Here is a 71,463-nt window from a genome sequence, read left to right as displayed (position 1 = left end):
TGTCTGTGAATCACTCCCAGGAGTGCAGGCGAAATAACCCACTAAACAGCTCTGTCATAACCAGAGAATATGTTTCAATCTGATTGTAAACTGCCCTTCGGAGACCCTCAGCCCTCTTTAACACTCGCGCTGTAGCTGGAATCGCTTTGGCTGTTATTACTGCAATTTTCACCATCTCCTCTTCTGAAGATCCCTCCAGTGCTTATCTCTGCTCTCCCAGTGAGCCCAGCTTTTGAAGTCTGCAAAATGCCCACAGATTAAATCCTATCTGACTTTTTAAAAATTATTTTCACGAACTTCGGCCTTCATGAAAGGCCAGCAATTTTATTGCTTATCCCTAATTGCCCCCTTGAGAAGGTGGTTGGTGAGCTGCCTTCTTGAACCGCTGCAGTCCATGGTGACGGTGTAGGTACACCCACAGTGCTGTTAGGGAGGGAGTTCCAGGATTTTGACCCAGCGACAGTGAAGGAACAGCCAATACATTTCCAAGTCAGGATGGTGAGTGGCTTGGAGGGGAGCTTCCAGGTGGTGGTGTTCCCCATCTATCTGCTGCCCTTGTCCTTCTAGATGGTAGTGGTCATGGGTTTGGAGGATGTTGCCTAAGGAGCCTTGGTTAGTTCCTGCAGTGCATCTTGTAGATGGTACACACACTGCTGCTACTGTGAATCAGTGGTGGAGGGAGTGAATGTTTGTGGATGTGGTGCCAATCAAGCGGGGCTGCTTTGTCCTGGATGATGTCGAGCTTCTTGAGTGTTGTGGGAGCTGCACTCATCCAGGCAAGTGGGGAGTATTCCATCACACTCCTGACTTGTGCGTTGTAGATGGTAGACAGGTTTTGGGGAGTCAGGAGGTGAGTTACTCACCACAGGATTCCCAGCCTCTGAACTGCTCTTGTAGCCATCTTTTGACAGCACCTTCCAAACCCGCGACCACTACCATCTAGAAGGACAAGGGCAGCAGACGCATGGGAACACCACCACCTGGAAGTTCCCCTCCAAGTCACTCCAAGTCCTGACTTGGAAATGTATCGGCCATTCCTTCACCGTCGTTGGGTCAAAATCCTGGAACTCCCTCCCTAACAGCACTGTGGGTCCAGTTCAGTTTCTGGTCAATGGTAACCCCCAGGATGTTGATAGTGGAGGATTCAGTGATGGTAATGCCATTGAACGTCAAGGAACGATGGCTGGATTCTCTCTTGTTGGAGATGGTCATTGCCTGACACTTGTGTGGTGCGAATATCACTTGCCACTTATCAACCCAAGCCTGGATATTGTCCCGGTTTTGCTGCAGATGATTCTGCACATTTCTTGTGAGCTCCAACGGCGCCATCTTATAATAGTAAGGACAATAACATGGAGTCATTTGGTTTGACAATGAGTCCAAAGGCAAATCCCCGTGTCCACAGTACTTTTTCCTATCTAGGAATTCACAAACAAATGGAAAAGAGGTGAAATTTCCCTCCTCGTCCTTCTCAGCCTTTGACATGGTCGACCGCACCACCCTCCTCCGATGCCTCTCCACTGCCGTCCAGCTCCCACACTACTACCTCTGGTCTCCCCCAAGGGCCTATCCTTGGCTGCACACCCCCCTCCTATTTCTCATCGACACGCTCACCCTCACCCGAAAGCCCAGAATTGGTTCCCACCCGTATGTGACGACACCCAGCCTGCACTCACCAATGCCTCTCTTGACTCTGCCACTGTCGCTTATTTATCCAGCATCCAAGGCTCAAACAGCAGAAATTTCATCCAATTCAACAGTGGGGACGGCCGAACCCTTCTCAATTGTCCCCTCTCCAAACTCCGTTCCATCTTCCGGGCAACACTGTGAGGCCTAAACTAAGCTGTCCACTGTTTGGTGCCATGTTTGACGAAGAAATGAGCTTCAGACCACAAATATGTGTCCATAACCACCCATTACCACCCTCCATATCTCTGTAACCTCCTCCAGCCCCTTCAACCCTCCGAGGTCTCTGCGCTCCTCCAGTTCTAGCCTCCTGCGTCTCCTCGAAGGCAGTGCCGCTGGTCATTTTTCAGTGCTTCGTAGTGTGGGCTGTTGGCCATCGTTTATAGGGACGCAGGAGTCATTGTTCCATGCTAAAGTATCAGGTTTGAGAGAGTACACTTCCCACTGCAGCACTCAGATGTTGGGCGGTTGATGTTGGGTGGTTGATGTTGGGTGGTTGATGTTGGGTGGTTGATGTTGGGTGGTTGATGTTGGGTGGCTGATGTTGGGTGGTTGATGTTGGGAGGTTGATTTTGGGAGGGTTATGTTGGGTGGTTGATGTTGGGAGGTTGATGTTGGGTGGTTGATGTTGGGAGGTTGATGTTGGGTGGTTGACGTTGGGCGGCTGATGTTGGGCGGTTGATGTTGGGAGGTTGATGTTGGGTGGTTGATGTTGGGTGGTTGATGTTGGGAGGTTGATGTTGGGTGGTTGATGTTGGGTTGTTGATGTTGGGTGGTTGATATTGGGAGGTTGATGTTGGAGGCTGATGTTGGGTGGTTGATGTTGGGTTGATGATGTTGGGAGGTTGATGTTGGGTAGTTGATGTTGGGTGGTTGATGTTGGGTGGTTGATGTTGGGTGGTTGATGTTGGGTGGTTGATGTTGGGTGGTTGATGTTGGGAGGTTGATGTTGGGTGGTTGATGTTGGGTGGTTGATGTTGGGTGGTTGATGTTGGGTGGTTGATGTTGGGTGGTTGATGTTGGGTGGTTGATGTTGGGAGGTTGATGTTGGGTGGTTGATGTTGGGAGGTTGATGTTGGGTGGTTGACGTTGGGAGGCTGATGTTGGGCGGTTGATGTTAGGTTGTTGATGTTGGGAGGTTGATGTTGGGTGGTTGATGTTGGGTGGTTGATGTTGGGTGGTTGATGTTGGGAGGTTGATGTTGGGACGCTGATGTTGGGAGGTTGATGTTGGGTGGTTGATGTTGGGAGGTTGATGTTGGGTGGTTGATGTTGGGTGGTTGATGTTGGGTGGTTGATGTTGGGAGGTTGATGTTGGGTGGTTGATGTTGGGTGGTTGATGTTGGGTGGTTGATGTTGGGAGGTTGATGTTGGGACGCTGATGTTGGGAGGTTGATGTTGGGTGGTTGATGTTGGGTGGTTGATGTTGGGTTGTTGATGTTGGGTGGTTGATATTGGGAGGTTGATGTTGGAGGCTGATGTTGGGTGGTTGATGTTGGGTTGATGATGTTGGGAGGTTGATTTTGGGTGGTTGATGTTGGGTGGTTGATGTTGGGAGGCTGATGTTGGGCGGTTGATGTTAGGTTGTTGATGTTGGGTGGTTGATGTTGGGTGGTTGATGTTGGGTGGTTGATGTTGGGTGGTTGATGTTGGGTGGTTGATGTTGGGTGGTTGATGTTGGGTGGTTGATGTTGGGTGGTTGATGTTGGGAGGTTGATGTTGGGCGGTTGATGTTGGGTGGTTGATGTTGGGAGGTTGATGTTGGGCGGTTGATGTTGGGCGGTTGATGTTGGGCGGTTGATGTTGGGCGGTTGATGTTGGGTGGTTGATGTTGGGCGGTTGATGTTGGGTGGTTGATGTTGGGTGGTTGATGTTGGGAGGTTGATGTTGGGCGGTTGATGTTGGGAGGTTGATGTTGGGACGCTGATGTTGGGAGGTTGATGTTGGGACGCTGATGTTGGGAGGTTGATGTTGGGTGGTTGATGTTGGGTGGTTGATGTTGGGTGGTTGATGCAGGGTGGTTGATGTTGGGTGGTTGATGTTGGGTGGCTGATGTTGGGAGGTTGATGTTGGGATGCTGATGTTGGGAGGTTGATGTTGGGTGGTTGATGTTGGGTGGTTGATGTTGGGTGGTTGATGTTGGGTGGTTGATGTTGGGAGGTTGATGTTGGGCGGTTGATGTTGGGCGGTTGATGTTGGGCGGTTGATGTTGGGCGGTTGATGTTGGGCAGCTGATGTTGGGCGGTTGATGTTGGGTGGCTGATGTTGGGACGCTGATGTTGGGAGTTTGATGTTGGGCGGTTGATATTGGGAGGTTGATGTTGGGTGGTTGATGTTGGGTGGTTGATGTTGGGTGGTTGATGTTGGGTGGTTGATGTTGGGAGGTTGATGTTGGGAGGTTGATGTTGGGTGGTTGATGTTGGGCGGTTGATGTTGGGCGGTTGATGTTGGGTGGTTGATGTTGGGAGGTTGATGTTGGGCGGTTGATGTTGGGAGGTTGATGTTGGGCGGCTGATGTTGGGAGGTTGATGTTGGGACGCTGATGTTGGGAGGTTGATGTTGGGTGGTTGAGGTTGGGTGGTTGATGTTGGGTGGTTGATGTTGCGTGGTTGATGTTGGGCGGTTGATGTTGGGTGGTTGATGTTGGGTGGTTGATGTTGGGAGGTTGATGTTGGGACGCTGATGTTGGGAGGTTGATGTTGGGTGGTTGATGTTGGGAGGTTGATGTTGGGTGGTTGATGTTGGGTGGTTGATGTTGGGTGGTTGATGTTGGGTGGTTGATGTTGGGTGGTTGATGTTGGGTGGTTGATGTTGGGTGGTTGATGTTGGGAGTTTGATGTTGGGTGGTTGATGTTGGGTGGTTGATGTTGGGTGGTTGATGTTGGGTGGTTGATGTTGGGCGGTTGATGTTGGGACGCTGATGTTGGGTGATTGATGTTGGGTGGTTGATGTTGGGAGGTTGATGTTGGGTGGTTGATGTTGGGTGGTTGATGTTGGGTGGTTGATGTTGGGTGGTTGATGTTGGGTGGTTGATGTTGGGAGGTTGATGTTGGGTGGTTGATGTTGGGCGGTTGATGTTGGGAGGTTGATGTTGGGACGCTGATGTTGGGAGGTTGATGTTGGTTGGTTGATGTTGGGTGGTTGATGTTGGGTGGTTGATGTTGGGCGGTTGATGTTGGGAGGTTGATGTTGGGTGGTTGATGTTGGGTGGTTGATGTTGGGTGGTTGATGTTGGGTGGTTGATGTTGGGAGGTTGATGTTGGGTGGTTGATGTTGGGTGGTTGATGTTGGGTGGTTGATGTTGGGAGGTTGATGTTGGGCGGTTGATGTTGGGTGGTTGATGTTGGGACGCTGATGTTGGGTGGTTGATGTTGGGTGGTTGATGTTGGGTGGTTGATGTTGGGTGGTTGATGTTGGGTGGTTGATGTTGGGTGGTTGATGTTGGGTGGTTGATGTTGGGAGGTTGATGTTGGGTGGTTGATGTTGGGTGGTTGATGTTGGGTGGTTGATGTTGGGAGGTTGATGTTGGGCGGTTGATGTTGGGTGGTTGATGTTGGGACGCTGATGTTGGGTGGTTGATGTTGGGTGGTTGATGTTGGGTGGTTGATGTTGGGTGGTTGATGTTGGGTGGTTGATGTTGGGTGGTTGATGTTGGGAGGTTGATGTTGGGTGGTTGATGTTGGGCGGTTGATGTTGGGAGGTTGATGTTGGGACGCTGATGTTGGGAGGTTGATGTTGGTTGGTTGATGTTGGGTGGTTGATGTTGGGTGGTTGATGTTGGGCGGTTGATGTTGGGAGGTTGATGTTGGGTGGTTGATGTTGGGTGGTTGATGTTGGGTGGTTGATGTTGGGTGGTTGATGTTGGGAGGTTGATGTTGGGTGGTTGATGTTGGGTGGTTGATGTTGGGTGGTTGATGTTGGGAGGTTGATGTTGGGCGGTTGATGTTGGGTGGTTGATGTTGGGACGCTGATGTTGGGTGGTTGATGTTGGGTGGTTGATGTTGGGTGGTTGATGTTGGGTGGTTGATGTTGGGTGGTTGATGTTGGGTGGTTGATGTTGGGTGGTTGATGTTGGGAGGTTGATGTTGGGTGGTTGATGTTGGGTGGTTGATGTTGGGTGGTTGATGTTGGGAGGTTGATGTTGGGCGGTTGATGTTGGGTGGTTGATGTTGGGACGCTGATGTTGGGTGGTTGATGTTGGGTGGTTGATGTTGGGTGGTTGATAGTGCAATGGAAGTTCAGACACTGGCCATTCCACACAATGGTAACCGGGTCCACAAGTCTTCTCATGGAGTTGGCCGCCTATTCCAACCGATTAGTCTGAGCCCCAAGCAAAGCCCTGTGCCAGGTTGAAGCCATAGTCCTCAATGCTCTTAGACTTCATGATGCTCCAAGTATTTGGTTATGAATTATCCATTGGCCTTTGGCTGGAGCCTGACCCAACCAATGGCCAATCTGAGTTGCCTGGGGCAGGTCACATGAGTGAATCTGCCCTTCGGCAAGCTGACACCTAGGCTGTCATTCTCATTACCATGGCTGCAGACTACATGCCCCCAGCATCACAATACAGATAGATCCTGCCTGTTTCATTCTACTGACCGACTGCAACCTGTCTTAAGAACATGATTCCCCGGCTGTGTATCCCTGTGACTGTGATTTCCTGCGACTGTGAATCCCTGTGCATGTGATTCCCTATGACTGTGATTCCATGTGACTGAACCCCTGTGACCATGATTCCCTGTGACTATGATTCACTGTGACTGTGGATCCCTGTGACCGTGGATCCCTGTGGCTGGGAATCCCTGCGACTGGGAATCCTTGTGACTGTGAATCCCTATTACAGTGAATCCCTGTGACTGTGATTCCCTGCGGCTGTAAGTCCCCGTGATTGTCAATCCCCACGATTGTGAATCCCTGTGACAGTGAATCCCTGCAACTGTGATTCCCTGCGATTGTGAATTCCTGTGACTGTGGTTTCCTGTGACTGTGATTCCCTGCAGCTGTGAATCCCTGTGACAGTGAATCCCTGCAACTGTGATTCCCTGCAACTGTGATTCCCTGTGACTGTGAATTCCTGTGACTGTGATTCCCTGTGACTGCTAATCGCTATGACTGTGAATCCCTGTGACAGTGATTATCTGTGGCTGTGATTCCCTGTGACTGTGATTCCCTGTGACAGTGAATCCCTGTGACTGTGATTCCTTGTGAATGTGATTTCCAATGACTGCAATTCCTTGTGATTGTGAATCCCTGTGACTGTGAATCCCTATGCCAATGATTCCCTGTGACTGTGATTCCCTGAGACTGTCATTCCCTGTGACTGTGATTCCCTGTGACTGTGATTTCCTGTGACTGTGATTCCCTGTGACTGTGAATCCCTGAGACAGTGATTCCCTATGACTGTGATTTCTCCGTGAGTGCGAATCCCTGTGACAGTGACTCCCTGTGACTGTGATTCCCTGTGACTGTGATTTCTCCGTGAGTGCGGATCCCTGTGACAGTGACTCCCTGTGACTGTGATTCCCTGTGACTGTGATTTCTCCGTGAGTGCGAATCCCTGTGACAGTGACTCCCTGTGACTGTGATTCCCTGTGACTGTGATTTCTCCGTGAGTGCGGATCCCTGTGACAGTGATTCCCTGTGACTGTTACAGAGGAAGAGGTCAGGTTTGGCCGAGATTAGTGTTCACAGCAGTGACTGAGAAATTCAGGTGCAAACCTTTCACTCATGCATTGCCTGTCACCAGAGCCCCTGAGTCAGAAGGTTGTGGGGTCAAAACAAAAACAGAAACAGAAATACCTGGAAAAACTCAGCAGGTCTGACAGCATCGGCGGAGTAGAGCAAAGTTGACGTTTCAAGTCCTCATGACCCTTCAACAGAACTAAGTAAAAATAGGAAAGGGGTGAAATATAAGCTGGTTTGGGGGGGGTGAGGTGGGGTGGTTGTTGGGACAAGCAGCCAGTGATAGGCGGAGATAACCACAAGCTGTCACAGACAAAAGAACAAAGAGGTGTTGAAAGTGGTGATATTATCTAAAGGAATGTGCTAATTAAGGGTAGAAGACAGGACAGATAAGGTACAGATAGCTCTAGTGGGGGTGGGGGAATACTAAAAGGTATGGATAAACAATGGATGGAAATACATTTAAAAATAATAGAAATAGGTGGGAAAAGAAAAATCTATATAAATTATTGGAAAAAACAAAAAGGAGGGGGAAGAAACGGAAAGGGGGTGGGGATGGAGGAGAGAGTTCAAGATCTAAATTTGTTGAACTCAATGTTAAGTCCGGAAGGCTGTAAAGTGCCTAGTCGGAAGATGAGGTGCTGTTCCTCCAGTTTGCGTTGAGCTTCACTGGAACAATGCAGCAGGCCAAGGACGGACATGTGGGCATGAGAGCAGGGTGGTGTACTGAGCCTGGGACTGTCAGCCTGTATTATGTGTTTAAATCTCTGAGGGCGATGGTTTGAGAAAGATTTGGGCTCTTTCTCTTCAGTGTGAATGAAACTCTCTAGCAGCGATTTATTGCCCCAGAACAGAGCGGCAGTTAGGCTAATGCTTCTGCGAAATGTTCAGTAGAAGGTGTTGGCAGATGACAGATGTTTAATGATTGAACCATGAACTAAATGGCAATAAATGACAATGTGGTACAAACGAGATAATTATTAAAGCAATTTGCTTTTTTCTCTCAGGAATGAGATGAGGGAGGCACAGGTCTGTGTAATATAATAAATATGATGGACATTACACATGTTGTTCAGTCTGGTGGTAGCTGACAGATGCTGCTGAATAGAGGACTGAAATGCTTTGTGTACAATTGCTTGAACAGAACACAGTGATACATGAGTACGATCCTCAGCCATTGTACACCCTACTCTTGCATTCATATGGTAAAGAACTTCAACTATCCCCTTCCCATTCACTCCCACTGTCCGCAATCCCAATGGACCCAATCCCCATCCCTTTCACTCCCACTGTCCACAATCCCAATGGACCCAATCCCCATCCCATTCACTCCCACTGTACACAATCCCAATGGGCCCAATCCTCATCCCATTCACTCCCACTGTACACAATCCCAATGGACCCAATCCCATCCCATTCACTCCCACTGTACACAATCCCAATGGACCCAATCCCATCCCATTCACTCCCAATGACCACAATCCCAATGGACCCAATCCCATCCCATTCACTCCCACTGTACACAATCCCAATGGACCCAATCCCATCCCATTCACTCCCAATGACCACAATCCCAATGGACCCAATCCCATCCCATTCACTCCCACTGTACACAATCCCAGTGGACCCAATCCCATCGCATTCTCTCCCACTGTCCACAACCCCAATGGATCAAACCCCATCCCATTCACTCCCACTGTACACAATCCCAATGGATCAAACCCCATCCCATTCACTCCCACTGTACACAATCCCAATGGATCAAACCCCTTCCCATTCAATCCCATTGTCCACAATCACAATGGACCTAAACGCCTTCCCATTCACTCCCATTGTCACAATCCCAATGAATCAAACCCCTTCCCATTTACTCCCATTGTGCACAATCACTGTGGACCCAATCCCCATCCCAGTCCTGGCTACACTTGTGTGATAGTTCCATTACTGGGCACGTCCAAAATACTGGACTAATAATTTTGAGAATGTGATTTCAGCTCCTGCATTGAGAATGGGAATTCCTGTCTGGATGAAAATGGGCCTCAGCTGCTGCCTTCAGTAATAGTGGGTAAGCAGCATGGACCTGAAATGGTTAAACTCAAGATGGCAGGAAAGCGATTGCTGGGCCCCCAGGAGAATAGATAGATCTTACTCAAGCCTCAGGGTCACGTCAACAGTGTTCGCGTTGTATTTTCTCCAGGGTGTTGTTTGAAACTGAGATGCAATTTAGTTCATTGATTTGCAAACAGGAACAAAGGATTCTCAGAGAACGTCAGCCCACAGATTTCCACGCATCTAAAGCAGCCTTCATTCTGAGCTCGGTCCCTCTGCAGCAATGTCATCGCCCGATTTCAGAAACAGGAAAAGCTCCTTCCACACTGTCCCCATCAAACACTCCCAGGGCAGGTACAGCACGGGGTTAGATACAGAGTAAAGCTCCCTCTACACTGTCCCCATCAAAAACTCCCAGGGCAGGTACAGCACGGGCTTAGATAAAGAGTAAAGCTCCCCCTACACTGTCCCCATCAAACACTCTCAGGACAGGTACAGCACGGGGTTAGATACAGAGTAAAGCTCCCTCTACACTGTCCCCATCAAACACTCCCAGGACAGGTACAGCATGGGGTTAAATACAGAGTAAAGCTCCTTCCACACTGTCCCCATCAAACACTCCCAGTACAGGAACAGCACGGGGTTAGATACAGAGTAAAGCTCCCTCTACACTGTCCCCATCAAACACTCCCAGGACAGGTACAACACAGGGTTAGATACAGAGGAAAACTCCCTCTACACCGTCCCCATCAAACACTCCCAGGACAGGTACAGCACGGGGTTAGATACAGAGTAAAGCTCCCTCTACACTGTCCCCATCAAACACTCCCAGTACAGGAACAGCACGGGGTTAGATACAGAGTAAAGCTCCCTCTACACTGTCCCCATCAAACACTCCCAGGACAGGTACAGCACAGGGTTAGATACAGAGGAAAACTCCCTCTACACTGTCCCCATCAAACACTCCCAGGACAGGAACAGCACGGGGTTAGATACAGAGTAAAGCTCCCTCTACATTGTCTCCATCAAACACTCCCAGGACAGGTACAGCACAGGGTTAGATACAGAGTAAAGCTCCTTCCACACTGTCCCCATCAAACACTCCCAGGACAGGTACAGCAAGGGGTTAGATACAGAGTAAAGCTCCCTCTACACTGTCCCCATCAAACACTCCCAGGACAGGTACAGCACGGGGTTAGATACAGAGTAATGCTCCCTCTACACTGTCCCCATCAAACACTCCCAGGACAGGTACAGCACGGGTTTAGATATAGAGTAAAGCTCCTTCTACACTGTCCCCATCAAACACTCCCAGGACAGGTACAGCACGGGGTTAGATACAGAGTAAAGCTCCCTCTACACTGTCCCCATCAAACACTCCCAGGACAGGTACAGCACGGGGTTAGATACAGAGTAAAGCTCCCTCTACACTGTCCCCATCAAACACTCCCAGGACAGGTACAGCACGGGGTTAGATACAGAGTAAAGCTCCCTCTACACCGTCCCCATCAAACACTCCCAGGACAGGTACAGCACAGGGTTAGATACAGAGTAATGCTCCCTCTACACTGTCCTAGGGCACATGAGTTATATGTAATTTAATGAGCTATGTGCAATAAGTAGGAGTTTGGGTCCATTGAGATAATTTACAATAGGACTGAATGGAAAGGGCTTTGTATCTACAGGGATTATAGAATTCTGCACTAACAGCTCGTACAATGAGACAACCCTAAATGCAATGTCCCATCGAAAGATAACCCCTGTCTCGCCCCTGAGATAAAGCGTTTGGGCCACCGGCTGTTATGTGCTCAGAAATAATTTAGAAAGTCCTTGGCCACACTTCCAGTGGCGGCCCCTTCCAAAGGACACTCGTGGCCTTTGAGCCCCGGGGAGGGGGTGTTGTCGGCCTGGGGGCCCAAAGTGAGAGGTGAGCTACTTTACCACTTCCAGGCTTTCGTGTGAACTGTGTCTTATTGGCAGCAGGCAGGGCCCGCTGAGCTAGGCCCAAGAGAGTCCTGGTGGATTAAATTACAGGCCCCAAACCCTCGCCTGGGGGAACTGAGGCCAAGAGCAGTATTGACTCGCCCTCCCCGCCTTGGTTCCTTCAGCGTGCCGAGGTGAGGCAGGGAAGAATCCGGAAAATCAGCGACCTCCGACCCCTCCCCCTCCCCGGGACGGTGAGGTGGGCTTGGCCTGTTTTGCGGGATCTGCAGTAGGATCATGGGTAACGTTCCCATCCAGGACCTGCCTGAAATCAAGGTTGGATTTCATCGGAAAATGAGATACCGCAAGCGAATTAGAATTGATTGTGGATAAAAGGCTTAGCTGAAAGCTAACCCAGGCAAACATCGTAAATAGCCGACCTTGAGATTTTCAGCTCAAGGAGAGGCCTAGGAGTGACGTGGCTCATTGTTTCGCATTATCGGAGGAGGTTTCAGGGCCTGTAAAATGAGCCTCAGTAGCCCCAGAAGCCCAGATGCCAGGGGTAAAAAATGGGGAGCCATTATGAAAGGGGCCTACCTCAAACCGGGTGTCCAAAGCCTTTGCCTGTCTCAGGGAGAGATCTCTCAGTCTCATTAGGGGGATTATGACATAAGTGCAGTCCGGTAAGATGCGGTTCAGGGGGAAGGACTGTCTCTCTTGTCTCTGCATCTGAAAGCAATGGATCCCGTCCCCAATCTCAAGAATTGAGCCCCATAATTCGGGCTGAGACACACAGTGCCATTGCTGAGGCCTCACTGTTCGAGGTTCACTGTGGGAGAGCTACACTGTCAAAGGGTCAGTACTGATGGTAAGCTTCAGTGTCGGAGGCTCAGTACTGAAACACTGCTGCACTGTCAGAGGGTCAGTACTGAGGGAGTGCTGCACTGTCGGAGGGTCAGTACTGAGGGAGTGCTGCACTGTCAGAGGGTCAGTATTGAGGGAGTGCTGCACTGTCAGAGGGTCAGTACTGAGGGAGTGCTACACTGTCAGAGGGTCAGTACTGAGGGAGTGCTGCACTGTCAGAGGGTCAGTATTGAGGGAGTGCTGCACTGTCAGAGGGTCAGTACTGAGGGAGTGCTGCACTGTCAGAGGGTCAGTACTGAGGGAGTGCTGCACTGTCAGAGGGCCAGTACTGAGGCAGTGCTGCACTGTCAGAGGGTCAGTACTGAGGGAGTGCTGCACTGTCAGAGGGCCAGTACTGAGGGAGTGCTGCACTGTCAGAGGGTCAGTATTGAGGGAGTGCTGCACTGTCAGAGGGTCAGTACTGAGGGAGTGCTGCACTGTCAGAGGGCCAGTACTGAGGCAGTGCTGCACTGTCAGAGGGTCAGTACTGAGGCAGTGCTGCACTGTCAGAGGGTCAGTACTGAGGGAGTGCTGCACTGTCAGAGGGTCAGTACTGAGGGAGTGCTGCACTGTCAGAGGGTCAGTACTGAGGGAGTGCTGCACTGTCAGAGGGTCAGTATTGAGGGAGTGCTGCACTGTCAGAGGGCCAGTACTGAGGGAGTGCTGCACTGTCGGAGGGTCAGTACTGAGGGAGTGCTGCCCTGTCAGAGTGTCAGTACTGAGGGAGTTCTGCACTGTCAGAGGGTCAGTACTGAGGGAGTGCTGCACTGTCGGAGGGTCAGTACTGAGGGAGTGCTGCACTGTCAGAGGGTCAGTACTGAGGGAGTGCTGCACTGTCGGAGGGTCAGTACTGAGGGAGTGCCGCACTGTCAGAGGGTCAGCACTGAGGGAGTGCTGCACTGTCGGAGGGTCAGTACTGAGGGAGTGCTGCACTGTCGGAGGGTCAGTACTGAGGGAGTGCTGCACTGTCGGAGGGTCAGTACTGAGGGAGTGCTGCACTCTGTTTTCTTTGAGATGAAACCCACGCGCTGCCTGAAGTTTGTGCTATTTCGATGTACCGAAGGAGTTTCTTCCCCCGTGTTCTGGGGCCATTATTATTCCCTCAATCAACACGACGAGATTATGCCAGCGCAACCATTGATCCTCTTGCTGTTGGTGGGATCCTGCTGTGTGGAAAATTGCTGCTGCTGTGATGACCCAGCCCTGCTGAAGATGTCAAGCATGCCAAAAAATTGCTTCTTCATTGTTTCCAAGCCTGCTACACATTGGTATCTCGGCCTCTGGTGAGGGAAGGTCCTTCCTTATCCTTCCTCAATGTGTCCCCTAGCTGGAGGGAGTGGGGCGTCCCTCACACTGCGGTACCTCATCCGAGCCCTAACCCTGCCGCTAGCCAGAATACCCCAGCAGGAATCCCCCCGTGCTGAGCCCCAAAATGTTATACCCGGCCCACGGCCTCCCTCACCTCCCACCCGCCTTCAATCCCGGAATAGTTTAGTACCGAAGGGTGCCTTTTGGCTCACTGTGCCTGTCTCAGGTCTCTGCAGGAGTATCTCACCCAGCCTTTGCCCCCGAGCCCTGCAAATGTTTCCCCTTTAGACAGTCATTCAATTCCCTTCTGAAAGCCCCTGCCTCCCCCACCCCCCACTCTCCGAGGCAGCGCAGTCCAGACCCTAAACCCCTCGATGCGTGAAAAAGTTCCCCCTCGTGTCTCCATTGCTTCACTCGCTAATCAGCTGAAATCTGTGTCCCCCTGGCTCTCGATCCTTCCGCCCATGGGGACAGTTCCTCCCCGTCCCCTCTGTCCAGGCCCCTCGTGAATTTGAACACCTCTGTCAAAATCTCCTCTCCGCCTCCTCTTCTCCAAGGAGAGCAGCCCCTGCTTCTCCCATCCGTCAATGTCACTGAAGCCCCTTGCTCCTGGAACCATTCTTGTGAACCTATTACACACCCTCTATAAATCCTTCACTTCCTCCCTGTAGTGTGGTGTCCAGAAATAGACACAATACTCCAGCTGAGATCAAACCTGTCTTTTATGCAGGTTAATCATCATTCCCTTGCATTGGTACTCTCTGCTCCTATTTATAAGTCCCAGGCTCCTGTGTGTGTTATTAAGCGCTCTCTCTCTCTCAGCCATTCCCTGTCACCTCCAATGATTTGTGCCCATATTATCCCCAGGTCCCCCTGCTCCTGCACTCCCGTCGCCATGAAACCAATTATTTCACACGGCCTCTGCCCGCTCCTCATCCACAAAGGGTGGAAAGCAAGGAAATTGCATTTCTATAGCGACCTCTCCCTCCGCAAAAGGACCCCAGAGCCCTCCGCAGCCGGTGAAATCATTTTTTCACAGTGTGGTCACTATTGTGGCTTAGGAAGTGAGGCAGGCAGTTTGCACACAACAAGCAAGCCTTCTTTTCAAACAAAAACACCTGGAAAAACTCAGCGGGTCCGGCAGCATCTGCAGAGAGGAACACAGTTAACGTTTCGAGTCTGTATGACTCTTCAACAGAACTAAGTAAAAATAGAAGAGAGGTGAAATATAAGCTGGTTTAAGGGCGGGTGGGACAAGTAGAGCTGGATAGAGGGCCAGCGATAGGTGGAGATAACCAAAAGATGTCACAGACAAAAGGACAAAGAGCTGTTGAAGGTGGTGATATTATCTAAAGGAATGTGCTACTTAAGGATAGAAAGCAGGACGAGCAAGGGACAGATAGCCCTAGTGGGGGTGGGGTGGGGGGAAGGGATTGAAATTGAAAGGTGGAGATAAAACAATGGATGGAAATACATTTAAAAATAATGGAAATGGGTGGGAAAAGAAAAATATATTCAAAAAAATATAAATAATTGTTTTTAGCCTCCAATGGGATGCAGAGTTGCCCATCCCTAATTGCCCCCTTGAACTGAGTGTCTTGCTCGGCCATTTCAGAGGGCACTTGAGAGTCAACCCCATCGCTGCTGGTCCAGAACCACATGTAGGCCAGGCCGGGTGACGAGGGCAGATTTCACCTCCCTAAAGGGCATTCGGTGAACCAGATGGGTTCCTACGGCAATCGATGGTAGTTGTCATTGTTAGGATCGTATCTCTTTAAACTGGATTTTACTTTTTTGGACATTTGGAGGCTTGTCCGAGGGGTTTCTTTTTTTTTTACGAGGGTCATAAGTTCACCTTGGAACTGGGAACTAGGAGACCTCTTCCAAGCAATCACCCGGCCTGTATGGCACTTGAGAAGGAGTTGTTTGTTTAGAACGCAAAGATTTTTAATTAATGAAAAGCTGGAATACAAAGAGGCAATCACTTGGCAGGGGTAAACCTTAAGTTTGAAGCTGTCTTTTTGCTTTCAGTCTTGTTGGGGAAAGGCTCAGAACAGAAGGCTACCCTGACTGGCTCTCTCTCTCTCGCTCTCTCTCTCTCTCTCTGCTTTGTCAAACTGTGTGGTTCTCAGCCTGTAGCCAGATACTCCGCATCTGAGAGTAGTTTGTCTGCATAATTTTGGACTTGCCAGCGGAGACAGGAAGACTTGGTCCAGCTATCCTCTCCTCTGCACTGAAACATTGTTGGTGCGCTTCCTGTCATCTAATAGGCCCAGCTTCTGGGCACGTCTTCACCCGAGGGAACCTCGGACCGACAGCATCAAGCCTCCGTGAACGTCAATTTTTCTTTCCTCCTAGGAAAGTTTTTTCCCATCCCGCCCAACCCGACAGAGACTAGCTGTGCGCCTTTTGTTTGTCTGTCTGTGTGTGCCTGTGTGCGTGTGTGTATCTGTGTGTGCCTGTGTGTGTGTGTCAGAGTGTGTGTGTGTTTGTGCGTGTGTGTTTCTGTGTGTGTGTGTGTGTGTGTGTGTGTCTGTCTGTCTGTGCATGTGTCTGTGTGTGTCTTTGTGTGTGTGTCTGGATGTGTGTGTGCTTGTATTTGTGTGTATCTGTGTATGTGTCTGTGTGTGTATGTCTGTGTGTCTGTGTGTGTGAGTGTGTGTCTGTGTGTGCGTGTGTGCCTGTGTGTGTGTGCCTGAATGTGTGTGTGTTTGTGTGTGTGTCTGTATGTGTGTGTCTGTGTGTGTGCTTGTATTTGTGTGTGTCTGTGTGTGTGTTTGTATGTGTGTGTATGTTTGTGTGTGTGTGTGTCTGTGTGTGTGTGAGTGTGTGTGTGTGTGTGTGTGTGTTTGTGTGTGAGTGTGTGTCTGTGTGTGTCAGTGTGTGCGTGTCTGTGTGCATGAGAGAGTGTGTGTATCTGTGTGTGTGTGAGTCTGTTTGTATGTGTGTGTGAGTGAGCATGTGTGTGTGTGAGTGAGCGTGTGTGTGTCTGTGTGTGTGTGTGTGTGAGAGTGTGTGTGTGTGTGTGTGTCTGTGTGTGTGTGTCTGTGTGTGTGAGTGAGTGTGTGTATCTGTGTATGTGTGAGTCTGTTTGTGTGTGTGTGTGTGTGAGTGAGTGTGTGTGTGTGAGTGAGCGTGTGAGCGTGTGTGTGTGTGAGTGTGTGTGTGTGCTGGGGAAATTTAAAGGGGCTAGTTATTTAGTTGCACTTCCAGATCACAGTTCTTGAAACTTGTTTAAAAGGAGTTTTGTTTTATAACAAATGAATCACGCTGAGTTTTGAGAGGGAAGCCTGGTCAGAGGCCCTTTTCCTCTGGGTACTGGAGGGAGAGGTAAACACTTGGCCATTTCGTTGAGAGAATGAAACATTGGAATGAAGGGTCCAGCCCTGCGGAGTGGTGGGGCTCGATCACTCACGCACTCCTCCCATCCCGGCCGGAACATCATGGACACCGTGTCTGAGACAGGTTTTCAATTCCAGATTTATTGATTGAATTTAAATTCTACCGGCTGCCCTGGTGGGATTTGAACCCCTGTCCCCAGAGCATTAGCCTGGGGCCTCGGGATGACTAGTCCAAGCTCCAAAACAACATTGTGACAATGACCCGGTCCATCTCCTTTGTTAGTGTTTCTGGTTGAGGGATAAGTATTGGCCCAAAAACACTAGGGACAACTCCCCAACTCCTGTTCGTCTTTCAAATAGTGGCTGTGTGTTCATTTACTGGGCACAGATTTTTTCTCCTTCCCTAAGGAGGGGTGTATGTGCATTAGAAGCAGTTCAGAGAAGGTTCAGTCGGCTGATTCATGGGAAAAGGAGCTGATCAAATGATGAAAGGGTGTAGGAGTTGGGCCCACACTCGCCAGGAGTTCGGTAGAGCGAGAGGTGATCGGACTGAAGCTGATACGATTCTGAGGGGGATTTGACAGCCCAGATGCTGAGAGGATGTTTCCCCTTGATGGGGAATCGAAAGCTGGGGTGGGAACCGGGTCGAGGAGGGGCGGCACAGTTTCGAAACAGGGGGTCTCCCGGTTAAGACGCAGGTGAGGAGGGATTTTGTCCCTCAGACGGTCATTAATTCCCTTGCCCAGAAAGCAAAGGAGACGGGGGCCATTGAGTACACCCGAGGCTGAGGGGGGCAGATTGTTGGTCGACGAGGGAGTGAAAGGCTATGGGGGCCAGTCAGGAGTGTGGGGTTAAGGTCACAGTTAGAGCAGCCAAGAGCTAAATGAGTGGCACAGGAAGCTCAATGGGTCAAATAGTCGACTTCTGCTCCTATATCAGCGTGTTACAGTGAGGAGTGTGGGATATATCAGAGTGTTACAGTGAGGGGTGTGGGGTATATCAGAGTGTTACAGCGAGGGGTTTAGGATATATCAGAGTGTTACAGTGAGGGGTGTGGGGTATATCAGAGTGTTACAGTGAGGGGTGTGGGGTATATCAGAGTGTTACAGTGAGGGGTGTAGGGTATATCAGAGTGTTACAGTGAGGGGTGTGGGGTATATCAGAGTGTTACAGCGAGGGGTGTGGGGTATATCAGAGTGTTACAGTGAGGTGTGTGGGATATATCAGAGTGTTACAGTGAGGGGTGTGGGGTATATCAGAGTGTTACAGCGAGGGGTTTAGGATATATCAGAGTGTTACAGTGAGGGGTGTGGGGTATATCAGAGTGTTACAGTGAGGGGTGTGGGATATATCAGAGTTTTACAGTGAGGGGTGTGGGGTATATCAGAGTGTTACAGTGAGGTGTGTGGGATATATCAGAGTGTTACAGTGAGGGGTATGGGGTATATCAGAGTGTTACAGTGAGGGGTGTAGGGTATAACAGTGTTACAGTGAGGTGTGTGGGATATATCAGAGTGTTACAGTGAGGGGCGTGGGATATATCACAGTATTACAATGAGGGGTATGCGGTATATCAGAGTGCTACAGTGAGGGGTATGGGGTATATCAGAGTGTTACAATGAGGGGTGTGGGATATATCAGAGTGTTACAGTGAGGGGTATGGGGTATATCAGAGTGTTACAGTGAGGGGTATGCGGTATATCAGAGTGCTACAGCGAGGGGTGTGGGGTATATCAGAGTGTTACAGCGAGGGGTTTAGGATATATCAGAGTGTTACAGTGCGGGGTGTGGGATATATCAGAGTGTTACAGCGAGGGGTGTGGGGTATATCAGAGTGTTACAGCGAGGGGTGTGGGATATATCAGAGTGTTACAGCGAAGGGTGTGGGGTATATCAGAGTGTTACAGCGAGGGGTGTGGGATATATCAGAGTGTTACAGCGAAGGGTGTGGGGTATATCAGAGTGTTACAGCGAAGGGTGTGAGGTATATCAGAGAGTTATAATTAGGGGAGTAGGATATATCAGAGTGTTACAGCGAGAGGGTGTGGGGTATATCAGAGTGTTACAGCGAGGGGTTTAGGATATATCAGAGTGTTACAGCGAGGGGTGAGGGATATATCAGAGTGTTACAGTGAGGGGTGTGGGGTATATCAATGTGTTACAAAGAGGGGTATGGGGTATATCAGAGTGTTACAGTGAGGGGTGTGGGGTATATCAGAGTGTTACAGCGAGGGGTGTGGGATATATCAGAGTGTTACAAAGATGGGTATGGGGTATATCAGAGTGTTACAGTGAGGGGTGAAGGATATATCAGAGTGTTACAGTGAGGGGTGAGGGGTGTGGGGTATATCAGCGTGTTACAGTGAGGGGTGAGGGATATATCAGAGTATTACAGTGAGGGGTGTGGGGTATGTCAGAGTTTTACTGTGAGGGGTATGGGGTATATCAGAGTGTTACAATGAGGTGTGTTGGGTATATCAGAGTGTTACAGTGAGGGGTGTGGGGTATATCAGAGTGTTACAGTGAGGGATGTTGGGTATATCAGAGTGTTACAGTGAGGGGTGTGGGGTATATCAGATTGTTACAGTGAGGGCTGTGGGGTATATCAGAGCGTTACAGTGAGGAGTGTGGGATATATCAAAGTGTTACTGTGAGGTGTGTGTGGTATATCAGTCTTACAGTGGGTGCGAAGGGTATACCAGAGTGTTACAGTGAAGTGTTTGGGATAAATCAGAGTGTTTTAATGCGGTATTTGGGATATATCAGAATATTACAGTGAGGTGTGTGGGATATATCAGAGTGGGTGTGTAGTATATATCAGAGTGTTACAGTGAGGGGTGTGGTGTATATCAGAGTGTTACAGTGAGGGGTGTGGGATATATCAGAGTATCACAGTGAGGGGTGTGGGATATATCAGAGTGTTACAGTGAGGGGTGTGGGGTATATCAGAGTGTTACAGTGAGGGGTGTGGGCTATATCAGTGTTAAAGTGAGGGGTGTGGGATATATCAGGGTTAAAGTGAGGCGTGTGCGGTATATCAGTTTGTTACAGTGAGGGGTGTGGGGTATATCAGAGTGTTACAGTGAGGGGTGTGGGGTATATCAGAGTGTTACAGCGAGGGGTGTGGGATATATCAGAGTGTTACAGCGAAGGGTGTGGGGTATATCAGAGTGTTACAGCGAAGGGTGTGAGGTATATCAGAGAGTTATAATTAGGGGAGTAGGATATATCAGAGTGTTACAGCGAGAGGGTGTGGGGTATATCAGAGTGTTACAGCGAGGGGTTTAGGATATATCAGAGTGTTACAGCGAGGGGTGAGGGATATATCAGAGTGTTACAGTGAGGGGTGTGGGGTATATCAGAGTGTTACAGCGAGGGGTGTGGGATATATCAGAGTGTTACAAAGATGGGTATGGGGTATATCAGAGTGTTACAGTGAGGGGTGAAGGATATATCAGAGTGTTACAGTGAGGGGTGAGGGGTGTGGGGTATATCAGAGTGTTACAGTGAGGGGTGAGGGATATATCAGAGTATTACAGTGAGGGGTGTGGGGTATGTCAGAGTTTTACTGTGAGGGGTATGGGGTATATCAGAGTGTTACAATGAGGTGTGTTGGGTATATCAGAGTGTTACAGTGAGGGGTGTGGGGTATATCAGAGTGTTACAGTGAGGGATGTTGGGTATATCAGAGTGTTACAGTGAGGGGTGTGGGGTATATCAGATTGTTACAGTGAGGGCTGTGGGGTATATCAGAGCGTTACAGTGAGGAGTGTGGGATATATCAAAGTGTTACTGTGAGGTGTGTGTGGTATATCAGTCTTACAGTGGGTGCGAAGGGTATACCAGAGTGTTACAGTGAAGTGTTTGGGATAAATCAGAGTGTTTTAATGCGGTATTTGGGATATATCAGAATATTACAGTGAGGTGTGTGGGATATATCAGAGTGGGTGTGTAGTATATATCAGAGTGTTACAGTGAGGGGTGTGGTGTATATCAGAGTGTTACAGTGAGGGGTGTGGGATATATCAGAGTATCACAGTGAGGGGTGTGGGATATATCAGAGTGTTACAGTGAGGGGTGTGGGGTATATCAGAGTGTTACAGTGAGGGGTGTGGGCTATATCAGTGTTAAAGTGAGGGGTGTGGGATATATCAGGGTTAAAGTGAGGCGTGTGCGGTATATCAGTTTGTTACAGTGAGGGGTGTGGGGTATATCAGAGTGTTACAGTGAGGGGTGTAGGGTATATCAGAGTGTTACAGTGAGGGGTGTGGGGTATATCAGAGTGTTACAGTGAGGGGTGTGGGGTATATCAGAGTGTTACAGTGAGGGGTGTGGGGTATATCAGTGTTACAGTGAGGTGTGTTGGGTATATCAGAGTGTTACAGTGAGGGGTGTGGGGTATATCAGAGTGTTACAGTGAGGGGTGTGGGGTATATCAGAGTGTTACAGTGAGGGGTGTGGGGTATATCAGAGTGTTACAGTGAGGGGTGTGGGATATATCAGAGTGTTACAGTGAGGGGTGTGGGGTATATCAGAGTGTTACAGTGAGGGGTGTGGGATATATCAGAGTGTTACAGTGAGGGGTGTGGGGTATATCAGAGTGTTACAGTGAGGGGTGTGGGGTATATCAGAGTGTTACAGTGAGGGGTGTGGGGTATATCAGAGTGTTACAGTGAGGGGGGTGGGGTATATCAGAGTGTTCCAGTGAGGGGTGTGGGATATATCATAGTGTTACAGTGAGGTGTGAGGGATATATCAGAGTGTTACAGTGAGGTGTGAGGGATATCTCAGAGTGTTACAGTGAGGGGTGTGGGATATATCAGAGTGTTACAGTGAGGGGTGTGGGGTATATCAGAGTGTTACAGTGAGGGGTTGGGATATATCAGAGTGTTACAGTGAGGTGTGTGGGCTATATCAGTGTTACAGTGAGGTGTGTGGGCTATATCAGTGTTACAGTGAGGGATGAGGGTTATATCAGCATGCTACAGTGAGGGTTTGGGATATATCAGAGTGTTACAGTGAGGGTGTGGGATATATCAGTGTTACAGTGAGGGTGTGGGATATATCAGTGTTACAGTGAGGGGTGTGGGATATATCAGTGTTACAGAGAGGGTTTGGGATATATCAGAGTGTTACAGTGAGGGGTTGGGATATATCAGAATGTTACAGTGAGGGGTGTGGGGTATACCAAAGTGTTACAGTGAGGGGTGTGTTATATATCAGGGTGGTTAAGTGAGGGGTGAGGAATACTGATCTAAGCGCTGTGGTGTATAACAGTGTTGCATTGAAGGTTGTGGGATATACCAGAGTTTTACAGTGAGGTGTGTGATGTATATCAGAGTGTTACAATGAGGTGTATGGGGTATCTCTGAGTGTTCCAGTGAGAGGTGTGGGATATATCAGAGTTTTACTGTGAGGGTTATGTGGTGTATCAGAGTTTTATAACGATGGGTATGGGGTTTATCAGAGTGTTACATTGAGGGGTGTGGGATATATCAGAGTGTTACAGTGAGGGGTGTGGGGTATATCAGAGTGTTACAGTGAGGGGTGTGGGGTATATCAGAGTGTTACAGTGAGAGGTATGTGGTATATCTGAGATTTACAGCAAGGGGTGTGGGATCTATCAGAGTGTTGCAGTGAGGGGTGAGGGATATATCAGAGTGTCATAATAAGTGGTGTGCTGTATATCAGTGTTACAGTGAAGAGTGTAGCATATATCAGAGTGTTACAGTGACCTGTGAGGGATATATCCGAGTGTTACAGTGAGGGGTGAGGGATATATCAGAATGTTACAGTGAGGCATGTGGGGTATATCAGAGTGTTACAGTGAGGGGTGTTGGCTATATCAGAGTGTTACAGTGAGGGGTGGGGGATATATCAGAGTGTTACAGTGAGGGGTATGTGGTATATCTGAGTTTTACAGCAAGGGGTGTGGGATCTATCAGAGTGTTACAGTGAGGGGTGTGAGGTATATCAGAGTGTTGCAATGAGGGGTATGGGGTATATCAGAGTGTTAAAGCAAGGGGTGTGGGATCTATCTGAGTGTTACAGTGAGGGGTGTGGGATATATCTGAATGTCATAATGAGGCATGTGGGATATATCAGAGTGTTACAGTGAGGGGTGTGAGGTATATCAGAGTGTTACAGTGAGGAGTGTGGGATATATCAGAGTGTTACAGTGAGGTGTGTGGGATATATCAGAGTGTTACAGTGAGGGGTGTTGGATATATCAGTGTTACAGTGAGGGGTGTGGGATATATCAGAGTGTTACAGTGAGGGGTGTGGGATATATCAGTGTTACAGTGAGGGGTGTGGGGTATATCAGAGAGTGTTACAATGAGGTGTGTTGTATATCAGAGAGTGTTACAGTGAGGGGTGTGGGATATATCAGAGTGTTACAATGAGGTGTGTTGGGTATATCAGAGTGTTACAGTGAGGGGTGTGGGATATATCAGAGTGTTACAGTGAGGGGTGTGGGGTATATCAGAGTGTTACAGTGAGGTGAGTGGGATATATCAGTGTTAAAGTGAGGTTTGCGGCGTATACCAGGATGTTACAGCAAGGGGGGGATATGTCAGAGTGTTGCAGTGCGGGGTGTGGGATATATCAGAGTGTTACAGTGTGGGGTGAGGGATATATCAGAATGTTACAGTGAGGCGTGTGGTGTATATCAGAGTGTTACAATCAGGTGTGTGGGATATATCAGTGTTACAGTGAGGGGTGTGGGATATATCAGTGTTACAGTGATCCATGTGGGATGTATCAGTGTGTTACAGTGAGAGGTGTGTGATATATCAGATTGTCATAATGAGGAGTGTGGGATCTCTCAGAGTTTTACTACGAGGGGTGTGGGATATATCAGAGTGTTACAGTGAGGGGTGTGGGGTATATCAGAGTGTTACAGTGAGGTGTTGGGATATATCGGAATGTTACAGTGAGGGGTGTGGGGTATACCAAAGTGTTACTCCGAGGTGTGTGTTCTATATCAGGGTCGTTAAGTGAGGGGCGAGGACTACTGATATAAGCGCTGTGGTGTGTTACAGTGAGGGGTGTGGGGTATACCAGTGTGTCACAATGAGGTATGTGGGGTATACCAGTGTGTTACAGTGAGGTGTGTGGGGTATATCAGTGTTACAGTGAGGTGTGTGGGGTATACCAGTGTGTTACAGTGAGGGGTGTGGAGTATATCAGTGTTACAGTGAGGTGTGTGGGGTATACCAGGGTGTTACAGTGAAGTGTGTGGGGTATACCAGGGTGTTACAGTGAGGTGTGTGGAGTATACCAGGGTGTTACAGTGAGGGGTGTGGTTTATACCTGAGTGTTACAGTGAGGGGTGTAGTTTATATCTGAGTGTTACAGCGAGCGGTATGGGATATATCAGAATATGCGTCAGCGTGGACATTTTGTGTATTCCTGTTATGTTTCTGGCCTTTCAATTGCTGTATCCTGCATGTCTTTGTCTTTTTGTTCGTCATTGCGCAGGCTGACTGTCCCTGAGTGCCCGGACTTTGGTCATGTTTCTCATAACTTCCGGCCTTGCTGAGTTTACAAATAGCCCAGCTCAGGACACCGAGTCCCAACTGTTTGAGGGATTTCCTTTTTCAGAGATCGTCGCTCTGCCTGAATGATCGTTTGCTCCTTGCCCCACCCTCACTTCACGTGGCCCCTCTCTGTCTGCCCTGCCTCAGGAATGAATTCCTGTCAGAAGTGCTCATTGTCATGCTCTCGTTCGGAGAGCCGCCCTTATATCTGTCCCACTGATGCACACTGTTGTACTTTAAGCAGCCGTGCAGAGTGTCCCTGGTGTTTATTTCCCTTTTCCCGTTCTGCGCTTGTCCCGTTTCGATTTGGCATCCTTGGAGGCCAAGTTATCCCACTTGGGGGCCCAGGCAGGTGGCACGGTCCATGCTTCACGTGCTGAGAGAAGGTATGACCTTTGCCAGTGACCGCAGTGTGAACCTTGACCCTTCCTGCCCTGGTACAGCCCTGAGCCTTGTAGGCCTGAGGCCTGCCTCCTAGGCCTTGGGGGCGAAAGGTCGGCTGTCAAAATGACCGCAAGCCAGCTAGCCCCGCGTTTTTGGATACCGTGGAAACCAGGCCTCGCAGGTTAAAGGTCATCCCAATACATCATGGTCAGGCTAAGGAGCCTCCTGGTCCATTTTAAGGGCGGGGCCTCACCTGCCTACTTGGCTAGTGAGGAATCGACTCAGCACCCTGGCATAATTTTTCCTCGCTTCCGGCATTGCCAATCGCGGTGCTGTTGCCAACACAGGGTCGGTAGCGAGCTCCCAGATCCCCGTGGGTGAAAGGCCGGGCTCTGGCCTACTGCCATTGCCCCTGTCCGCGTGGGGGGGGGAAAAAAACGGGTCAATGCTCCTCGTGGTCTCCCAGCAAAGGGGCCTCCCACCACCCCAGAATCGCCCTGGGGCTGAACTTGATCCCAGACTTTGGGGGAGGGTGGGGGGTGGGCAGGGAATGAATACCAATGCTCCAGGATTGTCTCCATCCGGCATTCGTGAGAAAAGATCAGCAGAATTCAGACCAAATGCTCCTTTAAAGCATTTTGGTTGAACGCTTTTGCTCCTATTCGTGTTGGGGCTGGGGGAAAGTTGCTGGAGCTTCCAATGGGCCGATTGGCAGTAGGAGGCCGCACCTCAGGAATATTCCAACCAGAATGAGCTGAGCTGGTCTAATCTCCCAAATCCCTCAAACATTTTACATTTAATCGTTACTTTCAAAGCACTCGTGTCTCTCAGTCCGAGTCGATGAGCGTGAAGATCACTCCAGGGAGCATCCCCACGCCCAGCCAGAGGGCTGTTCACCCTCCCATGGTTACCAGTCAGGCCCTTAGCGACAGGCTGACTTCGGGTAAGAAGTGTGCGTGCGGGTTTGAAATAATGGTCAAGGAGGCCGAGAGTGACACACACGCACACACACATTTTTAAAAGTCAAAATCTACACAATGAACATTATATACAAATAACTCAGCACATGAAACAAAAGGTAAAAGGATTCTGATATCGGGCCACAGAGGGAGAGATGGGGTAACTTCGTCATTCATGGGCCATATTTCTCAGGCAGGTCGTTGAGCTTTGGTGTGCAGGGTGGGGGCCTAGTCCCTCACTGCTCCTTGCCCTGTCCCATTGTAGCGCATTGGCCAATGGCTTCAATGCTCCGAGCACCAATCGCGATGGCAGAGTGTTGTAGGGGCTGGAGGAGGTTACAGAGATAGGGAGGGTTGTAGGGGCTGGAGGAGGTTACAGGGATAGGGAGGGTTGTGGGGGCTGGAGGAGGTTACAGAGATATGGAGTGTTGTGGGGGCTGGAGGAGGTTATAGAGATATGGAGTGTTTTGGGGGTTGGAGGAGGTTACAGAGATATGGAGTGTTGTGGGGGCTGGAGGAGGCTACAGAGATATGGAGTATTGTGGGGGCTGGAGGAGGTTACAGAGATAGTGAGGTTGTAGGGGCTGGAGGAGGAGGTTACAGGGATAGGGAGGGTTGTAGGGGCTGGAGGAGGTTACAGAGATAGGGAGGGTTGTGGGGGCTGGAGGCGGTTAAAGGGATAGGGAGGGTTGTGGGGGCTGGAGGAGGTTACAGGGATAGGGAGGGTTGTGGGGGCTGGAGGAGGTTACAGAGATAGGGAGGGTTGTGGGGGCTGGAGGAGGTTACAGGGATAGGGAGGGTTGTGGGGGCTGGAGGAGGTTACAGGGATAGGGAGGGTTGTGGGGGCTGGAAGAGGTTACAGGGATAGGGAGGGATGTAGGGGCTGGAGGAGGTTACAGGGATAAGGCTGCGGAGGACATGAAGGGATTTGAAAACAAGGATGAGAATATGAAAATTGGGATGCTGTGGACTGGGATCCAGTGCAGGTCAGTGGGAAACAGGCCGGGGGTGATGGGTGACTCTTTGCGAGTCCCAACACGGGCAGCAGAGGTTTAGATGAGCTGACATATTCGGAGTTGGAAAGTGCAGGGGGCCATTCTGAAGGATTCTCAGGGGCACACGTACCTCGCTTCTGTCCCCATCATCTAACCCTGTTAGTCCCATTATAACTCATCTGGATGTGCGCTGCACCCCTTCTGTGGCCAACGTAGACTAGCGGAGCTGCAAGCGGAGTGATAAATATTATCCACTCGCCGTGAAGCTTCTGAATTAAAGGCTAAGTCCTGAACAAGCGAGGGCACCAAAAAAAAAGGGGCAGGGAATGCCCCCGCCTACACCTCCCTCTGTGCAGCAGAGAAACAGGACAATGTCGGCCTTGGCAGAGGCCCAGGCCTGTGACAGGTGCAGTTCAGGGGTCAACTGGGAGCTAGGACCCTGTCACAAGCCCTTGTCCTTCCATGGGGCCCAGCTCAAGTCCGTAACCCTGGGCATTTAGGGTTTTGGTGGGGGGGTGTGGGGAAGGGCAAAGAGGAGGAAATGGCCCTATCCCCCCTCCCTCCAGTTCTCAGTGGCCCAATCAAGAGCCAGCATCGACATGAGGGACGGTCCCAAACAAAATGGCCACCTTCCACTCCCTCACTTGCCTCCACTCCCTCCCACTCCCTCACATTCCCCCTTCCACTTCCTCACACACCCCCTCCACTCCCTCACACACCCCTTCCTTCAAGCCCGGGAGGAGAGAATGCGGCCCGGGTGACCTCAGGATTGACCCCTGACGCTCTCGAGCGCAAGACATTGGTCGGGCCCTCACCCAGGACAAGCACCACCTACCCACCACCCCCGCCCCCGCCAACCCCACCCCCACCCCACCACCCCCGGCCCCCACCACCCCCCGGCCCCCATGACGCCCCAAGGTCAAAAAAACCGCCCGGTATCAAATTTGAGGCGAAGGCTTCTGGGAGGAGCAACATCATTGGTGCTTCAGGTTGACGTAGAACATTCCGGCGCAGGAGGAGGAGGACGTTCAGCCCATCAGGGTCTGTGTTGGGGTTTTTTTTGACAGAATTGGATTCCGCTTGTGGGCGAAAACGCGATTGGACGCTGGGCCCTGAGGGCGTCACTTTACCCAGAATCCAAAGCAGTTCAGAGGCCTGAGTAGCCGATGGGCGAGTGGACGGACTGAAGCGGAAAGGGTGATGGTGGGGGGTGGGGTGGGGGTGGGGATAAAGTAGAGCGGGGGCGGCAAACAGCCATGGCGATGGGCTTCATTCAAACTCACATTTCACTGGCTCCTTTGCCAACCAATCGGATGCAAGACACTAGGGTTAAAAAGGACGTGCAGACAAGGTGGACGGATGGGTCCTTACTCTGGACCCTGACAAGGCGACGATGGGAGAGCAAAGAGTGAGCTGCAAGGACCTCTCCTCAGGAATTATAGCCCCATCCAAACAATTCGCAAGACCCGGTCAGTCCAGAGCAGCCCATGGACCATAAGCACAGGGGCCAGAGGTCATGACCCTTTGATCTAAACACATGCTAAGCAAGAGGAGCAAACAGGACTGGCAAGTGAGATTGCTCGTGGGGGCAAATTAACCTCGGTTTGCTCCCGTTAAAAAACACCAAGGAACACAAACACTTTAAAAATGTACGGTAGTGACTCGTTATTACAAACTCCTGACACACACCGGAAAGGGTCTCGTCTTCATCGGGAGGTGTCCCTCCACTGAGGGTGGGGTGGACACCCCCGACTTCACCACTCTCCCCCTCTTCCTGATCAACGTGGGTGAGTTTCGGTGATGGAATTCAAATCACGCCATCACTCATTCCCAAGGGCAGGTACAGCAAGGGGTGAGATACAGAGTAAAGCTCCCTCTACACTGTCCCCATCAAACACTCCCAGGACAGGTACAGCACGGGGTTAGATACAGAGTAAAGCTGCCTCTGCACTGTCCCCATCAAACACTCCCAGGACAGGTACAGCACGGGGTTAGATACAGAGTAAAGCTCCCTCTACACTGTCCCCATCACTCATTCCCAAGGGCAGGTACAGCACGGGGTTCGATACAGAGTAAAGCTCTCTCTACACTGTCCCTATCAAACACTCCCAGGACAGGTACAGCACGGGTTTAGATACAGAGTAAAGCTCCCTCTACACTGTCCCCATCAAACACTCCCAGGACAGGTACAGCACGGGATTAGATACAGAGTAAATCTCCCTCTACACTGTCCCCATCAAACACTCCCAGGACAGGTACAGCACGGGGTTAGATACAGAGTAAAGCTCCCTCTACACTGTCCCCATCAAACACTCCCAGGACAGGTACAGCACGGGGTTAGATACAGAGTAAAGCTCCCTCTACACTGTCCCCATCAAACACTCCCAGGACAGGTACAGCACGGGGTACAGAGTAAAGATCTATATAGAATGGGATAGATTTTCAATCTGACTTTGGAATCGATCGAACTGGGCTCTTTGTGTAATGGGTGTTTGCTCTACAGAGTCAACCTTCCACCCACAAGGGTCAAATTAAAAACCTACCTCCACCCACTGGGGGCTCCAGGCTCCCTTCCACTTCAAGTGGCACAGATCCTGAGGCCTTGCTCCACTTATATTTATTATCAATTTAGGGGCCAGTTCACCCTGACTCTCCCCGTTTGTGACTACAGGTGGAGAATGAGGGTGTAGTGTAGTGCCCCCCGGCTACCTGGGTGTGAGTGAGAACCAGAGGTGAAAGGTCAGGGCTACCGTCACTGGCACCAACTCCCAACCCTTGGGAAGCTCCGGCCTCAAACATGGCTGCCGGGGTTGGCGGGGGGGGGGCGGTGGGGGCTTGTGTGGTGATAAAGGGCAAAGGTCGAGGGAGCATTATAGCCACCCGGGGTCAATGGGACGGAAGCGTAACCATGGAAACGGCGACGAGGCCTTGCCCCATCCAAGAAAGGCCTAGGCTTTCAGCCAATTCAGGTGAGGTGCGTTTTTCCAAAGGTGACGGTGGTCACGGGAGAGAGCAGAGACGCGAGGGGAAGTGGTGACAGGAGCTGAGCAGGAAGCTGTGTTTGTTATAACGAGTACCGACTCAATTCATTCGCCCTATATTATATCCGCAAAATAAGAGGAGATTGAATGTCCCGGCCCTCCACGTCAACGAGCGGTGGGGAAGCTGCTTCACGATGGCCAAGGTGATACAAGCGCACCAGCAGATTCAACATCTTCTCCTCCATCTCTCAGTCTGTTCATCATCATCGTCGTCCTTGTCAATCTTCCCTCCGAGACATTGATCTTCAGATTCCAATTTAACACTGGGTGGGGTGGGGGGAGAAAGGAACAAAGACAGGGAGTGAACATCCAAACCAGGGTAACACAGACCCGGGAAAACACCCAGAGTAAACCCAGGCCAGAATAAACCCAGGATAACCCAGGCCAGAATAAACACAGGGTAACCCAGGCCAGAATAAACACAGGGTAACCCAGGCCAGAATAAACACAGGATAACCCAGGCCAGAATAACCCAGCCATGCCCATTTCCCCCACCCACCCCAGACACAATCGTCCAGCTCCCCCGCCGACTGAATGACCATGTGGTACAAGCTTTCTACTCAGTAAAGTAGCCCCATTGTGGGTATTTCCAGGTTAGCACCCTCACACCCACTCACAAACACACTCACACTCTCACACCCACTCACAAACACACTCACACTCTCACACCCACTCACAAACACACTCACACTCTCACACCCACTCACAAACACACTCACACTCTCACACCCACTCACAAACACACTCACACTCTCACACCCACTCACAAACATACTCACACTCTCACACCCACTCACAAACACACTCACACTCTCACACCCACTCACAAACACACTCACACTCTCTCACCCACTCACAAACACACTCACACTCTCACACCCACTCACAAACACACTCACACTCTCACACCCACTCACAAACACACTCACACTCTCACACCCACTCACAAACACACTCACACTCTCACACCCACTCACAAACACACTCACACCTACTCGCACTCACACTCACAAACATACACACTCATACACGTTCTCAGGCACTCACCCACTCACATGCACACATGCTCGCACACACCCACTCACACACACAAACAGACACACTCATACACATTCGCAATCACACCTACTCACACCTGCTCGCATGCACTCACTCTCACACATTCATACACATTCTCACACACATGCCTGCACGCACTCACTCACTCACACACAAACACGCATTCATAGACATTCGCACTCTCACATCCACTCACACTTGCACACATACACTCACACATTCAAGCACTCGCATACACTCTCACACATTAGCACATACATTCATGCACATTCACATACAAACGCACTCAATCTCACTCTCTCACAATCACTCACATGCGCACACTGACATAAGAACACTCACACGCGCACACTCAGAATAACTTTCTCACACATACTCTCGCTCACATATACACACACCCACGCTCACACAGAAGGACTTGCCTCACTCTGAGTGCCTTTCGTAACCTCGAGACATCTCAAAGTTGCTTCACAGCCAATGAAGTGCAAGTGAAGCGTGGTCACTGTTGCAATGTCAGAAACGCGGCAGCCAATTTGTGCACAGCAAGCTCCCACAAACAGCAACGTGTTAATGGCCGGATCATCTGTTTTTGAGATGTTGGTCGAGTGAGAAATATTGACTCCAGGGCACTGGGATGAACTCCCGCCCACCTGCGGAACTCCTCATCGAACCCACCCACCCCAACACCCTCCCGCTCTTCTCCCAAATAGCACCATGTGATCCTCTAGGCCCACCTGAGAGGGCAATTGGGGCCTTGGTTTAACACCTCATGTTAAACGTGGCACCTCCAGCAGGTCCATCCCTCAGTACTCGCCTGGCCTAAGCACTCAAGTCTCTGGAGTGGGACTTGAACCCTTGACCTCCTGGTACAATACCTTGTCACAGATTGAGGATCGGTCAACAGGCAGAAAAGAGAGAGCGGGATAGATCAACAGGCCATATTCAGGGTGGCAGGATTTAACCAGTGGGAGTACCTCAAGAATCAGCATTGGGACCCTCAATTATTTGTAACCATTATCAATAGCTTAGATAAGGGAACTGAGTGGAGGGCATCTAGGTTCACTGACAATACAAAGCTGGGTGGGTACATAAGCTGTGAGGAGGATACAAAGAGTCTGCATAGGGGTACAGCCAGGTGAAGTGAGTGGGCAACAAGGTGGCAGATGGAGTATAACGTGGGGAAAGGTGAAGCTATTCACTCTGGCGGGAGGAATAGGAAAGTAGAGTTTGTTTTCTTTTTGGAAAGGTGAGAGATTATTAAACCTTGGCATTCAGAAGGATTTGGGGGCCCTTGTACATCAACCGCAGAAAGTGAACGTGCAAGCAAGCAGTTAGGAAGACAAGTTGGCCTTTATTGCAAGGGGGTGAGATTATAGAAAGAAGGCGAGCGACTATTGTACAGGGGCTTTGGTGAGGCCACATTTGGAGTATTGGGCGCAGTTTGGCTCTCCATATTTAAGGAAGGATACACCTGCATTGGAGGCGGTACAGTGAAGGTTCACTAGATTGTTCCCTGGGGTAAGGGGGTTGTCCCACGATGAGAGGCTGAGTAAATTGTGTCTATATTACCTTTTTTTAATATTCGTTCATGGGGGTGTGGGGGTCGCTGGCTGGGCCCAGCATTTATTGCCCATCCCATTTTCCCCTTGAGAAGGTGGTGGGTGAGCTGCCTTCTTGAGCCGCTGCAGTCCCTCTGGTGTAGGTACACCCACAGTGCTGTTAGGGAGGGAGCTCCAGGATTTTGACCCAGCGACAATGAAGGAACGGCCGATATGTTTCCAAGTCAGGATGGTGAGTGACTGGGAGGGGAACTTCCAGTTGGTAGTGTTCCCATGTGTCTGCTGCCCTGTCCTTCTAGATGGTAGCGGTCGTGGGTTTGGAAGATGCTGCCTAAGGAGCCTTGGTGAGTTCCTGCAGTGCATCTTGTAGATGGTACACACACTGCTGCTACTGTGCGTCGGTGGTAGAGGGAGTGAATGTTTGTGAATGATGTTAGGAAATAGAGATAGTTTAAATAAGTTATATGTATATTTGGGTGCATTAGGAATAAGTTATACCTCTAAGTTTAAGTTTGATTTGTATTTCTGTAATCTGTGTGTTAAGAAAAGGAATTGAGTTTTAGTTTCACTTCACTTCAAAAGATGCCTCCATTTTAATAAAGGTTTTACGACTCTCGAAGGGAAGTTAAAACAAACAAGGTAGAAAAAAAAAACTGTGCTGTTGCCTAGCAACAGGAGGCCTGACAGAGACAGAGGAAACTAAAAAATGGCAGTTTGATTCAACTGAAGCCAGGATTCCAGAGAGGCTAGACAGCAGTGGCTGGATAGCAAGTCTCAAACTAAAATTGAAGCCAGCTGCCAGGAGAAGCTGGACACAGGAGAAGGAACTGCAGGAGCAGGTTCCAGAAACTAAAGAAGAAAGTCCCTAATTCCAGGGGAGTGGAACAGGAAAGGACCCAAGGGGGCACTCTAGCCAAAGGACAAGGGCGGGAATCTGGGAAAAGATCCTGTTCTTTGGAAGTGAAAGTAAGGAGCAGGGACGAAAGCTCCAAGCTTCAAGCTTAAAGGGAGCAAGCTGCAGGACACAGATTTAAAGCAATATAGGCAGGCAAAAAGCCAGAAGTTCCCAGGGGACAGCCGACGGTCTGTAACTCTTTCCTATGGGCATGTGAAGTAGTGGTGTACTGTTGACACGGCTGAGTGTTTGAGAGAGAGTGAGTGGAAGGAAGCTCAAATGCACGTGGCAATCCAGAGAACAGGAACATCGGAAGAAGAGTTCGAAACCCTGGAGGTGGACCCTTGTGGAAGGCGTCCGAGAGGAAGCATCATTTGGGAGAAGATTCCAGAGCGCGTTCTTGGAGAGTGGAGATTGGAAACCTTTGTGTGAAACATGGAGTTCAGCGAGACTGGCTGACTCACGGTGTGTCAAGTGTCTGGGGCGGGGGTTGATGAGAGATCCATTGCACTTGGCTGAGGTGGCATCTGTCACTTGGTTTCAGTGTGTGGTGTGTCTGAGCACAGGGTGCCTATTGGTACGTGGACTGTGTACTTACTGTGTGCATTAGAGTATCAGAGAGCTTTTGTAACTTGTGTTATCCTTACAAACCTGTATGTATCTGTAAAGGTAATGCAGTGAAGGTTCACCAGGCTGATTCCTGGGATGGCAGGATTGCCATATGAGGAGAGATTGGGCCAACTAGGTCTGTATTCACTGGAGTTTAGAAGAATGAGAAGAGACCTCATTGAAAGGTATAAAATTCTGACAGGGCTGGACAGACTGGATGCAGGGATGATGTTTCCTCTACTGGAGGGTCTAGAACAAGGGGTCACAATCTGAGGATATGGGGTCGGCCATTTAGGACTGAGATGAGGAGAAACTTCTTCACTCAGAGGGTGGTGAACCTGAGGAATTCTTTACCACAGAGGCTGTGGAGGCCAAGTCACTGAATATATTTAGGAAGGAAATAGTTAGATTGCTAGGCTCTAAAGGCGTTATGGGGTATGGGAAGAGAGCTGGAGTATGGCGTTGAGATAGAGGATCAGCCATGATCATATTGAATGGCGGAGCAGGCTCAAAGGGCCGAATGACCTACTCCTAGTTTCTATTTTTCTATGTTTCTATAGTTGTGGGTAAAGGAGTATTGTACTTTCTCTTGTTTAATAAATGTTCTATTCTTTTGTTAAAAGTTCATCAGTTGACTCCTGTGACTCTGTTCAGTAACCACTCTCCACATATCTAAACAAACAAATAAAAGTGAGGATCTATCTGGCTGGGTTCTACCCTGGGATCAGGTTTGTCCAGGGTAACCTCAGCTGGGACCATAACAATGTGGTGCCAATCAAGCGGCTGCTTTGTCCTGGACAGTGTCGAGCTTCTTGAGTGTTGTGGGAGCTGCACTCATCCAGGCAAGTGGGGAGTATTCCATTACACTCCTGGCTTGTGCCTTGGAGATGGTGGACAGGCTTTGGGGAGTCAGGAGGTGAGTTACTCATCTGGAGTTTAGGAGAATGATCGGTTATCTCATTGAAACACACTAAGTCGGAGAGGTTTGACAGGGTAGATGCTGAGAGGCTGTTTCCCACCCACCCAACCCCAGCTGGAGAGGCTAGAACACGGGATCACAGTCTCAGGATAAGGGGTCCGGCATTTTGGGCTGAGGTGAGGAGAAATCCCTTCACTCGGAGGGCTGTGAAACTTTGAAATATGCTCCCCCAGAGAGCCGCGGACGCTCAGTCATTGAATATACTCAAGGCTGAGATCGATTATTGGACACTAAGGCAATTGAGGAATAGGGCTGGAAATTAGACTTGAGGTAGATGATCAGCCTTGGCCAAATCAAATGGGGGGGGCAGCAGGTTTGAGGGGCTGAATGGCCTCCTCCTACTCCTATTCCCATTGAGTTAAATGTGCACTCCACGACCCTCCCAAGCCATCACCAGTCCCCCAGCCGCCCCCACAAACACACAGTCTGATATTTGGGCATCGGGAACAGTGGTCAATCCAGGATTACTCATTTTCTAGGATTGTCTTAGAGGTGAATTAAAGGTGAATCTCCAGGATGTCCATGACCAGCTGACCCACAAGAAACTCGACAGGAAATTGGCTACTACCGAGGAATGGCTCAAGGCAGCATGATACAGGACTGACCGCGCAAGAGGGTCCACTGGAGGGTCCTGCGATAGAAAAATCATCTCCTATAGCAACAGATTCAGTCAGTTCAAACTCCTCAGTTTCCTATACCCTCCCTATCTCTGTAACCTCCTCCAGTCCCTACGACCCTCCCTATCTCTGTAAACTCCTCCAGTCCCTACAACCCTCCCTATGTGTAACCTCCTCCAGTCCCTACAACCCTCCCTATCTCTGTAACCTCCTCCAGCCCCTACAGCCCTCCCTATCTCTGTAACCTCCTCCAGCCCTCCCTATTTCTGTAACCTCCTCCAACCCTACAACCCTCCCTATCTCTGTAACCTCCTCAAGCCCCTACACCCCTCCCTATCTCTGTAACCTCCTCCAACCCTACAACCCTCCCTATCTCTGTAATCGCCTCCAGCCCCTACAACCCTCTCCATCTCTGTAACCTCCTCCAGCCCCGACAACCCTCACTACCTCTGTAACCTCTTCCAGCCCTCCATATCTCTGTAAACTCCTCCAGCCCCTACAACCCTCCTTATCTCTGTAACCTCCTCCAGCACCTACAACCCTCCCTATCTCTGTAACCTCCTCCAGCCCCGACAACCCTCCCTATCTCTGTATCCTCCTCCAGCCCTCCCTATCTCTGTAACCTCCTCGAGTCCCTACAACCCTCCCTATCTCTGTAACCTCCTCCAGCCCTGACAACCCTCCCTAACTCTGTAACCTCCTCCAACCCCTACAACCCTCCCTAACTCTGTAACCTCCTCCAGCCCCTACAACCCTCCCTATCTCTGTAACCTCCTCCAACCGCTACAACCCTCCCTAACTCTGTAACCTCCTCCAGCCCCTACAACCCTCCCTATCTCTGTAACCTCCTCCAGCCCCTACAACCCTCCCTATCTCTGTAACCTCCTCCAGCCCCTACAACCCTCCCTATCTCTGTAACCTCCTCCAGCCCCTCCAGAACCCCTCCCCTATCAGAAATGAGTGGGGCGTGGGACTGATTGGGCCCCTCTACAGAGGGCCAACATGGATAAATGGGCAAAATGGTCTCCTTCTGTGCTCCAATGTCCCTCTGACTCTACACTGGAGGGTCTCCCTCATGTCAGAAGGGCAGATGGTTCATATTTCGGTCGGGGCCTACGGGGCCTGGTTGTCATGGTGACTCACCCTATCTCCAGCGTGCCTCTTGTCTCCGTTCAACCCCAGAAGCCCCGAGGCCTCGGCCTGCTGGCCCGTCTTCATCTCCACGACAATGTCATCGTTTTTGACCTCCGTGTGAACCCTGGAAAAGCGAAAGAGGAGCGGGGGGGTTGGTCCAGGCGCTTCCTGCCTTTCCCCGAAATCCGTTCCCGAAATCTCGTCTCCTTACAGCCCATCCCCCGAATCGAGTGTCCAGATCACTGTCCGGGTCAGCTACGGCTCTGACCAGACGCACATCTGGAGTTACCCACCTTCACCTCTGGGCACCACACCTCAGGAAGGATGTATTGCCCTTGTGGTGCAAGGCTGGTTTTGGCATTGCAAGGGGGTTGGGGGTGGGGAGTACGGGGGGTTGGGGAGGGAGTACAGATTCACCGGAGCGATATCTGGGGCAAAGAGAGTCAGATTACAGGTTGCACAGGCCAGACTGTGTTCCCTCAAGTACAGAAGGTGAAGGGTGGTCAGGTGGGGAGTCCAGAGCAAGTGGGGAGGGGAGAACCTTCAAACTCGAGCCAGGCCGCCCAGGGGTGGTGATGTCAGGGATCACATCTTCACACACAGGGGAGTGGGAATCTGGAACTCTCTCACCCCATCCCCCAACACCCCGCCCTCCGAAAAAAACAGCCAGGCTGGGAGGGGGGTGGGGGGATTGAAAATGTCAAAACTGGGATTGATGGATTGTTGATGGTGAAGGACATGGAACATGGCGGGTGAGGCGCAGACTGGGCAAGACCTGATCAAGTGGGGGAGGGCTGAATGGTCGGGATAGGAAATCCTGAAGAGTTGATGTGGTTGCACTACAGTGCTGTGCCTTTCAAACTATTTCACTTTCACCCTAATTCACCCTATCTCTGTAACCTCCTCCAGCCCCCACAACCCTACCTATCTCTGTAACCTCCTCCAGCCCCTACAACCCTCCCTATCTCTGTAACCTCCTCCAGCCCCCACAACCCTACCTATCTCTGTAACCTCCTCCAGTCCCTACAAACCTCCCTATCTCTGTAACCTCCTTCAGCCCCCACAACCCTACCTATCTCTGTGACCTCCTCCAGCCCCCACAACCCTACCTATCTCTGTAACCTCCTTCAGCCCCTACAACCCTCCCTATCTCTGTAACCTCCTCCAGCCTCTACAACACTCCCTATCTCTGTAACCTCCTCCAGCCCCTACAATCCTCCGGAATCTCTGCTGTCATCCAATTCAGGCCTCTTGACCATCCCCGATTCTCATCGCTCCATCATTGGCGGCCGTGCCTTCAGCTGCCTGGGGGCCCTGAGCTCTGGAATTCTCCCTCTCTCTCTCTCTACTCCTTGAAGCGAGCCCTTGAAATCCTACTTCTTCAACCGACCCTTGGGTCTCCTGCCCTAACATCTCCTTACATGACTAGGGTCCAAAATTTCTCTTTGGTAATCATCCCCCCCTCTCACCTCCCCCTTGAAGAACCGTGGAACTCTTTTACAACATGAACGGTGCAATATAAATGCTGTTGTTGGCAGACAGGAGCGGGGTCAAAGTCAGCTGCAATGCCGCTGCAGTGGAACAGCCTGCCTCCCTGAAATGCCAGGCGTGATATTGAAGGGCAGCAGCGATGCAGAGCTGCGGGTCGGTCAGATCTCTGAGCGAGGCAATACAGTGTGTAAAACTGAAGAGACAGATGCTGAGGAACGGAACAACCTCACCGCTGATTCTCCTCTCCGGGGACCCTGGATCTTGCTTTAGACGGTTTCTCTTAATTAGGCAACATCATTAAATAAACATTAGGACAGTGTTTGGGCTGTGCTGGGATTGGCCTCCTCGATTCCCCTGCTCTGCTAATGAGTCCCTCCAAGACTCATTAATTTGATCGAATGCAGCATCAAAGACCTTGCCACACCTGCACAAACTTAATTTTCCTCGTCATTTCCCGATCTGTTCTCACAGTCAGCAAGGGACATCATTTTCCCATATCGAGTAAGACAGCTCTTCCCTCCAGGGCAGAATCAGAAATCTTCACAGCCCTCGTCTCCCCCTCCTCCTCTCAGTCACCCTCTCTCACCGCATCCGCCTCGCAGTCACTCCCTCCTCTCAGTCACCCTCTCTCTCCCTTCTTCTCACTCACCCCCTCCTTCTCTCTGTCTCCCCCTCTTCCTGTCTCTTATTCCCTTGGTGCCAGTTTTCCCTCGCTGTTCCCCCCTCCCTCCCACTCCCATTCACTCCCTTCATCATCATTTCTCTCATTCTCCCCTTCTTTCTCTCTGTCATTCTCACACTCCCAGCCCCATTCGCACCCGCACTTCCACCTCAGCTCTCTCCCTCTGCCCCCAGCTCTCCTCCTCTCACCCGGTCACTCTCCACTCTCCCACGCTGTCTTCCTTTCCTGTCCTCAGTGCAGCTCTCCCTCAGGACTGACCCTCCGACAGTGCAGCACTCCCCCAGTACTGACCCTCCGACACTGCAGCCCTCCCTCAGGACTGACCCTCTGACACTGCAGCACTCCCTCAGTACTCACTCTCTGACAGTGCAGCACTCCCTCAGTACTGACCCTCCGACAGTGCGGCACTCCCTCAGTACTGACCCTCCGACAGTGCAGCGCTCCCTCAGTACTCACTCTCTGACAGTGCAGCACTCCCTCAGTACTGACCCTCCGACAGTGCGGCACTCCCTCAGTACTGACTCTCCGACAGTGCAGCACTCCCTCAAGTCTCACCCTCTGACAGTGCAGCACTCCCTCAGTACTGACCCTCTGACAGTGCAGCGCTCCCTCAGTACTGACCCTCGGACAGTGCAGCATTCCCTCAGTACTCACTCTCTGACAGTGCAGCACTCCCTCAGTACTGACCCTCCGACAGTGCAGTGCTCCCTCAGTACTCACCCTCTGACAGTGCAGCACTCCCTCAGTACTGACCCTCCGACAGTGCAGCGCTCCCTCAGTACTGACCCTCTGACAGTGCAGCACTCCCTCAGTACTGACCCTCTGACATTGCAGCACTCCCTCGGTAATAGCCTTTTAATGTTGCAGTGCTCTGCCATTCCTGGCAGTAGGACTGTTGGACTGGATAATTGGGGTCAAACCTCTTGAGTAAATGGTAGGGCACTGAGGAGTGCGGAGGAACAAAGGGATCTGGGAGTTCAGATACATAATTCCCTGAAAGTGGCGTCACAGGTAGACAAGGTTGTAAAGAAAGCTTTTGGCATACTGGCCTTCATAAATCAAAGTATTGAGAATAGGAGTTGGGATGTTATGGTGAGGTTGTATAAGACATCGGTGAGGCCAACTTTGGAGTATTGTGTGCAGTTCTGGTCGCCTAACTACAGGAAGGATATCAGTAAGATTGAGAGAGTGCAGAGAAGATTTACTAGGATGTTGCCGGGTCTTAAGGAGTTGAGTTACAGGGAAAGATTAAAAAGGTTAGGACTTTATTCCTTGGAGCGTAGAAGAATGAGGGGAGATTTGATAGAAGTTTACAAAATTGTGAGGGGTATAGACAGAGTAAATGCGAGTAGGCTCTTTCCACTTAGATTAGGAGAAATAAACACGAGAGGACATGGCTTTAGGGTGAAAGGGGAAAGGTTTAGGGGGAACATTAGGGGGAACTTCTTCACTCAGAGAGTGGTGAGAGTGTGGAACGAGCTACCATCTGACGTGGTAAATGCGGGCTCACTCTTAAGTTTTAAGAATAAATTAGATAGATACATGGATGGGAGAGGTCTGGAGGGTTATGGACTAGGTGCAGGTCAACCGGACTAGCGGAATAATATTTCGGCACAGACTAGAAGGGCTGAATGGCCTGTTTTCTGTGCTGTAGTGCTTTATGGTTCTATGGAGTGGCACTCAAACCAATGTTCTTTTGACCCAGAGGCGAGAGAGAGACAGCTCAAGAGAGAGTATTCCAAACCCATTGACATCAACCATTTGGTTACAGGGGGTAAACGTCATGTGCGGACAGTGACTATTCGACCATGATCACCATCACACCTAGGCCCTGATTTTCGCCCCTGGGCCAGTCCTTTCCGTTAGGCCTCAGTGAAACGGAAGTGAATATTTCTCACGAGCCTCCCCCTTTGCAAAGACAAATCTAAAGCGTTTCCTGTTTCACTCTCCATCCGACCCAGAGCACGCCGGGGCCCCCAGCACCCGTACCTTCCGCCTCCCCCTTTTGCCGCTCCCTCAAAATGTCTCCATTATCTCCATTGAGGAAGGGCCGGTCCAAAATGGTGGCCGGGCAGGCTCTCCTTTGCCTGGTTTGGCCCCTCTCCCTCCTCCCCCCACCTCCCCAGCGCCCCCACCCCCCCCACCGCGGCATAACCCTCTCCCCAGCCCTCGTCTACTCACGTGTCCTTCTTCCCAGGTTTTCCACAGGGGAGTTTCCCCTTCTTGTGCAGGCAGTACAAGATGGCGACCACCAGGAGCAGTAACAGGACACATACCACCACAGCGATCACCGCCCCTCCCCCGCCACCTTGCAGATCGTGGTTCTCTGCGGAGGGGAAAAAGAGAGAAAGGGGGTGTTGAGGGAGCGGAGGAGTCAGCAACAGGTCCCGTCCTCCCCGGGGAATGGGTTCGGGGTGGGGGGGTGGTGGGGGTTGGGGGAGGGCGTGGAATAGGCCCCGAGGCCCAACCGGGGCTGAGGCCAGCGGGAGGTTACCGAAGGCCCGAGATGCCAGTGGTCTGAAGCCCGGGCAACGACGAGGGGCGCCTGGGGACGGTTCGCCTGCCGTGGCTTTTTCTGCCCACCGCCTGCGTCGACATAGCACCTGTCACATCCCCAGGCGCTTCACGGGAGCAGAGATTAGACGCAACTTGACTGACCCCGAGCCGGCATGGAAAGATATCAGGGGCAGGCGACCAAAAGCTCGGTCACAGAGGTCGGTTTTAAAGAGCGTCTTAAAGGAAGAGAGAGAGAGAGAGAGAGGGGCGGAGGGGTTCAGGAAGTGAATTCCAGAGTTTAAGGCCCAGGCAAATGGGATTGATACAGGGACATGGGGAGAGAGCGGGACAGTGGGATTAGTTTGGGGATTGATATAGGGCTATGGGGAGAGAGTGAGGCAGTGGGATTAGTTTGGGATTGATACAGGGCTATGGGGAGAGAGCGGGGCAGTGGGATTAGTTTGGGGATTGATACAGGGCTATGGGGAGAGAGTGGGGCAGTGGGATTAGTTTGGGGATTGATACAGGGCTATGGGGAGAGAGCGGGGCAGTGGGATTAGTTTGGGGATTGATACAGGGCTATGGGGAGAGAGTGAGGCAGTGGGTTTAGTTTGGGATTGATACAGGGCTATGGGGAGAGAGTGGGGCAGTGGGATTAGTTTGGGATTGATACAGGGCTATGGGGAGAGAGTGGGGCAGTGGGATTAGTTTGGGATTGATACAGGGATATGGGGAGAGAGCGGGGCAGTGGGATTAGTTTCTGATTGATACAGGGCTGTGGGGAGAGAGCGGGGCAGTGGGATTAGTTTCTGATTGATACAGGGACATGGGGAAAGAGCAGGACAGTGGGATTAGTTTGGGATTGATACAGGGACATGGGGAAAGAGCAGGACAGTGGGATTAGTTTGGGATTGATACAGGGACATGGGGAAAGAGCAGGACAGTGGGATTAGTTTGGGATTGATACAGGGACATGGGGAAAGAGCGGGACAGTGGGATTAGTTTGGGATTGATACAGGGACATGGGGAAAGAGCGGGACAGTGGGATTAGTTTGGGATTGATACAGGGACATGGGGAAAGAGCGGGACAGTGGGATTAGTTCAGGAGTGCTTTCAGCGATGATGCAGCAATGATAGGATGGTCCAAGTGGTCTTTTGTGTGCTCTGAATGTCTATGGATTGGGTCTCCGGCCAGTTTATGAATATGTGTAAGGCAGGAGAGCCAGTGGCCTCAGGATGGAGAGCTGTAAAGAGGCAGAATGGGCTGTGAGGTGGCTTTGAGGCAGAGAAGGGTAGGGGAGGGGGTGTGGGAGTGGAGGGGAGGTGCTCAGAGCGGCAAAAGGATCCATGAGGACCCGTGCAGGGAACTACCATTTACAACAACAATTTGGATTTTGGAATCAAAAATCAACAATCTCTAAATTTGCGGATGACACCAAATTTAGCGGGAGGGGGCGGACGTGGGGTTGTGGGGAAGGGGGGTGGGGTGGTCAAAACTGTGCAATAAGTTACAGGAGGACATGAATGAACTTTGGGGAGCGGGCAACGCGTTGGCACACGAAGTTTAACACCGGTGAACGTGAGGCGATACCCTCTGGGAGGGGGGACAGGCAGGTCACTTATTACCTGGGAGTGAGAGGCTGGATGGTGCAGAGAGGGACAGTGGAATCTGGCTGTACAAATACACCAGTTATTAAAAGTTGCGCCACAGGTTAACAAGGCTGTAAATAAAGTGAGCTGATCCCAGGATTTACCTCGACAGGGGATAAGGGGGTGGGAGAGTAGGGAAACTGTGTTAAACCTGTATCGAATCTTGGGTAGACCACATGGAGAGAACCGTGTCCCGGCCTGGCCACCGTATTGTAAAGGGCATACAGGGGGCACAGGAGAGGGCACGGGGAGAATTTACCAGGGTGATCCCAGGAATGCCGGGGTAAACGCATCAGGAAAGGGTTGACAGGCTGTCTCTGCTTACTCCTGGTAAGAAGAGAGAGCTGAGGGGGCGACCTAACATTAAACTGACCTTTAAAACGAGGAAAGGTTTTGATCGAGCGGATACAGAGCCCGGGTTCCCTCCCGCGGGGAAGAGCAGAGCCAGAGGCCATCAGCGTAAGGGAGTCACTAATAAATCCGATCGGGAATTCAGGAGAAACGTCTTTACCCGGAGAGACGGAGGGGAGGGGGGAGAATGTGGAACTGGTGGCCAGAGGGAGTGGTTGAGGTGAATAGGGATGGATACGTTTAAGGGGGGAACGTTAGACCTGCATCTGAGGGAGAAGCGAATAGAGGGTTACGATGGGTAGATTCAGATGGGGGAAAGGTGGGAGGAGGCTGGAGAGGATCGTAAGCGCCAGCATGGTCTGGATGAGCCGAATGGCCTGTTTCGGTGCCGTCTTACCTGACTTCTTAACAGAGTCCACTGGGTGCAGCAGAAAGGAAGAGAGCAGAAAGTTACAGGTGGACAGGGATCAGGGAGACAAGGAGCTCCAACCTAAACCAGGGCCAGGATGCTGACACACTGCAGTCCCAGAGGTGTCGATCTGTGCCAAGCTCAGGACTCTCGGCAACAGACATGACAAGCTCTGCTGGACGCTCACGCGGCAGGAACCGAGACAGAGTTAACAGCCCCGAGTATTACAGAACCACTTTACACGGGTTATTTTTTGTGGGATAATATAGGTAACAACTGGGGGTAGGGATAGGGAGCCAGCATCATTAAAATCAAACACTCCCAGGACAGGTACAGCACGGGGTTAGATACAGAGTAAAGCTCCCTCTACACTGTCCCCATCAAACACTCCCAGGACAGGTACAGCACGGGGTTAGATAGAGTAAAGCTCCCTCTACACTGTCCCCATCAAACACTCCCAGGACAGGTACAGCACGGGGTTAGATACAGAGTAAAGCTCCCTCTACACTGTTGTCATTAAGCCCATCAGGTAATGATAACGAGCTTCCCATGAAATTTGATTATTTATACATTCATGGGATGTGGAAGCCTCTGGAAAGGCGAGCAATTGTTAACTAATCCTGACGTAATTTCCCTGGGTGGTGGTGTTGTGCTGCTGAAAGAGGGAGATTGTGACTCTGCACTGCTGTCAAACCTCTCTGGTCTGCGGCGGCAACGGGAGCGGGTTTGTGGCCCCCCCCACTCCCAGTTACCTCTCCTGGCAGTCAATGGGAGTGGGGGTGTTTGGAGGATTGGCGGGTGCAAGGGTGGTCATCAGGCCAGCTGTGATGCCCTCCTCAGTCCAAGAGCCTGCACTCCAGACATGATAAATGGGCAACGTGTGGGTGGAAGAGTCAATCTTGGAGGCGGGTTTCGGGAGCTGGTGCGAGCTGGTGAGCGGGAGGGCGTCACCAGGGCCGGACTGTCGGAGGGATGCCCCATGGAGTGTGGCAGAGATCGGTGCCCACATTATGGACCAACCAGTTGTGCTGTTCAAAATCTGCTATCACCCCCCGGCCTTGGGCACGGACGACCAGAACAGCTTAGTGAAGGTGGCACCATTTTTGGTTAGAAAGCGAGTGCCACACATTACCGGGGACAGGCAGGGTGGAGCCAGCAGCCAGATGTTTAATCCAGTGTACTCACCTCCTGATGTCATCGGTGGTGCCGTGGTGGTTGGAACTGAAAAAAACAATCAGAAAGGGAGCAATCTTTAATATTCCAACAGGAGGAGGATAAATTTTAGATAGTCAAGACTAATAAGCTCAAGAGGATGTTGCTGGAAAGAGGGAGACGTGTTTGCCGAAGTTTTATCATCTTGCACCCATCGGGACAAATGCAAAAATGCCAAATTTCAAACGATCACAACAATATATACTGGAGGAGAAAAGGGTGCTGATTGGTTGGGAAGCCGACTCTCACAGCTTTTTCCACGGCAACACCTCAGCCAATGGGAAGCTTTCGGCTCCCCAAGCTCCCGGGACAATTAAAAAAAAATGCCCCTTTTGTTTAGCCGGGAGCGGGGTGCCTGCATACGAGTGTACTTTGAGCACGTATAAATGAGCCACATTACAAGCTCGACCGATTATCTTAAATGGGTTGTTAGTGTAGTTATTAGCGCACTCAGGATTGTTCAGCAAGTGCTGCCCAATAGTGGAATCAAATCCAACAGTGGACAATTTTGTTTCGGGCTTTGCAAGCAGAGGCTGGCTGAGTACGGTCTGTACCCTTGGCCATTGCAAACCACCAAAGGAAGGTGCTCTTTGATTTGATCAGCCAATCGCTGGGACGTTCGGCCCCCATACATTCACGCAAAGTGACCAGAGCGCTGCGAACAAAAGGGACATGTTCCGGCCTTGCGCCTTTTCTGAACTACCCGGGAGCTTGGGAAGACCATACTATCCCTTTGCTTTCTCCGCAACTGTTTTTTTTTACAATTCTTCCATGGGATATGGACGCCATTTGATGCCCGTCCCTAACTGCCCCTGAACTGAGTGGCTGGCTGGCCCATCCCAGAGGGCAGGGTTCGACCCACATGGCTGTGGGTCTGGAGTCCCGTGTAGGCCAGACTCAGGTAAGGACAGCAGATTTCCTTCCCTAAAAGGGGATTAGTGAACCAGATGGGGTTTTTTTTTTTAACAGTAATCGGCAGTGGTTTCCTGGTCACCGTTACAACGAGGTTAACCCTGTTTTATTGACGGGAATTTAAATTCTACCAGCTGCCGTGGTGGGGATTTGAGCCCACGACCCTCGGGGCATTAGCCTGGGCTTCTGGATTACTGGCCCAATGACTGCGGCCAAGACAAACCCCTCCCCCCCCAGCGGAGCCCCGGGCCAAAAGAAGTTGACTTGCTAACCAATCAGCTGCCTTTTCTCCTCTAGTGCAAACTGCGGTAAAGCTCTGAAATTTGACATTCCTGCATTTGTCCCTCGCGGAGCGCGAGATGATCGACTTTGGCAACGCCGCCTCGCTTTCCAGCAATGTCCAAGTTCCCTGCTACCGGGCGACGATCCCAGAGTGAAGGTGAGTTTAAATCCCGGCTGGGGCACTCCGGAGAATCTTACTTTTACTAAGCGCCAAAATATACAGCTGGTCTTGGGCGTAAGCGGCTGCGAAACTGGCAGATTCTGGCCGTAGGCCGTGTTATTTCACGCTCGCAACTCTTGGGAAAGAAAGTGGACATCCTGATCTAGTCTGGGCCCCATCCAATCTCCAGTCCCCGTTTGCCCTACTGTGCTGGACTCTGAACTAGTGCAGCGAGACACTCAGAAGGAGCAAAGCTCTGAGGAGCTCCCTTACACCCACTGTGGGTGTTACCTAGGCCACACGGGACCCGCTTTTTAATTCATTCACGCGATGCCAGTGTCCATGGCATGAACAGCATTTATTGCCCATCCTTAATTGCCCCTTGAGAAGGTGGGGGTGAGCTGCCTTCATGAGCGGCTGCAGTCCCGTGTGGTGTAGGTACACCCACAGCGCTGTTAGGGAGGGAGTTCCAGGATTTTGACCCAGCGACAGTGAAGGAACGGCCGATATATTTCCAAGTCGGGGTGGTGAGTGGCTTGGAGGGGAACTTCCAGGGGGTGGTGTTCCCCATGTGTCTGCTGCCCTTGTCCTTCTAGATGGTAATGGTCGTGGGTTTGGAAGGTGCTGTCTAAGGAGGCTTGGTGAGTTCCTGCAGTGCATCTTGTAGATGGTACACACACTGCTGCTACTGTGCGTCGGTGGTGGAGGGAGTGAATGTTTGTGGATGTGGTGCCAATCAAGCGGGACTGCTTTGTCCTGGACGGTGTCGAGCTTCTTGAGTGTTGTGGGAGCTGCACTCATCCAGGCAAGTGGGGAGTATTCCATCACACTCCTGACTTAGAGTCAAAGTCATAGAGTCATAGAGTTATACAGCACAGGAACAGGCCCTTCGGCCCATCGTGTCTGTGCTGGTCATCAAGCACCTATCTATTCTAATCCCATTTTCCAGCACTTGGCCCATAGCCCTGTATGCTGTAGAATTTCAAGTGCTCATCTAAACATTCTTAAATGGGGAGTCAGGAGGTGAGTTACTCTCTGCAGATTCCCAGCCTCTGACCTGCTCTTGTAGCCACAGTATTTCTATGGCTGGTCCAGTTCAGTTTCTGGTCAATGGTGACCCCCAGGAGGTTGATAGTGGGGGGATTCAGTGATGGTAATGCCATTGAATATCAAGGGAAGATGGCTAGATTCCTGTTGGAGATGGTCATTGCCTGGCACTTTCATGACATGAGTGTCACTCGCCACCAATCAACCCCAGCCTGGATATTGTCCAGGTCTTGCTGCATTTGGACATGGACTGCTTCAGTATCTGAGGAGTCGCTAATGGTGCTGAACATTGTGCAATCATCAGCGAACACCCCCACTCCTTTGTGCCTGTCTTCACTATGCAAGATTTAGAAAACTTCCCAAAGATACTTCAAAATCAAGCAGCAAAAAGGAGGAACTTAAAACAATCGCCACCACCAGGGACAAAGTACTGGGAAAACTATTAAACCTAAAGGCTGACAAGTCCCCAGGACCAGGTTGGCCCCCATATTAAAGTCAGAAAAGAAGTGGCTGCGGAGATAGTAGAGGCATTGGTTATAATCTCCCAAAATTCCTTCGATTCTGGAAGGGTCCAAGTGGATTGGAAAATAGCAAATGTAACACCTTCATTCAAGAAAGGAGGAAGGCAGAAAACAGGGAACTATAAGCCAGTTGGCATAACGACTGTCGTAGAGAAGGTGCTAGAATCCATTATTAAGGAGGTTGTAGCTGGGGTCACTTAAAAAATCGTAATGTGACCAGGCAGAGATGACATGGCTTTGTGAAGGGGAAATTGTGTTCAACTAATTTATTAGTGTTTTTTTAAGGAAGCAATAATAAACAAGGTGGATTAAAGGGGAACCTGTGGATGTGGTGTACTTATTTTTTCATTCATGGGATGTGGGCGGCACTGTCTAGGCCAGCATTTATTGCCCACCCCTAATTTTTTAAGGATCAGCCACATTGCCGGGACCCGGAGTCACATGTAGGCCAGATCAGGTAACTTTGGCAGATTTCCTTCCCTAAAGGACGTTAGTGAACCAGATGGGTTTTTTTTTTTAACAACAATCGGCAATGGTTTCATGGTCATCATTAGGCCTTTTAATTCCAGGTATATTTTTTGCTGAATTCACTATCTGCTCTGGTGAAATTCAAACCCAGGACCCCAAAGTTTTACCCTGGGTCTCTGGATCACTGGTCTAGTGACGATACCAACGCCTCCTCGGCAATCCTTGGATTTCCAAATGGCATTCAATAAGGTGTCACACCAAGGGTTACTACACAAGATGGTGTACATGGTGTCGGGAGTAACGTATTGGCATGGGTGGAGGATTGGTTAGCTAACAGGAAGCAGAGAGTAGGCATAAATGGGCCATTTTTGGACTGGCGGATGTAACGAGTGGAGTGTCACAGAGATCAGTGCTAGGGCACCAACTATTTGCACCCTGTATCAACGGCTTGGATGAAGGGACCAAATGGATGGTTGCCAAATTTGCCAGTGACACCAAGATAGGTAGGAAAGTAAGTTGTCAAGAGGAGGTGGAGAGTCTGCAAAGGGATACGGGCAGGTTAAAGGAGTGGGCAAAAAGTTGGCAGATGGAGCGTAAGCGTGGGAAAAAGTGAACTTGTCCACTTTGGCAGGAAGAATAGAAAAGTAGTGCACTATTTAAACGGCAAGAGACTGCAGGACTCAGGGGTGTACCGAGGGATCTGGGTGTCCTGGTACATGAATCACAGAAAGTTAGTATGCAGCTGCAGCAAGTGATTAGGAAGGCACATGGAGTGTTTATTGCAAGAGGAATGGAATATAAATGTAGGGAAGTTTTACTGCAGATATACAGGGCCCTGGTGAGATCACATCAGGAGGACTGCAGACAGTTTTGGTCTCCTTATTTGAAAAAAAGGTAATATTTCATTAGATGCAATTGGAGAAAGTTCACTCAACTCATTCTTGGGATCTTATGTTGAACAGGTTGAGTCTATCCCCACTGGAGTTTAGAAGAATGAGAGGTGATCTTACTGAAACATATAAGATCCTGAGGGGATTTGATAGAGTGGATATCGGGAGGATGTTTCCTCTTATGGAGGAGGCTAGAACTTGGGGGGCATAGGTCAAAAATAAGGTGCCTTCCCTTTAAGATGGAGATGAAGAGATTTTTTTTTAATCTCAGGGGGTCATTAGTCTGTGGAATTCTCTTCCCCAGAGAGCAGTGGAGGCCGAGCCATTGAATATATTCAAGACTGAGTTAGAGAGATTTTTGATTGACGTGGGGGTCAAGGGTTACGGGAGGGCAGACAGGGAGGCGGAGCTGAGACCACAACCAGATCGGCCATGGTCTTTTCGAATGGTTGGGGGGGGCAGCCTCGAAGGGCCGAATGGCCTACCGCTGCTCCTAAGTCCTACATTCCCAGGTTGTTCTGACCTTATGATGGAGGGAAGGTCATGGATGAAGCAGCTGAAGATGGTTGGGCCTCGGATACGACTCTGAGGAACCCTTGCGGCGACATCCCAGGACTGAGGTGATTGGGCCTCCAACAACCACGACCTTTGTGCTAGGTATGGCTCCAACCAGCGGAGAGCTTTCCCTCCCGATTGTCATTGACTCCAGTTTTGCCAGGGCTCCTTGGTACCGCACTCGGTCAAATGCTGCCATGATATCAAGGGCAGTCACTCTCACCTCACCGCCACCTTCTGAAGGGGCGAGGAGGAACGGGCAACCAATGCCAGACCTGAGGGAGACGTCAACTCAAGAGGGTATATGATATCTCACGAGTCTCTTGCCCCTAGGAGAGCAGGGACTGAATCTCGGATCTGATACCCACCCACCCACCCATCCCACGCTGAAAGGTTACTGTGGGGGGCGGTGGGGGGGTGGGGAGCGGTTAACAGTGGGCAACATTGCAGCAAGAGTCTGCACCTTGGCGCGCGGCATAGAGTCGCCAACTGTGGGCAGGCGCAATCCGGGAAGTCTCGTCATGCCAGGTCCTGCACTCCCGCTGACCGCCCCACCTGGTCGCACAGCCTTCCCCCCTCTCCCCCCTCCACGACATTTCCAATTTGAACCAAGGAACCAAACTCCGAGGGAGGCCAAGGCAATTGTCGTTACCGAGATAAGAGACACGCTGTCAAAATCATTCACCCTGCACTCATCGTGACACATGCAAGAATGCAAAATTTCAAAGGGAGCAACGATTTATTACTGCACGAGAAAAAAAAGTGCTGATTGGTCGGCAAGTCGACTTTGATTGGTTGAGGTGTTGCCATGGGGAATGCACAAGGGACCTCTTGCCTCCCACCCCAGGGTTTTTTTATTTATTGAAAGCAGGTGTGATGCCTGGACACGTTCCTTTTGGATGCAGAGGACAGGTCCCTGCACATGAATATAGGTGTCTTTTAGCAAGCATAAGTGGGCTACAGTCCGAGCCCAACTGATAACCTTAGATTGGACGTTAGTGTAATTCTTGGAGATTGTCCAGCAAGTGCCCTCTAATCACAGAATCACACGTAATGTTAAACATGATGTTCTGAGTTTCGCCCACGTGGGTTGCTTGAGTATGGTAAGTACTTTCACACCCTTGTATATCTGCTCAGAGCCACTGTCTCGGAGAATGTCTTTCATGACTGGGAACTCGAGGGATGGTTCTGGAGGTTTGTTCAGCCCCTAAAAGGGGGTCGAACGATGCTTATTCGACACTTTCTCGCTCGACAATCGCCTGAGCAAATGTTCCAGCTCATTCAGGGTTGGCTGAGTGGCCAGGGAGACAGGATCGAGAGGTCCACTTTAAAGAGCTCCTTCAATCAATGAATAATCTCAGTAACTGTTTCCCCCCACCTCCCCTTTTCTGCTCTATGTGGAGGTTGACTGATGCTGGGGGTGCAGTGCCGTCGTCCCATACATTCCCATTCCGAGATAGGCCATTCCAAATCCATGCCTCAAGGTGGTGTCACCAGGGGATGGCCACTCGACAACAGGAGGCATCGCACGTGCCTGTCAGCGCTGCCCCTCCATTAGACCCCACCCCCCCTCCCTTTGAGTGAGGGGCAGCGGTGAAGGCATGGGCAATGGCTGTGCCCACAACGGCTGGATGGCGCCAATGAAACCCTGCCACCCCAGCGAGCGGAGGGAGCGACAATGCCCGGACTAACCGATGGCCAACTGGAAGCTCCTCTGGGCCGAGCCGTACTTGTTGGTGGCGTTGCACATGACTCCACTTTGAACCATCTCGGAGGTGACTGGGAGTGACACTTTACTGGTCACAGCATTGTCGGAGGGAGTCAGCAGCTGTGGAGAAAAAAACACGAGGCGAATTGGTCACATGATCGTCTGGGAGGGAGCAGTCGTGTGACAGCTGGATTGGTCATTTGGTATCAGAGATGAGTCACTGGACACGCGACAGGACCCGCTCCCAACTCGTCCTCTCCGCGTGACAGTACCCACATCCACTCGTCCCTCATTCAGCCCTGGCAAGTCCAAGACTGCAGGCTGGTCAACCGAGGAATGCATCAACACCCCGACTTGTCCTTGCTCCACAGGCACATGCCTTCCGATGGGAGGTCTCCACCTGGAGTGGGAAACCTGGGCTGCTCCCGCGAAGGCACAATCACCAGTGATATTCCAGGTGAGACTCCCCTTGGCAACCACTGGGCACCCAAGCCTCAGGCAACATTCAGGAAAAGCCTCACCCCAGTGCACCAGCAGAGGCACTGCTGGTCAGGACTGGAGTGGTGGGGATCAACCAGTGGCCTCTTTCCTTTTGAAGCCTGTTAGAGTGTGTTGGTGGGGGGGGAGGGTGGTGAGAGAGAGAAAGGAGAGGGATTGTAGCTCATAATGGCCTGATACACACATACACACACACACACACGCATGCGGACACACAAGCACACACACACGCGGACACATGCACGCACAAACACAGGCAGACACACAGGCAGACACACGTGCACACACACATGCGGACACACATGCACACATTCACAGGCAGACACACGTGCACACACACACACACACACACATACACAGGCAGACACACAGGCTGACACACGTGCACACACACGCACACATTCACAGGCAGACACACGTGCACACACACACACACACACACACACATACACAGGCAGACACACAGGCTGACACACGTGCACACACACGCACACATACACACACGCGCAAACACACACAGGCGGACACACACACATGCACACACACACATACACATGCACACACTCACCCACGCACACACCTCTCTGTAACCCCTCCCACGCGATACCCTTGCCACTCAACCATTTTGCACAGTTACACATCGCCAGAGGCCTTTGGGCCATCCAATATTCACAGAATCAGGCGGAGGCCATTCAGCCCTTCGAGCCTGCTCCATGACTCGAAAGACAAACGGATCAGCCAGGATCTTCATGAACAGTGGAGCAGGCCCGAGGGGCCGAATGGCCTACTTCTGCTCCTATTTTGTACGTTCATAGACCTGTATCTTGACACCATCTGACCCACCTTGGTTCCTTAGCCCTTAATCCCCCTTCCCCAACAAAAACCAACCAAACCTCAGTTTTGACATTTTAAGTTGGCCCTTCCCGGCCTCCATAGCTTCCATTTTGCCTTTGTCCATCGCTTCTTTGTTGGGGTGGGCGGGGGTGGGTGCGGGGAGAGAGTTCCACACTCCCGCTCCCCTCTGTGTGAGGGAGTGCTTCCTGACATCCCCCCCTGAACGGCCTGGCTCAAGTTTTAAGGCCCTGCCCCCCACCCTTGCTCTGGACTACCCCCTGCACCAGAGGAAATAGTTTCTCTCCGTCGACCCGATCAAATCCTTGAATCATCTCACGCCCCTCAATTAGATCACCCCTTTCGTCCTCGATTGTCGAGGGGGTGCAGGCTCTGGCCTGTGCAAATGTGTCCTCGTCGTTTAACCCTTTCTGCCCCGGGATCATCCTGTTCAATCTGCGTTGCGCCGCCCTCCAAGGCTGATCTCTCCTCCCTGAGGTGTAGGGGCCCAGGACTGAACACAGTTCCACCCGAATTGGCCGGGGGTTGGGGGTGGTGGGGGGTGGGTGGGGAGGGTCGGAGAAAGGATCTGTGGGAGTGGAGCGTTGTATCATCAGTAAGGAAGCCCTTGGCTACATCGCATTTGGCCAGGGTTAATGTAATGGGGAAAGCTAAAGCAAGCATGTCCAGCTCTGATTGATGGCAGCAAATGAGCCCATCCTGAGGCAAATGCTGCTAAAATCCCGCAGGAGTGAACTGCAATTAGCAAGACCCCGAGGGACTTGCAGGCAATTCGCAAAATCACGGAGTTGAGGGGTGGGGGGCTCTGTTCTGTTTACAGCAGCTCCAGAATTGTGACTCAGCTGCAGGACTGTCAGCGAGATCGAAGGGAAAGACTACCTCTCCCAGCTGATCAGCTCAAACACTCCCAGGACAGGTACAGCACGGGGTTAGATACAGAGTAAAGCTCCCTCTACACTGTCCCCATCAAACACTCCCAGGACAGGTACAGCACGGGGTTAGATACAGAGTAAATCTCCCTCTACACTGTCCCCATCAAACACTCCCAGGACAGGTACAGCACGGGGTTAGATACAGAGTAAATCTCCCTCTACACTGTCCCCATCAAACACTTCCAGGACAGGTACAGCACGGGGTTAGATACAGAGTAAAGCTCCCTCTACACTGTCCCCATCAAACACTCCCACGACAGGTACAGCACGGGGTTAGATACAGAGTAAAGCTCCCTCTACACTGTCCCCATCAAACACTCCCAGGACAGGTACAGCACGGGGTTAGATACAGAGTAAAGCTCCCTCTACACTGTCCCCATCAAACACTCCCACGACAGGTACAGCACGGGGTTAGATACAGAGTAAAGCTCCCTCTACACTGTCCCCATCAAACACTCCCAGGACAGGCACAGCACGGGGTTAGATACAGAGTAAAGCTCCCTCTACACTGTCCCCATCAAACACTCCCAGGACAGGTACAGCACGGGGTTAGATACAGAGTAAAGCTCCCTCTACACTGTCCCCATTAAACACTCCCAGGACAGGTACAGCACGGGGTTAGATACAGAGTAAAGCTCCCTCTACACTGTCCCCATTAAACACTCCCAGGACAGGTACAGCATGGGGTTAGATACAGAGTAAAGCTCCCTCTAATAAAAACAAAAAACTACTGCGGATGCTGGAAATCCAAAACAAAAACAGAATTACCTGGAAAAACTCAGCAGGTCTGGCAGCATCGGCGGAGAAGAAAAGAGTTGACATTTCGAGTCCTCATGACCCTTCGGCAGAACTGAGTGAAGTTCGGAGAGGGGTGAAATATAAGCTGGTTTAAGGTTGGGGTTGGCGGGGGAGAGAAGTTGAGGGTGGGGTGGTTGTTGGGACAAGCAAGCAGTGATAGGAGCAGAAAATCAAAAGATGTCACAGACAAAAGGAACAAAGAGGTGTTGAAGGTGGTGATATTATCTAAGAAAATGTGCTAATTAAGAAAGAATGGCAGGATACTCAAGGTACAGCTCTAGTGGGGGTGGGGTGGAAAGACTGACAGGGTATTACAGTTATAGATTTAAAAATAATGTTCCGGGCTGAATATTGAATTCAACAACTTTAGATCTTAAACTCCCTCCCCAATCCCCACCCCCATTTCCGTTTCTTCCCCCTCCCTTTTGTTTTTTCCAATAATTTATATAGATTTTTCTTTTCCCACCTATTTCCATTATTTTTAAATCTATACCTTTTATGCCCTGTCAGCCTTTCCACCCCACCCCCAATAGAGCTGAACCTTGTTTGTCCTGCTATCCATTCTTAATAAGCACATTCTCTTAGATAATATCACCATCTTCAACACCTCTTTGTTCCTTTTGTCTGTGACAACTTTTGATTATCTGCTCCTATCACTGCTTTCTTGTCCCCACAACCACCGCACCCTCAACTTCTCTCCCCCACCCCCACCACCCCAACCCCCCCCAACCTTAAACCAGCTTATATTTCACCCCTCTCCTAACTTCACTCAGTTCTGCCGAAGGGTCATGAGGACTCGAAACGTCAACTCTTTTCTTCTCCACCGATGCTGCCAGACCTGCTGAGTTTTTCCAGGTAATTCTGTTTTTGTTTTAAAGCTCCCTCTATACTGTCCCCATCTAACACTCCCAGGGCAGGTACAGCACGGGGTTAGATACAGAGTAAAGCTCCCTCTATACTGTCCCCATCAAACACTCCCAGGGCAGGTACAGCACGGGGTTAGATACAGAGTAAAGCTCCCTCTACACTGTCCCCATCAAACACTCCCAGGACAGGTACAGCACAGGGTAAGATACAGAGTAAAGCTCCCTCTACACTGTCCCCATCAAACACTCCCAGGACAGGTATAGCACGGGGTTAGATACAGGGTAAAGCTTCCTCTACACTGTCCCCATCAAACACTCTCAGGACAGGTACAGCACGGGGTTAGATACAGAGTAAAGCTCCCTCTACACTGTCCCCATCAAACGCTCCCAGGACAGGTGCAGCACGGGGTTAGATACAGAGTAAAGCTCCCTCTACACTGTCCCCATCAAACACTCCCTGGGCAGGTACAGGTTAGATGTAAAGTGAACAGTGATTTAGAATGGTGCTGTTGGGTTTGTGACAGCCATGTCCGAGTGCACCTCAGAACCAGAACAATTCAGGTAGCTTCACCCATCAGCCTAGGTTGAACCGAGACCTTTGACCTGGAAGTTCAGCATAGGACTCGGGCCTGTGGCAAAGTGGGTGAAACCACCAACAGGGAGCTTGCCTCAGCAACCAGAGAGAGAGGAGAGGGACAGTTTGAGGGAATCCACTCCCCAAACCAGGAACGCCTCTCAAACTCTCAATCCCAGGTGTGCTGCCCATTCTTGCACAAGGACTCAGTTCAGTCATTAATGGGGTGACTGATATTCATCCATATCGAATTATCAACCCTTTCAGCACACAAGGAGGCCATTCGGCCCAACAGCATTGTGCTGGCTCTTTGAACGATCGATCCACTCTTCCCCCCTGCTCTTAACCCCACAGCCCTGCAAATTTCCCTCCCTTCAAGTATTTCTCCAATTCTCCTCTTTGGAAAGTTCCTATTGAATCTGCTTCCACCGCCCTTTCAGGCAGCGCCTTCCAGATCACAACAACTCGCTGTGTCAAAAAATAATTCTCCTCATCTCCCCCTCTGGTTCTTTTCCCGATTCTCTTCAATCTGTGTCCCTCTGGTTACCGACCCTCCTGCCGCTGGAAACAGTTTCTCCTTATTGACTCTATCCAAACCCCTCATGGTTTTGAACGCCTCAGTTCAACTCCCCCTTAACCTTCTCTGCTCCGAGGAGAACAATCCCGCTGTCTCTCCTCTCTCCACATGAACTGAAGCCCCTCATCCCTAGGACCGTTATGGTAAATCTCCCCCCACCCCCTCCCCAAGGCCTCAGTCTCCCTCCTAAAGTCCTGGGCCCCAGAAGTGGACACTATCCTCCACCTGAGGCCTAGCCAGAGGCTTAGAAAGGTTTAGCAGTAACTAACACCAGAGGAAGGACTCATGCTCCACTGGGTGAATAGTCCCGGACTGAAACGTAACTCCCTCAACTCTTTAGAGCCTCCGCTGCGAACGGGATCATGATTCAGGAACACAAGGAGGCCATTCAGCCCCTCGAGCTTGTTCAATCCCGGCCTTCGCTTTAAAGGGAATGTGTTACACGTACTTGCTGCATCTCCACGCTCCACATGATCTTGGGTTTCGGGTGTCCGGAGGCCGTGCAGGTCAGGGTGACACTCTCTCCTTCCTTCTGCACAATCACCTCGGGGGGGTTGTTGTGCAGAGATGGTTTCCCTGGGTGAGCAAAGAGAAGGAAGCACAATTGGTAGAATCACCCGGGGTCAGCAATTTGTCTGTGCCTCATCCCACCCGGCAGGCCAAAACCCACCCCCACATCGGCGCCGTTTGTCCCTCCAGACCCGGCTATTCCAACACCCGCCTGGCCGGTCGTGCATTGCCCCGCCCTCTGTAAATTTCAGGCCATCCTAAAACTCTGCACCCAAACTCGTGCCAAGTCCCGTTCACCCCACCCCCCGCCATGGCTCCCAGTCCGCCAACGCCTCCATTTTGTAACCCTCGGCCTTGTGCGTTCCAAAGACTCAAAGAATCAGGGAACAGCACCAAAAGGAGGCCAATCAGCCCATCCAGGCTGTGCTGGCTCATCAATCCCCGTTCTTTCCCCACATCACTGGAACGTTTTTCCCTTCAGGATCCCATCCAATTCCCCTCAGAAGGCTCCAGCCGAACATCTATCCTCCACCCGCTCAGGCCGCGCGTTCCTAACCCGAACCGGTTCACCGTGTTCAAAACGTTCGGCCTCGTGCCGCCCCCGGTCCTCTGGCCAATCCCCGGGAACCTGCGCTCCTCCGATTGTCGGTCCCTCAGCCGCTGGAAACTACTCCTCCCCAATGACTCGATCCAAACCCTTCGTGGCTTTAAACACCTCCATCGAATCTGCTCTCTGCTCGATGGAGAACTACCCCAGCCTCTCCTTTACCTCCGAGGAACTGTAATAATCTCATCCCTCCAACCCTTCCAGTAAATCTCTTCTGTACTTTCTCCAAAGCCCTTCACCTCCTCCGGAGCTCTGGTGTCCCGAATGGGACACAATACGTCAGATGGACCTAAGTTGTTTAAATCTCTCCACAGCCTCTGCGTCCACTCCTGATCTCTGTAACCTCCTCCAGCCCCTACAACCCTCCCTATCTCTGTCACCTCCTCCAGCCCCTACAACCCTCCCTATCTCTGTAACCTCCTCCAGCTCCTACAACCCTCCCTATCTCTGTCAACTCCTCCAGCCCCTACAACCCTCCCTATCTCTGTAACCTCCTCCAGCCCCTACAACACTCCCTATCTCTGTAACCTCCTCCAGCCCCTACAACCCTCCCTATCCCTGTAACCTCCTCCAGCCCCTACAACACTCCCTATCTCTGTAACCTCCTCCAGCCCCTACAACCATCCCTATCTCTGTAACCTCCTCCAGCCCCTACAACCCTCCCTATCTCTGTAACCTTCTCCAGCCCCTACAACCATCCATATCTCTGCAACCTCCTCCAGCCCCTACAACCCTCCGAGATCTCTCCAATTCCGGCCTCTTGCCCATCCCCCGATTCCCATCGCTCCACCATTGGCGGCCGTGCCTTCAGCTGCCTGGGGGACCCTGAGCTCTGGAATTCCCTCCCTAAACCTCTCCGCCTCTCTATCTCTCTCCCCCCTCCTTTAAGACGTTGCTTTGGACTGGCCTCTTTGACCGAGCTTTTGGTCACCCTGTCCCTAACAGCCCCTTAAATGTCTCGGGGTCAAATTGCGTTTGAGAACCGCTCCTGTGAAGCACTTTGGGATGTTTTATTATGTTAACGGTGCTATATAAATGCGCATTGTTAACTGTGTTGAAACGGTTTGCTGGTGTAAGCCGATATTTTTTGAGGTGTTTCCTCCATTTCAGGTGTGCGCACGTGTGGGGCTTTGAATTCTGTCTTACCTTCGACCAGCACCTCCAGGTTTTGGGTTTTCATGAGGCCACGGATGGAGGGAACACTGGCCTCACACACGTATGTCCCACTGGACTTGTAGCTCACCTTCTCCAACTTGAGGGTCCCGGAATGGGAGAGTTGCTCCTCGCCCTGTGAGAAAAGCGAATGGGGTACCTCAGTCAGTGCAAACGCTGGGCAGGCAAGAGGCTTCGCAGCTGTTACTGGCGGGGGCATAGGAGTGTGGGGATGTTACTGGACCAGCGAATCCAGAGGCCTGGAGAGGTGGGGTCGAATCTCACCGCGGCAACCGGGGGAATTTCAACTCATTTGATCAACTAAAGTCAGGAGAGGTGAGGCTGGGAATCCTGCGATGAGTAACTCACCTCCTGACTCCCCAAAGCCTGTCCACCATCTACAAGGCACAAGTCAGGAGTGTGATGGAATACTCCCCACTTGCCTGGATGAGTGCAGCTCCCATAACACTCAAGAAGTTCAACACCGTCCAGGACAAAGCAGCCCCGCTTGATTGGCACCCCATTCACAAACATTCACTCCCTCCACCACCGACGCACAGTAGCAGCAGTGTGTGTACCATCTACAAGATGCACTGCAGCAACTCACCAAGGCTCCTTAGACAGCACCTTCCAAACCTACGACCGCTACCATCTAGAAGGACAAGGGCAGCAGATAGATGGGAACACCACCACCTGGAAGTTCCCCTCCAAGCCACTCACCATCCTGACTTGGAAATATATCGGCCGTTCCTTCACTTTCGCTGGGTCAAAATCCTGGAACTCCCTCCCTAACAGCACTGTGGGTGTACCTACACCACATGGACTGTAGCGGCTCAAGAAGGCAGCTCACCCCCACCTTCTCAAGGGGCAATTAGGGATGGACAATAAATGCTGGGCCCAGCCAGCGACGCCCACATCCCGTGAATGATTTTTAAAATAACGAGCTCACCTCAGTAATGGTGAGCGTGAACATGACTGGATTGTGGTTAAAAACCCCATCTGGTTCACCGATGTCCCTCGAGGGAAGGAAATCTGCCCTCCTTACCCGGTCTGGCCCACATGTGACTCCAGACCCACTCTTAACTGCCCTCTGATTCGGCCGAGGAAGCCACTGTCTTGTGTCAAACCCAGATACAGGAACCTGCAATCGCTCAGGCATCAGCATTGCAAGCAGGCCAGGGGCAGTTAGAGATGGGGAACAAATGCCAGCCTTGCCAGTGAAGCCTAGAGATTGTGACAGAGGAGGGTCAGGATGGAGAAGAGAGATCATGGTCTGAAGCTGTTGAACTCAATATTCAGTCCGGAAGGCTGTAAAGTGCCTAGTCGGAAGATGAGGTGCTGTTCCTCCAGTTTGCGTTGAGCTTCACTGGAACATTGCAGCAGGCCAAGGACGGACATGTGGGCATGAGAGCAGGGTGGAGTGTTGAAATGGCAAGCGACTGGGAGGTCTGGGTCATGCTTGCGGACAGACTGAAGGTGTTCTGCAAAGCGGTTACCCAGTCTGCGTTTGGTCTCTCCAATGTAGAGGAAACCGCATTGGGAGCAGCGAATGCAGTAGACTAAATTGAGGGAAGTGCAAGTGAAATGCTGCTTCACTTGAAAGGAGTGTTTGGGCCCTTGGACGGTGAGGAGGTGGGGGAGGAGGTAAAGGGGCAGGTGCTGGACCTTCTGCAATTGCATGGGAAGGAGATGAGGAGTTGGGAGTGATGGAAGAGTGGACCAGGGCGACTCGGTAGGTAGGTCAGGTCTTTCTCACGTGTCGGCGCAGACTCGATGGGCCGAAAGGCCTCTTCTGCACTGTGAGATTCTGTGTCTCTGAGAGAATGGTCCCAACAGAATGCTGATTGGGGGGCTGAGGGGAAGATGTGTTTGGTGGTGACCCCCTTTTTTAACCCATTTTAAAAAAAATTATTCTTTCATTTTTTTTTTGTTCATTTTTTGAATCCTTTTCCCCCACCGATCCCCCCGCTTCCCCAAGAGGGCCACCTGTCACTTGTTTCTCTGTTGTTCTTGCTCAGGTCGCTTGCCCTTGTTCTTCCAGTAACACATTCTGCTATCTTTCCTTTATGCCGCTATCAGTACTTTCTTCAGTCTTTAACATCACCGTCAACACTCCCTTTGTCTCGTGCCCGTGACATCTTTGTCAAACTCTCCTGAGCTCCCACCTGTCCCTGATCTCCTATCCTGCTCCGCCTGCTCCACCACCCACCCAACCCCCTCCTCTTTAACAGTGCAAAAATCCATCACATTCCCACTTCCCTTGAGCTCGGAAGAAGAGTCACATGGGTTTGAACTGTGAACTCTGTTCCTCTCTCCACGGACACTGCCAGAGTCTTACCGGCATTTTCTGTTTTCGTTTAAAGCCCGTGGGTTAATGGCTTAACGGATATGTTAACGAGACCACGGTGATATCGGCGATGGAACTGTGACATCGGTGGTCAGGTGACCAAGAGGCCCCCAGTGAGAGCCAGGCGCAGAAGACTCCGCCTCCCAAATACCGCGGGGTGGAATTTTACACCGGCGGGATTTTACAGTCCTGCCAAAGCCAACGGAACACGAATGGATTGCCGCATTTTACTGCCCTGTCCCCGCCCCCACGTGCTTACCTCGAGGTCTTGGTAAATGGCTCTTAATCAATTAACTAACCAAAGGTTACGGGGAGTAGGCAGGATGATGGGGTTGAGAAACTTATCAGCCATGATCGAATGGCGGAGCAGACTCAATGGGCCGAATGGCCTAATTTCTGCTCCTATGTCTTATGTTGTTAACTGTTTGCAGTGAAACCGCACCAGCTAAACTCGAGCCTGGGATTTTTTATTCAAAAACACAGTTTGGTCTCTTAAACCGAGTGCGACAAGCGCTGGCGCCATTGGCTCCAGGTCAACGGTTGGCCACGGTTTCTCGCAAAAACAAAGCAATGATTTTCGCAGCGGTTTACAGACCTTTCTCCACATGATCTTGGGGGTCGCAGACCCTTGTGTGATGCAGGAAACTTGCACGTCTTCCCCCCGATGCACAGTGATTGGCCCCTTGCGGTTGAGCACCAGAGGGTCCAGATCTGCTCGGACAGGAGGAAAGAGCGAGATTAACGTGGTCAGGTGCGACCCGACAGACAAACCTACGGCTTCCTCCACGTCTGCCCGACCCACCCTCTCAGTACGGGAAGGCCTGACCACACCCTGACGCTAGATGCCTGCCATCTCATGGTTTTCTGTATCTAAGGGTGTGGACATCAGGGCCTGCGGCCTTCTCCAGGCCCCCCGCCAAACTGGCATCAAGTGTCACCATGCAACCTTCCCACAATGCTCGGGGTCACCGGCTCTGATTGGATGCACTCCTAGAGGTGTCATCACATGACCCCCCGACTGCCCCACCCAACTCTCCCGTCATTGGACACCATCTTGGCAATTCCAGGCCATCTCTGCGTCCAATTGGAAGGCCAGCAAACTCTCCGTCACCCAATCAGGTGATGCTTGGCTCTTGTCCTCACAATTTTCACTCATATCCAATGCCCCCCACCGCCCCCCTGCAAACCCACCACCCCCCCACCCCACTCCGCCCACATGATTTTATTTATCTCTTGGGTTTTTATTCGCTGAAAGACTCCTGTTGAGTGAGGCTCTACTTGTTGCTAGGCCCAAGGCAGGAAGCAGGGCCTACACCGAGCATCCCTCCATCCCCAACGTAAGGTCTGATCTTGGGATTTCAGAGGTATGCTGAACCCAGGCCCTATTGCCACTTATCCTCTCTTCCTACATCAGGAGCCAACAACTCTACATGTGGAGAGGAACTCGCCCAGCTGTCTCCCCAGCCAGTTCTTCCCTCCTTGCATTTTTATCGCACCGTTGACATGGTTAAAATGACCCAAGGTGCTCCCCACAGGGACGAATTCGTAAACAAAATTTGACCCTGAGCCACATGAGGAGACATTAGGTGGCCAAAATCTTGGTCTAAGAGGTCCGTTTTAAGGAGCGTCTTAAAGGAGGAGAGTGAGAGAGAGAGAGGGAGAGAGGTGGAGAGGTTTAGGGAGGGAATTCCAGAGCTTAGGGCCCCCCAGGCAGCTGAAGGCCCGGCCGCCAATGGCGGAGCGATGGGAATCGGGGGATAGTCAAGAAGCCGGAATTGGAGGAGCGCAGAGATCTCGGAGGGTTGTAGGGCTGGATGAGGTTACAGAGTTAGGAAGGGTTGTAGGGGCTGGAGGAGGTTACAGGGATAGGGAGTGTTGCAGGGGCTGGAGGAGGTTACAGGGATAGGGAGAGTTGTAGGGGCTGGAGGAGGTTACAGAGATAGAGAGGGTTGTAGGGGCTGGAAGAAGTTACAGAGATAGGGAGAATTGGAGGGGTTGGAGGAGGTTACAGAGATAGGGAGGGTTGTAGGGGCTGGAGGAGGTTACAGGGATAGGGAGTGTTGTAGGGGCTGGAGGAGGTTACAAGGGTAGAGAGTGTTACAGGGGCTGGAGGAGGTTACAGGGATAGGGAGGGTTGTAGGGGCTGGAGGAGATTACAGAGATAGGGAGGGATGTAGGGGCTGGAGGAGGGAACAGAGATAAGGAGGGTTGTAGGGGCTGGAGGAGGTTACTGAGATAGGGAGGGTTGTAGGGACTGAAGGAGGTTACTGAGATAGGGAGGGTTGTAGGGGCTGGAGGAGGTTACAGAGATAGGGAGGGGTGTAGGGGCTGGAGGAGGTTACAGAGATAGGGAGGGTTGTCGGGGCTGGAGGAGGTTACAGAGATAGGGAAGATTGTAGGGGCTGGAGGAGGTTACAGAGATAGGGAGGGTTGTAGGGGCTGGAGGAGGTTACAGAGATAGGGAGGCAATTAGGGTGGGGACGGATTTGAACTAGGATATGTTGGTTCACTGGGGTTTTATGTACATCCTATCAATAGGGGATATATATAGGCAGAGAACAACATCAGCCAGAGTGAGGCAAATTTCCACCTAATTCAGTCTGGACAGACCGAGAGAGGTGAAAATTGTCTTGTAGGTTTGCAAGGGAACAGAATGTATCTTACAATTCACTTCAATGCTGAGCTCCTTTTTCAATTCCACCTCAGAGGGAGCATCAAAGTCCAGAGCCTCACACTGGTATTTTCCACTTTGCTGCTTGGTTATGTTCTTCAAGCGCAGGATCCCATCCTTGTTTGTGCGAAGGTCTACTTCCTCACCATCCTGAGGGGAAGATTAACCTCATCATCAGCCAACAAAAGAATTCCCAACGGAATCACACAGTGATCCATAATGAAAGATTCGATCAAATAAACCACAGCACCTTCACCATAACATTGTCAAACCCCTCACCGTAACCCTGCCAACCCCTCACCGTAACACCGCAAAACCCTCACTGTAACACCGCCAAACCCTTACCGTAACACTGCCAAACCCTCACCGTAACCCTGCCAACCCCTCACCGTAACACCGCAAAACCCTCACTGTAACACCGCCAAACCCTTACCGTAACACTGACAAACCCTCACCGTAACACTGCCAAACCCTCACCGTAACCCTGCCAACCCCTCACCGTAACACCGCCAAACCCTCACCGTAACACCGCCAACCGCTCACCGTAACACCGCCAAACCCTCACCGTAACCCTGCCAACCCCTCACCGTAACACTGCCAACCCCTCACCGTAACCCTGCCAACCCCTCACCGTAACACCGCCAAACCCTCACCGTAACACCGCCAACCCCTCACCGTAACACTGCCAAACCCTCACCGTAACACCGCCAACCCCTCACCGTAACACTGCCAAACCCTCACCGTAACACCGCCAAACCCTCACCGTAACGCCGCCAACCCCTCACCGTAACACTGCCAAACCCTCACCGTAACACCGCCAACCCCTCACCGTAACACCGCCAAACCCTCACCGTAACACCGCCAACCCCTCACCGTAACACTGCCAACCCCTCACCGTAACCCTGCCAATCCCTCACCCTAACACCGCCAACCCCTCACCGTAACACCGCCAAACCCTCACCGTAACACCACCAACTGCTCACCGTAATAACGCTAAACCCCTCACCGTAACAACGCTAAACCCCTCACCGTAACACCGCCAACCGCTCACCGTAACACCGCCAAACCCTCACCATAACACCGCCAAACCCCCCACCGTAACACCGCCAACCGCTCACCGTAACACCGCCAAACCCTCACCGTTACACTGCCAAACCCTCACCGTTACACCGCCAAACCCTCACCGTAACACCGCCAAACCTTCACCGTAATACTGCCAAACCCTCACCGTAACACCGCCAAACCCTCACCGTAACACCGCCAAACCTTCACCATAACACCGCCAAACCATCACCGTAACACCGCAAAACCCTCACCGTAACACTGCCAACCCCTCACCGTAACACTGCCAACCCCTCACCGTAACACTGCCAAACCCTCACAGTAACACCGCCAAACCTTCACCGTAACACCGCCAAACCCTCACCGTAACACTGCCAAACCCTCACCGTAACACTGCCAAACCCTCACCGTAACACTGCCAAACCCTCACCGTAACACTGCCAACCCCTCACCGTAACACTGTCAACCCCTCACCGTAACCCTGCCAACCCCTCACCGTAACACTGCCAACCCCTCACCGTAACACTGCCAACCCCTCACCGTAACACTGCCAAACCCTCACCCTTGCGCCCAACTTCCTCGCCCCGTTTGAGGAAACCTTTCACTCTCAAAATCTGCCCCTCCACTCTGCGCACTCCCTTCGCCCTCATACTCCAGCCCCCTCGCCCTCACTCTCCGCACCCTTCAGATCTCCCCCTCATCCGCCGCCCGCGCTCTGGTATACCCCTCGATCCCCCCTGACCCCTTCCCATCGGTCCCAATCTCCTGACCTTCCCAGCTCTGTTGCCCTTCCCACCCACTGTCCGGCCCCTCCCCACCACCACCACCCACCCCCCGCACCCCCCCCACCCCGCCCACCAAACCAGCAACCAGCGCCTCCACCATCCCCTCCCCTGTCACTCACCTCAAGCTTATAGAAGGTGTAGTCAGGCTGAGGAAAGCCATCCGCTGTGCACTGGAGCGTGACATCATCACCTTCCTTGATCATGGCGGCCGACATAAGGTTAAAGGTCACGACCTCTGTGTGGTCTGAGAGGGAGAGCGGGGGGGGGGGACAGGGAAGTGAGGGTCAGTGCTGCCAGAATGCCGATCGGAACTCAACCCTCTCCGCGCAGCAATCCCCTCCCCCCAGCGCCATCCCAACCCCCGCCGCTCCCAAATCTCAGCCCCATTTACCCAACTCATCGTCAAATCCCTCGGACCCCACTTTACCCAATAAAAACCTGTTCACCTCAGTCCCGAAATTTCCAACCGAGCCCCAGAATCCACAGTTTTTGGGGATGGGAGGGGCAGAGAGATCCCGATTTCCAATTCCCCTGTGTGAAGAAACGTTTCCTGACATCAACCCCTGAACGGCCCTGGATCCAATGTTCAGCTCCTGGGTCCCCAGTTCTGGACTCTCCCCACCCACCACCCACCCACCCCCAACCAAACCCACTCCTCACTCCCCCACCACCACCCACCCCCCACACCCCCCCACCCCAACCCCCCACCACCCCCCACCCCTAACCCACCCCCACCACACCCCCTCCAACCCCCCACCCCCCAACCCGCCACCAGCCCCCACACACCCCCACCACCCCCCACCCCTAACCCACCCCCCACACACCCCCTCCACCCACCCTACCAAACCCACCCCCCAACCCCCCACCACCCCCCACACACCACACACGCCCTCCACCCCCCCACCAAACCCACCACCCCCACCCCAAACCCCCACCACCCCCCACCACACCCCCTCCGCCAAACCCACCCCCCACCCCCCCACCAAACCCATCCCCCCTTCACCTGCCAATCCCAACCCCCCCACTCCAGCAGATCAAACCCACCCCACACCCCCCTCACCCCACACCCAAACCCCCCCATCGTGAAGCCCCCCCCCCCCCCCCCCACCGCCCCCCCCAGCAGCGCCCCGGAAAGTGCGACAGGACTCACAGAAGAGGGAGATCTGGAAGGCCTCGGAGTCCAGGGTGTGTTTCCTATTGTTCATCATCTGATAGTGAACCTGGCAGTGATAGCGCGAGTCCTTATCAGCCTTGGACAGCCTGAGGTAGAGTTTGTTGGTCACCGTGTAGAGTCCGCTGGCTTCCTTTACAACGCGGGGAATCATGTACATTTCTAAACGCAGAGAGGGGAGGGGGTGGTAAGAAACTGCTCTTCATCTCACCCCATCACCATCTCCTCTATTCCTCCCTCCCTCACGAGTTTGTCCAGCTTCTCCCCTTAAATCCATCGGCACGATTCACCTCAAAGACCCCCCATGGCCGACACTCCCACATCCTCCGCACGGTCTGGGGAAAGAATGTTTCTCCTGATTTCCCCATTCCATTCATAAGTGACTGTCCTGTATCGGTGCCAACGCCACACTCCCCATCCCCCTAAACACTCCCCATCCCCCTAAACACTCCCCATCCCCCTAAACACTCCCCATCCACTTAAACACTCCCCCATCCCCCTAAACACTCCCCCATCCCCCTAAACACTCCCCCATCCCCCTAAACACTCCCCCATCCCCTTAAACACTCCCCCATCCCCTTAAACACTCCCCCATCCCCTTAAACACTCCCCCATCCCCTTAAACACTCCCCCATCCCCTTATACACTCCCCCATCCCCATAAACACTCCCCATCCCCTTAAACACTCCCCCATCCCCTTAAACACTCCCCCATCCACTTAAACACTCCCCCATCCCCTTATACACTCCCCCATCCACTTAAACACTCCCCATCCCCCTAAATACTCCCCCATCCCCCTAAACACTCCCCCATCCCCTTATACACTCCCCCATCCCCCTAAACACTCCCCCATCCCCTTAAACACTCCCCCATCCCCTTAAACACTCCCCCATCCCCTTAAACACTCCCCCATCCCCTTAAACACTCCCCCATCCCCTTAAACACTCCCCCATCCCCCTAAACACTCCCCCAACCCCCTAAACACTCCCCCATCCACTTAAACACTCCCCATCCCCTAAACACTCCCCCATCCACTTAAACACTCCCCCATCCCCCTAAACACTCCCCCATCCCCTTATACACTCCCCCATCCCCCTAAACACTCTCCATCCCCCTAAACACTCTCCATCCCCCTAAACACTCCCCCATCCCCCTAAACACTCCCCCATCAGTACTGAGGGAGCGCTGCACCATCGGAGGGTCAGTACTGAGGGAGTGCTGAACTGTCAAAGGGTCAGTACTGAGGGAGTGCTGCACCATCGGAGGGTCAGTACTGAGGGAGTGTTGCACTGTCAGAGAGTCAGTACTGAGGGAGTGCTGCACTGTCGGAGGGTCAGTACTGAGGGAGTGCTGCACTGTCGGAGAGTCAGTACTGAGGGAATGCTGCACTGTCAGAGAGTCAGTACTGAGGGAGTGCTGCACTGTCAGAGGGTCAGTACTGAGGGAGCGCTGCACTGTCAGAGGGTCAGTATTGAGGGAGTGCTGCACTGTCAGAGGGTCAGTACTGAGGCAGTGCTGCATTGTCGGAGAGTCAGTACTGAGGGAGCGCTGCACTGTCGGAGAGTCAGTACTGAGGGAGCGCTGCACTGTCAGCGGGTCAGTACTGAGGGAGCGCTGCACTGTCAGAGGGTCAGTACTGAGGGAGTGCTGCACTGTCGGAGGGTCAGTACAGAGGGAGTGCTGCACTGTCAGAGGGTCAGTACTGAGGGAGTGCTGCACTGTCGGAGGGTCAGTACAGAGGGAGTGCTGCACTGTCAGAGGGTCAGTGCTGAGGGAGTGCTGCACTGTCGGAGGGTCAGTACTGAGGGAGTGCTGCACTGTAAGAGGGTCAGTGCTGAGGGAGTGCTGCACTGTCAGAGGGTCAGTACTGAGGGAGTGCTGCACTGTCGGAGGGTCAGTACTGAGGGAGTGCTGCACTGTCAGAGGGTCAGTACTGAGGGAGTGCTGCACTGTCGGAGGGTCAGTACTGAGGGAGTGCTGCACTGTCAGAGGGTCAGTACTGAGGGAGTGCTGCACTGTCAGCGGGTCAGTACTGAGGCAGTGCTGCACTGTCGGAGAGTCAGTACTGAGGGAGCGCTGCACTGTCAGAGGTTCAGTACTGAGGGAGTGCTGCACTGTCAGCGGGTCAGTACTGAGGGAGCGCTGCACTGTCAGAGGGTCAGTACTGAGGGCGCGCTGCACTGTCGTAGGGTCAGTACTGAGGGAGTGCTGCACTGTCGGAGGGTCAGTACTGAGGGAGTGCTGCACTGTCAGAGGGTCAGTACTGAGGGAGGGCTGCACTGTCAGAGGGTCAGTACTGAGGGAGTGCTGCACTGTCGGAGGGTCAGTGCTGAGGGAGTGCTGCACTGTCGGAGGGTCAGTACTGAGGGAGTGCTGCACTGTAAGAGGGTCAGTGCTGAGGGAGTGCTGCACTGTCAGAGGGTCAGTACTGAGGGAGAGCTGCACTGTCGGAGGGTCAGTACTGAGGGAGAGCTGCACTGTCGGAGGGTCAGTACTGAGGGAGCGCTGCACTGTCGGAGGGTCAGTACTGAGGTGAATGCAAAAGATCCCACAGCCACTATTTGAAGAAGAACATGGCGGGTGGGGGGTTCTACCCAGTGTCCTGGGACCAATATTCATCAAAGCCATTGAAGTGCAGGTGATCTGTGTCATTATCACACTGCTGTTTGTGGGATCTTGCTGTGTTATTTTCTGCATTACAGCAGTGAATTTGAAAAGTATTTCCGTGGCCCTAACGCACTGAGAGGTGAAAGGGTTTATTTCAATCTCAGCACTGACACTGGGAGTGTCGGCCTGGAGTAAAGGGCTCCAGTCTCTGGAATGGAGTTCGAGCTCACAACCTTCTGACCCAGAGCAGGGAGAGGGGGAGAGGGGGGCAGAGGGGAGGGAGGGGAGGGAGAGAGAGGGCAGGGAGAGGGGGGGAGAGGGGAGGGAGAGGGCAGGGGGAGGGGAAGGGGAGAAAGAGGATGGCAAAGTGGGGGGAGAGACAGACAGCGAAGAAAGAGAGAGGGAGGAGAGGGGGAGGAGAGGGGGAGGAGGGGGCGAGTGGCGGGGAGGGCGAGAGACAGGAGACGGGGGCGAGAGATGGGGGCGAGAGGCGGGGGCAAGATGCGGGAGACGGGACGAGAGACGGGAGACGGGGGCGAGAGACGGGAGACGGGGTGAGAGACGGGGGCGAGAGACAGGAGACGGGGTGAGAGACGGGAGATGGGGCGAGAGACGGGAGATGGCGGCGAGAGACGGGGGCTGGGGGAAGAGAGATGGGAGATGGGGCGAGAGATGGGAGACGGGATGAGAGCCGGGGGTGAGAGACGGGGTGAGAGACGGGGTAGAGAGATGGGAGACGGGGTGAGAGATGGGGTAGAGAGACGGGAGACAGGGTGAGAGACGGGAGACAGGGTGAGAGACGGGGTAGAGAGACGGGAGACAGGGTGAGAGACGGGAGACGGGGTGAGAGACGGGAGAGGGGTGAGAGCCGGGGGCGAGAGACGGGAGACGGGGTGAGAGATGGGAGATGGGGCGAGAGACGGGAGACGGGGCGAGAGACGGGAGACGGCGGCGAGAGATGGGAGACGGCGGCGAGAGACGGGAGACGGCGGCGAGAGACGGGAGACGGGGCGAGAGATGGGGGCGAGAGACAGGAGACGGGGTGAGAGACGGGGGCGACAGACGGGGGCTGGGGGAAGAGAGACGGGAGACGGGGCGAGAGACGGGAGACGGGGGAGAGAGACGGGAGACGGGGCGAGAGACGGGAGACGGGGAGAGAGACGGGAGACGGGGTGAGAGAGAGAGAGATGGGGGGGGTTGGAGATATCCAGGGGAATGGGAGCCAGTGAGAGGGAAGTGGTGAGATGGAAGTCGGGAGGAAGCTGATGGGCTTTGTCAGTCGGAGCTCCCTCTGTACTGAGCTGAATCCCTGTGTGCTGTGAAGCATGACGGGGTCCCGCTGAGAAGCAGCTGCGAGAGCCCCTTCCATTATCACTCGGCTAATTAACCAACTGAATCACTGCCGGATTGTGCGGAGAGCTGGCGGGGCAATGGGAGTCAGCTGTAAGATCCCCCAACCACTCAACACCTATCGCAACCATGGAACCTCAAGAGAGAGAGAGAGAGAGGGATAGAGACAGTCAGAGAGAGAGACAGACAGAGAGAGAGGCAGAGAGAGAGAGAGACAGAGAAAGAGAGAGACAGAGAGACACAGAGAGAGAGAGAGAGACAGAGAGAGAGAGAGAGACACAGAGCGAGAGACACAGAGAGAGAGAGACAGAGGGATAGAGACAAAGTGAGAGAGAGAGAAAGAGAGTGACAGAGAGAGAGATAGAGACAGAGAGAGATAGAGACAGAAAGAGAGAGGGAGAGAGACAGAGAGAGAGAGCCACAGAGAGACAGAGAGAGAGAGCCACAGAGAGATAGAGAGAGAGAGAGACAGAGAGAGAGACAGAGAGAGAGAGGGACAGAGAGAGAGGGAGAGAGAGAGAGAGAGACAGAGGGATAGAGACAGAGAGAGAGAGGGAGAGAGAGAGAGAGAGACAGAGGGATAGAGACAGAGAGAGAGAGAGAAAGA

At 51.9% G+C, this 71,463-nt stretch overlaps 1 protein-coding gene across 1 annotated transcript; it reads right to left on the bottom strand.

The window, feature by feature from the left end:
- Positions 1–29,614: 29,614 nt before the first annotated feature.
- On the bottom strand, positions 29,615–67,059 carry LOC144676224 (basal cell adhesion molecule-like). Its single transcript, XM_078536713.1, has 11 exons — positions 66,879–67,059; positions 65,848–65,972; positions 63,875–64,031; positions 61,806–61,921; positions 58,858–58,999; positions 57,043–57,170; positions 51,482–51,617; positions 44,928–44,963; positions 41,018–41,162; positions 36,673–36,787; positions 29,615–30,074 (listed from the first exon to the last, which is right to left on the bottom strand). Exons 1-11 carry the CDS (start codon positions 67,057–67,059, stop codon positions 30,069–30,071), a joined length of 1,287 nt encoding a protein of 428 aa, XP_078392839.1. The 3' UTR covers positions 29,615–30,068.
- Between the last annotated feature and the right edge of the window lie 4,404 nt (positions 67,060–71,463).

This window comes from Cetorhinus maximus, unplaced genomic scaffold (assembly GCF_964194155.1).
Source record: "Cetorhinus maximus unplaced genomic scaffold, sCetMax3.hap1.1 HAP1_SCAFFOLD_1438, whole genome shotgun sequence".
NCBI classification, from domain to species: Eukaryota; Metazoa; Chordata; class Chondrichthyes; order Lamniformes; family Cetorhinidae; genus Cetorhinus; species Cetorhinus maximus.
Note: the sequence above shows the minus strand (reverse complement) of the source record. Positions and strands in the feature narration are given on the sequence as shown.

Excerpts from the sequence above, each read along its gene's own strand:
- LOC144676224 (XM_078536713.1), bottom strand. The coding sequence starts at position 67,059 with ATGTACATGATTCCCCGCGTTGTAAAGGAAGCCAGCGGACTCTACACG. Across the intron at positions 64,032-65,847 it reads ACACCTTCTATAAGCTTGAG|GATGGTGAGGAAGTAGACCT; the intron begins GTGAGTGACAGG and ends TCTTCCCCTCAG. Across the intron at positions 57,171-58,857 it reads CCTGGAGGTGCTGGTCGAAG|GGAAACCATCTCTGCACAAC; the intron begins GTAAGACAGAAT and ends TTGCTCACCCAG.